We start from the raw sequence: 72,089 nt of genomic DNA, 5'->3' as shown, positions 1-72,089 counted from the left end.
TAATACAGGATCAAGCACTGATCCCTGCGGCACCCCACAGGACAAAGTGACATCATCTGATTTTTCTTTGTTGACCAGAACAGACTGGGTTCTATTTCTCAGATATGATGAAAACCAGGCTGGAGATGTACCGGATATATTAAAATTTCTGTGCAGGTGATTCAAAAGAATTTTATGATCAACAGTATCAAAAGCTGCTGATAGGTCAAGGAGGATTAAAGAAGCTGTTTTGCCATCATCAACAGCACATCGCAGATCATTTACTACTCTAAGAAGTGTAGTTTCTGTGCTGTGGTTGGGTCGATATGCAGACTGAAACTTGTCAAGGAGATCATGTGTTGAAAGGAAGGAACGCAATCTAATATTAACTGCTTTCTCCACAATTTTCAAAAAAAGGACAAGTTTGAGACTGGACGATAGTTTTTGAGTACGTTAGGATCCAGTGATTCATTTTTAAGTAGTGGCTTTACGATAGCTTGTTTCAGTATGTCCGGAAATACTCCGGTTGTCAGACTAGAATTTATAAGTGACGTTATTATGGGAATTAAAACATCCAAGTATTCGAGCAGAAATCTGGTTGGAATTTGGTCTAAAGAACATGTGGTTTTCTTTGATGATTTGATGATATTCTTGATATCATTTTCACTGAATGGATCAAAGTGTGAGAGTAGTTCACAAGCAGGTTCTACAATATTTATAAGAGTATATGTCAGAGAATTCTGGTCGAGTTTATTCCGAATTTGAACAATTTTATCAATGTAAAAATCTGAGAATTTATTTGCAAGTTGAAAGTTGTTATCAGAGTCCGGCAATTTTGATACGGATTTCTTGCCTAAAAGTGATTTCATAAAACGATGGTATTGGACGGGATTGTTTTGACAAATAGCTAGTTTTGCTGTACAATAACGGATTTTTACAGCTCGAATGACCTGATTGGCATGGTTTCGAGCAGACTTATAAATCTGACGATGAACCTCCAGGCTAGATTTCCGCCACTGTCTTTCAGCTTGTCTGCGTCGTTCCCGCTTCGCCAAATGTATCTCCTCATTGTACCATGATGAACCTGATCGAGTGACGACTTTTCTTGTGACTTAAGAGACTATTTGAGCAGTTTTGGGCTTTAAAAGTTGTTAATCTGATGTACGTAATGTTCGGTCAGGTGTATAAAGATCTGATATGTAAATTTTTTAAACGTTTAAAAATATATCATAAAATCTTAAAATCAATTCGATATTTAACAGGCAACTTTTGTAATTATATAAAACAGGCCCCGAGTTCACAAAGCATTCTCAGACTCTAGTTAAAAATTTACTCAACTTTTAATCACTGTTTATGAGAAATATCTTTGATCCAGAAACACAGAAATTTGCACATAGTTTCTTATTGATGTATTTGATACATTAAAACAATAGTAGTTTTATAAAGGGCTATATTTTAGTACAAATAAGGCTATCAATTTTGAATAAATTCTTAACTAAATCTGAGAATGCTTTGTGAACTTGGGGCCTAATAGCACAGTTTACAAATATTACTTACTTGAGCTCCCATACAAGCATTAAACTATTAAAAATTGCGCCAATATTACGGGCAGAATAAGATGAAAATATATCACAGTTACCTATGACGTCAGGGGCGTATCATCTCTTTCGTCGTACATTACTTGCCAATTTTACAGGAATTTTATATATTTAATGAATTATATTAGTTTTTCACTATATTTAGGTTGAATGTTGTTGTGTTGTTGTATTTCTTACTATTGTGTTTAGTATTTGGTAACTCGTCCTGCTATTCTACACCCGACTTCGATATGGCTACCACTACTTGGAGTTCTTAAGCAAATCAAAATTTTGGACTGATATAGATTAACGTTGCTTTCCAGACCTGGCTTGTTAGGATCAATATGTTTTTAGAAAATGTTTGTCTGAAACAACTTTGTTTAGAATCTCAATCAAAACAAAGTCTTAAATTATTTATATTAGTGATATGACAAATTCTCCCACTGCGGAAGAACCCTGCGCCCCATTAAAATTGAACCATCTGTTAGTCCCTAAACGACCAAATCTTCGGGTCCCCATGTGTTGAGTGAACGTTACCCGACACATTCGGCACAGACACAGAGAGAGAGAGAGAGAGAGAGAGAGAGAGAGAGAGAAATGGGGTTTAACGTCCACTCGACACAAACTAGGTCATTTCGGGACTAACACATGGTTCAATTTTTATTTCAATAATTCGCTTGCGCGTAGGGTCTGTAGGTTGGACAGACGACCCTACTCCTTGTCACGTACAACCGGGGAATCGAAACCACGTGCTAACCATTCGGCCATCCAATCTCTCTCTCTCTCTCTCTCTCTCTCTCTCGTATGTGGATACGAAGTAGATGTTTTTGTCCGTTGAATTGTTAAATGATTAATGTAGTCGTCTTTAAAAAAAAATTGGATTTTCCGACGTGGTTTCCCCTTGTCAGTTTTGCAGGACGGAGGGACTGACAATGACAGCTGATAGTCGTTCCGGTGGGGCGAAAAAACGAGGTCCCTTGAACACATTGGCGTGCACGTAAAAGATCCCTTGGAAGTTGGAATTCATTATAAAATTAAGCCATAGTGCTGCTGCTCAGCCAAAATTTCTCTCATACCACACTGCATAGCGTATGCCCGTCTTCATTCGCGCAGTTAGAGCAGAACAGTGGGGCGTTAAACCCCGTTTGATTTCCTTTAAAATGTTTTATTTTACTTTACAGAGTTTTTCAAATGAATTTAAAAACTGAAACCCCTAAAGTTGTTGTTCCTGTTTCCAAGGAAGGAGAACAGTGGGAGTCGGTATGCCCACTGCCTGACCAGAACGTGATATTGCCAGGACAGTCGGGTAAGAATTTAGTTTTTTTTAATGCTAAATTATGCATATCACGGTGGCAAGGAATTATGCGAAGCGCGACCTATCTAAACCTAATTCAGCCAAACCTAAACATGTTACGCCTCGTTTTGGTGAAACAGCACAGGCGCATGGAATTCAACTAATCGGAAGGAATGTTACATTGAATCTTGTAATTGAATTGTATATCGCACTGTCGGGAATATATTAAATGGTTTAGTATAGACTATTTGATTCTGTATTTTTTTTAGTGAATATACTTCCCGTTTCTACAATTGTGATGGTAGTTATTGCTGTAGTTATTGGTATTATCCTGATTGTAATCCTAGTAGTCAAAATTCTAAAATACAAGAAGAAAAACGATAGTATGCCAAGAAGATCTGAAAACGACAAAACAGAAGCATCGATATATTACAGTAGTATTGAAAACAGACCAGAGGAATACCATCTGTATGATACAATTCCTTTTAGAGAACACACACTGCCAGAACCAGAATATGTCGAAATTTTCTAACTCTTCTATATAACAATATTCATGGATTTGAACAATTTGGCTTGATTTATGACCACACATTATTAATATTTGCCTATTAGTATACGTTGTTTTATACACCAGGGCCCTGTTTCACGAAATCCAAAGTTTAGTAATTTGATTGGATAATATTAGATTGATTTTAGTGCTTAGCCAATCTAAATTGAAGTATCTACTAAAATTTGGCTTTTATCTTTATTTAAAATTTCGTGAAACAGGCCCCAGTATTCTAGTACACTGGCATTGTATAGATTATTTAGTTTTAGTACACTGGTTTTATATACATTGCTTAGTATATTTTGTTTAGCTTTAGTTCAGTTGTATTGCATACATGGTTTAGTTTTAGTTCACATGGGGGGTATATGGCCGAATGTTAGGGCGTGCGCGTTGTATCACAAGGTCTGTCATTGAGTCAACTGACATGGTGTCGATTCCCCGGTTGTACGTGACACGGAGTAGAGCCGCCTGTTTTGCCATCTTGGGTTTTCTCCGGTTCCACCGGTTTCCTCTCACTGCTAAAGACCCCTACGCGCAAACGCGTTATTGAAATAAACTGGAATCGTATGTTAGTCCCGAAATGACCTAGTTTGTGTCGAGTGGACGGTAACTCCCCCCCCCCTTCCTTTAGTTCACTAGTATTGTATACATTGTTTAATTGCAGAATACATGTACTGCATACATTGTTTAGTTTTAGTTTACTGGGATTGTATTTATTGTTTAGTTTTATAATACACTATTATTGTTTATATTGTTTAGTTGAAGTATATAGTTTAATAGTTTACTGGGATTATATTTATTGTTTAGTTTTATAATACACTATTATTGTTTATATTGTTTAGTTGAAGTATATAGTTTAATAGTTTACTGGGATTGTATTTATTGTTTAGTTTTATAATACACTATTATTGTTTAGCTGAAGTATATTAATAGCTTACTGGGATTGTATTTAGTGTTTTATAATACTAGTATTGTTTATATTGTTTAGTTGAAGTATATAGTTTAATAGATCACTGGGATTGTATTTATTGTTTAGTTTTATAATACACTATTATTGTTTATATTGTTTAGTTGAAGTATATAAAAATATTAATAGTTTACTGGCATTGTATTTAGTGTTGAGTTTTACAATACACAATTATTGTTTTTGTTTTGTAAGATTACTTTAGTATTGTATGCATTGTTTATTTTATTACATTATTATTGTTGTTTAGATTTAATATAAAATCGAAAGTAGTGGAACGTTCTCACACTAAACACTATTTATGGATAACAATTACTGGTTTATTAAAGATGGGTTCCCAGAAAAGTATTTATCGGTTGGTTATTTCCAATAAAAGTATAGTAATTTTGGTATATATGGAAAGTAGAGATATCCAATCTTACTAGAAAAACACTGGATTCCCCGAAAAACACTCATGGAGCGTATACAAGACAAAAATGTAAGGGTTCCCCTATTCAACAGCCCGACGATTAGGAATTTCTGCACGCGTGATGTCAAAGGTCAACACGCGAACATTGAGCGCTTGATGTACAAGTTGATAAACTGTATGAAGAGTTAGACGTACAACACTTTCTGAGATAAAAATCACGCGGGTAGTGGATAATCCGAGAATTTAATTAGGATTCGATATTTGTAATAAATAGTAAGCGATTAAAGACAACATCGTCTTATGTATACAATGAATTAGCCTCTAAAAGACATGTTAGACATGGATAACTCGGAAATTAATTATTGGCTATCTCGTTTTGTATTAGAAAATTGGATGGATCATCCCGAACGGCATTTTAAGTTTGGTTATGGGCCTGGCATCCCTTGGGGGATCAAGTGGGTAAGACGCTGGCTCGCTAGCCTGGAGGTCGGGTATTCGATCCCTGCATTGGCCGAGAAAGTTCATCCAGATTTTCCGGCGTGGTTCCCCCTTGTCAGTGATGCAGGACGGGGGGCCTGACAAGGAAAGCTGTCTAGTCCTTCGGATGAGACGAAAAACCGAGGTCCCGTGTATACATTGGAATGCACGTAAAAGATCCCTTGGCAGTTGGAATTCGATATAAGAGTAGGCGATAGTGCCGCTCTCGGGAAAAATTTTCCTCATAGCACACTGTATGGCGTATGCCCGTCTTTATTTGCCCAGCATAGGAGCAACACAGTGGAACGTTAAACCACAGGAATCTGACCTTCTATCCGTATATATATGCATACACCATGTCGTACCAGACAATATATAATAAAAAAGAACAGGAATGCAATGCCTTTTCAAAACTCGATCTTACCTGCTCTCGCTTCGGCTCGTTTTTTTTTTCAACAATTCGTAATGTCAGGCAACCAAACTTCTGTCAATTCACTCAGATATGTTCTTTAAATGGCATTTAGTAACTGGATAGAGTAACAACAAAACACATACTTATGGAAAACAGCTACTAGTGTATTTAAGGCGACGTTTCGTAGAGTATTCTCTCAACGTTATCAAGCTAATAGATACGAAATGTTAAATCAGATGAACTAAAAATTATATTTATATCACATAATATTGTATTTATAAATATTTTTTTCAATTACAAGACCTGTCACGGCTTGTGTTACTCTGCCAAAGCCCTATGAAGTTGATTTAAAAAAAAACAAAAAAAAAACATTGTTTAAATCACAAAAATTAGGCAAATTTTATCCTATAGCTCCCATTTTAAAATTGCGTACATGAAAAGCTACGGTACTAAAAAAATTAGGCAAGTTTTATTCTTTAGCTCCCATTTTAAAATTGCTTACATGGAAAGCTACTAAAATGGCCGAATGGTTAATACATAATAAGGAGTAGGGTCGTCTCATGCGTCAGTAAAACGTCTATACATATTCGGCGAATATCGGTAGAAATACTAGAATCCCTCAACCCCAGCAACAAAAAAAACCGAGGTCTGTCGAATGCGTCTATTTGTCAGCGCATGGCGGTCGTTACAAAATGAAAATGGACGAAAACGATGTAAATATTGGAAACAAGTGGCGATGATATCGTTTTGTGGGAGTATTTATGCAAATCAAAACGACTAGATTGAAGAAAAAACATATCTGAGTGAATTGACAGAAGTTTGGTTGCCTGACATTACGAATTGTTGAAAAAAAACGAGCCGAAGCGAGAGCAGGTAAGATCGAGTTTTTAACAGGCATTGCATTCCTGTTCTTTTTGTATTATATATATTGTCTGGTACGACATGGTGTATGCATATATATACGGATAGAAGGTCAGATTCCTGTGGTTAAACCTCATTTCATTTCATTTCCTGGCATCCCACATAAAATATAAGCGTAAGGTAATCATTGATATTTTATCAAAAAAACAGAGTTTGATGAGTTCAGACAAGTGTTAGACGGACGAAAAAACTTTCAAATATGGGTTTGGGGAAATTCACAGATAATGAAGAAAAACACCTCTGTAAATGTGGAGTTCTAGGGTCCCATAATCCAAGATTGTTTGTGAACACTTTGGTATATTTGAATGGATTACATTTTCGTCTATGACGCGGACATGAACAGTCAAATATGTCTATTAACTAGCGTAAACGGTACTTCATTACATTAGATATAAAGAGGGCGTATCGAATTAAACATATCAAAAAGGTTTAAACCATCGTAAAATGGCTCCTTATCCCAATTCAGACAAAAAAATAATGTCATATTGGGGTGTACAAAAAATACATGGCACCGTGTCCTTCAGAGGGAATGGATGACGCATTTTATCTGACATCACTTGATCAAACCACAGACAGCATCTGGTTTAGTAAACAATCAATGGGCCATAACTCCATCCAGAAATTTGTGCCGGATTTGTGTAAAAGAGCTGGAATTACTGGTCACAAGACTTATCATAGTCTGAGAATAACAACTGCCTGCTACCAAATTATTTTCCAAAGATGTTCCAGAACAGTTGATAATGGAAAGAACTGGTCATAGAAGAGTTGAGGGTAAGTTGAAAGTTTCTTCAGATATTGTTATAAGCCTATCCTATAGTTATTTTGTACGTATCGAAGTGTTGGAGGTAAATTGAATGTTTCTTGATATTTTTGATAAACGTTTGTTACCTACAATTATTGGATACATGTTTCAGTTGTCAAAGTGTACAAAAGAACCACAGATGAGCAAAAGCGCCACGTAAGTGATTTGTAATATAAATGATGGCCAAGTATGATCTGATGCAAAATAAAAAAAAATGAGAGCCCGATCTAAATATGCCGGTAACTATATGCCGTTTGTTTTGATACAAAACTCTTTCAACTGTGTCATAAATATTAATTGTAATTGTCAAAAGAATAAGAATTAATTTCAGTGTTTTTGAATTATTTCATCAACGTCATCAGCGGTTGATATGAACCGAATATATGAACCTATGATGACGTCATGACAGGTTGATATGAGATATATAACGAAAGAAGCGAGTTGTTAAAACTAAAGAAGGCGGTAACTCTAAAAACAAAAAACTAACTGGTTCTACATTGAGGAATGGGATGATGGAAACAAAAAATGACAATCCATGGCAAATAGCGAAACGACGCCCAAAAAATAAGTCAAACGGGAATCATTCCGAGGCCAACGAAAAGGTTACTACGAACCCAAAATGAGCTTTCGTTTCCGTTGGATTCAATGTCAAATGGTATATGGCCCGTATTTTGGGATGCACGCCATCAAAAAGAAGGTCCATATGCCTATTCAAAATTGCAAAATAGTTTCTGACATATTCCTATTTACGTACTTTGTTAAAACGGATATGTTTTGGATCGTATGAACTCGATTTCGTGTGTGTGTGTGTGTGGGGGGGGGGGGGTATTTAATAGTCAAAATGCGGGTCTTAATACGAAATTCCAGTTATCGTGTAATACATTAGCGGTAAGTATTTGTCTATCGCTCTTTGAATATACAAGTATTAGTTATTTCCTGGCACATTCATAATTACATGATTTAGAAGAGATAAAAACCTCATTCGTTGTTTCAAAGAAATGTGTCGCTATCAAAAAATAAACGTATATACTAAAAAAAAGTCTACTTTCAATTTATTTTATTTAATGCTAGACCGGATTGGCCAATTCTGCTATATATAAAAAACATAACTCTAGGGATTAGCCATACCAAGCACGTGATTTCATTAAAATCACGGTCAACCAGCGATTTTTCTTATTGTACGCTTGCTAGATTCCTCATTATTACATGGTGACCTATTGTATGCCAGATTGATTTCCATTCATGTCGTCATAAGGTTCCAGTTCGATAAATTTCTACAAATGTTTTTTGAGAAATGTTTCTGGAGAAATGTTTTGCAAGATTTGTATTTCAAAAATTGTATTTGGAAATTTATTGTTCGAGATTTGTTTTTCGTTGTATGTCTATGAAGAAATGTAAATATAGGCTAATTTTTTTGATTTTTTAAAAATAAATTTTATCTTTATATTAAAATACAATTAAATTAAACAAAAATACAATTGATAAATCTGATATGACAAATGTCTGATTTGTAAAACAAATATTGATTTTAAGATACATATTTTAATTATAGTGAACAAGTGTCGAAATACGACAACAAATGAAGAAATACGAAGGACTATGAATTAGGAACACTAAATAAAGAGCTGTCTGGTATGCCCATCCATACATGCTTAGATCTATTTTATTAGGCCAACTTTAAGTTTGGTCAAAGATCACGAGGTGTAAACAGGGCTAGAGCCAATCCCAATCTTAGCTCTAACACTAGCCCTAACGCTTACCCTAACCTACAATCACGCTAACAATCACGTGCCCTAACCTTATTTACAGATTGACGAAAATTGAGCTGGCCTTAACAAAAAGATTTATTCTCCATACACGGCGTCGATATGCGTTACACTACTCGGAGTTGAGCAAACAAAAATATTTGGACTGCTATAGAATAAAGTTGCTTTCCAGATTGTATAACAGTCCGCATACCTGGTCCGGATAAATGTTTTTAGAAAGTGTTTGTCTGAAACATACGACAACAAATGAAGAAATATAAATTAAGGACTATTAATTAAGAACAACGAATTAAGCATCATGAATAAAAACACTAAATAAAGAGCTGTTTTGTCTTCCATCGGATGCCTGTCCGTCCATACGCGGCTTCGATATGGGTAACACTACTCGGAGTTGAGCGGATCAAAATATTTGTACTGATATAGAATGACGTTGCGTTCAGGTTGTTTAACGGCCTGCATACCCGGTCCAGATGAATATGGTTTTAGACAAAGTTTAATTAGGATCTCGGTTTTAACTATTTATATTACTGATAGTTTTTGGATGAGGAAACGAAATAGATAATAACATGGGTTTTATATGTAGACACATACAAATCCTGCATTATTATTAAGGGAGATTAGATAAAAAGTTGACATTTCTGGTTATAATAGTTGAAAATTAGATAACGCACATAGAATATACTGAAAATGTCAGTCAAATTGCATTGTTTATTTGTAATACACTATTATTGTTTATATTTATATTTTTGTAATATATTATATTGTATGCATTGTTTATTGTAATACACTATTAGTGTTTATATTGTTTAGCTTTATAATACATTAGTGTTGTATGCATTGTTTATTAGTAATATTGTATACATGTATATTGTGTAGTAGTGTATATTGTTTAATTTTATAATAGACCAGTTTTCAGGTTTTAACATAATATCGTAGTTGCATAAAGTTTTTCTTTCTATATTAACAGTTTTATCTTTTGTTTTACATTATTGCGTTTGTTCAAACTATGGGGTTTAGCGTCCACTCGATACAAACGAAGTTATTCGAGTCAAACATATGGTTCTATAATATCTCAACAGTTCGCTTGGCTTTTGTCACATGTCAGTGATTATAGAAACACAGCTTTTCTTTGTTAGGAAACCAAATTTCTGTATCTTGCTTGTTCGCTTATATGTGTAATTAGAAACAGACTGTCAAATTAGATAGACGATATGAGCACATCATATCACACGGTGAATATAGCTATTTATCTGGTACTAGAATTATAGAGAATATGAATACAGATCATATTTGTCTATTATAATCAAACAGTATTTAATTTCATATTGAAAGAGAAATTTAATATAAAGTCGAAAGTGGTAGAACGTTATTAAAAATAAACCACAACAAGAAATTATGACCGTTTCTCTACCCTTTTGATCAGAATAAATTCAGGTAAGCGAACTCTCTATCACACACATACTCATATTTTCTCAAGAATTTATTTTCCAAACACAATTGTCAGATTTATTTTCGAATGACTAAACACATTAGTAACCTTTGGGAGTTATTTATTTACATCTTTACACACGCACACCACACCCTGTCTATACAGTTTATGAGAACTATTGATTGGAATAAGTTCTGTTGATTCCACCAACCAATAATAAAAAGTTTAAAATATAATTCCAGTCTGTGAAGCAGTATATCATGATCCACGGTGTCAAATGCCGCAGACAGATCAAGAAGTCCTAATATAACACAATCGTGGTTGCCAAACTGATGTTTATGTGATTATGGAAACGAACTAGATATTTTTCACAGAAATTGCAACACGATATGTAGTCCAAAAGCTAGCAATAAGTAGATGTGTGATTGGGACTCTCCAAACATGCAACTCTAATTATGTTCTTGAGAACACCACCAGAGGACGCTGTTCACATTACCGCCAAAACTGGTTTTGTGTCACACCTTGAATACATCTACGAGTGGTCGATTTTTGGATTAACCCGGTTCTTAGCAGGTTCAGTGTGACCAATGTTCGACCACGCTTATCCAATGCATATCCCAGTACATAACTTCAGTACAAGCACACAACGTGTATTAAACTGTAGAATCAAAATACGGGTAGATTATTCTTGAATATGCTTGTTCTAGAAATTCTATTCATCTGGATTTGTTGATTTTGTATATATTTAGCCAACAGTTTATTCTGAGCATAGTCAACATATTATTTCTTTTCTATGGTTATGGATGCCTTTTGGCCGGGAAAGTTGATGCTGGGTTGGGACCAACAAGAAAAGGCAATAGTTAAAGACTGACTCCACTCGCAAGGTTCCGAGGAAACATTGGTCTTCGATATCAACCTGGTTTGAAGCGGACATTAAGCATAGAACAAGACAAAAAGTAACGCTCTGGTATATGGAGGCGTGATCCTGAACGCCTGAAAACACTTTTCAACATGTATATCATCTTCTCTGCATGACGTCAGAATATTTTAGAACAGATGATTATAAATATGTCTGTTTAACGTCCATCAAGTGTTATTTGTATGATGACTGACCTTTATGAATGACGTCACATCAAACGGCGTCGATGGCGTGTGCATTGTTTACATAGGACGTAGGAACGTAAACTGGTCCGGGAACAATGGTGATTTTTACTCATTTTACGCCTTCGCGTACTATTTAAATATACCAATTTGTTTTTGTTTTTTTGTTGGTTTTTTTTCAAAGAAAAACAGAATCTACATAATGGACTTGTGGTCCGATGTCTAGATATGTGGTTAAATAGTAAGTGTAATTATCGCCCTTATTTTGATCATTTGTTTTGGTGGCTAAAATGACAATTTCAAAATCAAATGGTTCACTTCCAAGAAATGGGAGCCGCAGTCAGTGGTGCAGGACACAAGGCCTGCCAATGGACATCGTATAGTCGTTCGGATGGAACATAAAATCAAGATCCCGTGTACACATTGGCGTGTATGTACAACAAGAACTGGATAATTTTGTCAATTTCTCAAGGTAGGACTGCGTATAGATGTCATGTGTTTTAACAAGGAAGGCCGTGTCTAGATGACACGTGTTTTAACAAGGCAGGACTGCGTATAGTTGTCATGTGTTTTAACAAGGTAGGACTCTGTATAAATGTCACGTGTTTTAACAAGGTAGGGTTGTGAATGGATGTCATGTGTTTTAACAAGGAAGGACTGTCTATAGGTGACACGTGTTTTAACAAGGTAGGGTTGTGAATGGATGTCATGTGTTTTAACAAGGAAGGACTGTCTATAGGTGACACGTGTCGTAACAAGGTAGGACTATGTAAAGACTTTTACAGATTTTAACTTAAAAAAGCAATTGTCTATTTATTTAAATGTGTATGAATTATATTTTTCCCTATTGTTATTCAACTTCAGTATATATGTTGTCATATGTATATACACATTCAGAGCCAATAAAAGCAGAAAGCTTTAGAAATTAAACATATAGTAATTCATATTGATTCATGTTATTGCCGCTCATATTGTTAATTATTAGAAATATAAATATCACACCGTGTCATTTCATGTCTAGTAATGAAGTTGGTTCAACGCATTCTCCTTTTATGCATCTTCAATGCATTGCTGGTAACAGGTAGGAGGTCATTTATCTTACTTTTTTCGGCTAAAAATGAAAACATTTTGAAGCTTAGTGTTGTATTAACACCACACTTGACCAGCTATAGTACAATAATCTTTATATATGAATATACATCCTATAATAATGGTTTAATCCAGATGGAAATATGTCATACATTGTGCTATGAGCGAAGTTTTGCCCATCGGTGCAACGGCCTGACCATTTATCGAATTCCAACTGCTAAGGTTTATTCTACGTGCACGCTGATGTCTACAATGGGTCTCAATTGTTCGTCTGATCCCAAGCACTATACGCTATTCATTGCCAGATCCACTGTGCTGCACCACTGACGGACGTTGTGTTTTGATATCTATTTGTATACTACTTTTATAAAAATATCAAATTACCTATTGGCACTGTTATTGTCACATCCTAGATTCACCATTTGTTCCTAACCAACAATTCATATCAATCTTCAGCTAATATATTTTGTACAACTATATTCCAGGGGAAGAAATGTTTCTGTTAACTTATAAAGGTAAACTATATCGGCATAACACGACGAACAATGAGACAAAGCAACTTGCTCAAAAAGGTACGCTTCAATAATGGTTATTGTTCAGTGGCTTGTTCGTTTAATTTGAAAAACAGATAGTGGTCATTGTAAGATTTGTTTTTTTTTCAAATCACACTAAAGAAGCAATTAAAGGATTTAATTTGCTCGAAACTTTTCAGATTGTGTCCGCCCATCTTTAGGAATGTTCATGTATGGACATAATTATGTAGCTGGTTATGTTCAAAATACTTCTTGAACACTGAAATATTCCGATGATCAGCTTACAGAATTGTATTAGTAGTATTATTGTTTGTAAATTGCGGTTATTATAATTTGGTAACGTCTGGACAATTATTGATAATCTAAAAGCAAAGGTCCTGTCTCTTTATATAATTTGAACATTTTAAATACGTTCCCATAGCCAACGTTTTCACGAATCTCACTCGATTCCATTAAACAAATACAATCATATGAAAACTGTGGTTTATGTTAGAGCTCAATCAGACTAAACGCATCCAGTTTCCTTAAATTTACGCCTTCTATATTGACAGTTCCATACAAGGCTATAGCTTGTGATTATGAAAGAAAATGGTTGTACTGCGCATATTTCAATGACCACACAATGATTCGCATGGATCAAGACGGTGGTGATATGACAACAATAACGGAGAAGGATTCAGGTAGTAACAATTAGTTCATTTTATGAATAATGTATATTGCTGAATACATTAAAAATTTGATTGCGTAGTTATCAGTACCTCCATAAGCTTGGGATTGTTTACAAATCCATTATATCAGTATTGTATATACTCATGTATGGCTCGAAATAAAATACTGATTAAACCAAGCAGTATGAATCCACAAGTATCTCCAAATCGTTTCTTTATATTAGTATAACCGTAAAGCTGCACTATTTTGTTTCACGGTATAGATAAAGCCAAGAGTGGAAGTCCCACTATCGTCAGTCGTCACAGTTCTCTCAAAACTGTACGTCTATAAATACAGCCAAGATTTCCCTTTCACACAGTAAGAAAACAAATGATGCAAAACATTGTAAACAAGCAGACTCCTTTTTAACCTTTCCAAGCAATAACGTGAAAGATTATCATATTAGATTTAGACAATTCCTTTGTTTATCTTGAAGTCGGGGTATAACAGGAACACTTATAGCTTTGTTTATGCGCACGGTTTCCTCGTATGAAGGAAACCATTGTGCAAATCGTTTAGTGTGTCGATATGTAATATTAAATATACATTATGCAAGGGATAAATCTACCTATTGTAGGTCATTCTTTGGACCTTAAATGTTATATAAATTATTAATAAAACATTTATTAATGTGCCAAGACCATAATTAACTCCCTAGACTATCTGACGAGTCAGATTTTCTACAGATTTGAATCCTGCCCACGGTTCGATGATGATTAACCGTAAAAATGGATAAGCGAGACTTTGTTTATTATCGTAACAACGGTAACAACAACAATAGAGGCTACTAGGTTATGGGAATGAGGATTTCTCGGCTCAGAGGGGAGTAATGTGACATAATTTTCAGCATATTCTCTTCACATTATCGATTTTTAATTATTACAGCGCGAACCGTCAGCTCTTTATCTAAACTACCATGACGCCCCTCTAATTAGACTGCAATATAAAAGTTTATTATCATAAATTTCTTAGGTATGAAGTTATTTTAATTAGTGATATCTAATACAGATTATATCTAATTGGAGGTAATTAAAATATATATGACCTATTAGGCAGGGGAGAGACCGATAGTGGCAGGCTGGCAGGGTAGCTACTTACATTTACTCAGAGAGCGGGTAAACTACTTAAATTGCCAAAAGAAAGAGGAATATTTTGTGTGTGTGGGTGGGCGGGGATTGTTAAAATTACTTAAATTGGTATTATAGTTGGTTATTGTTGGGTGAGATGGGGAGTGTTAATGAGAAAAGGACGTCTTAAATTTTGATTATTCCACGTTTGTAGCAGACGTCAGTGACGTTATTTTGAAAATTAAAATGGCTCTGTTTTTTTTTTATATCAGATGACCTTGATATCGTTTGTATTAGCGTTGACCAAGAAACAGGGGACGTATACTACGCATCAACTAAAAGACTCGTGTTTCTTTCTTACAAACAGAATTATACAAAAACGTTTATTTCTACACGTCTAAATGGGCCAGATATCGTTTATGTTCGAGTCCATGGCAAAGGCGACAATAAAAGGTAATATTTGGCGATACTTGTAAAATATTACAGTATTTGGTTTAATTACTACACAGCATCTTAAGGTCGAGAAACCAAATGTTCGCAATATCAACCACTGTATAAGCTTAAGATGAAACGAATAGAAAAATATTAAACCTCATACCATTTTATTTATTAGCATTTGAAGGAGACACGGTGGCTCAGTGAGTAAGGCGTTGGCTCGCAAACCTGGAGGTCCCGTGTTCGATGCCGGCATTGGCCGAGATTTTCCGGCGTAGTTTCTTCTTGTTAAGTGATGCAGAACGGAGGGCCTGTTAAGGGACAACTATAGTCATTCGGCGTTCGGATCGAAATGAAATGAAATGAAATGGAGTTTAACACCGGATCTCCAGGCTAGCGAGCCAGCGACTTACCCTCTTAGCCATCGTGGCCCCCTTTCGGATCGAACGAAACACAGAGGCCTATCCACTGGCAGTTGAAATTCATTTAGTATTTGAACGAATCAGTGTATGTCACAAACATTATATCGACCATCTGAAACTATTATCAATATGTATTGAGTATTGAGTAGTTTACCAAGCATTTACAGCACGACATTAAAGGTCACCGGAAAAGGCTTCATAATATCCTTACTGACTGCCTAAATATATTCTTTAGTGCCGTGGGATTGCGTCAGGCAAAAAAAATTTTTTAATACATAACATGCGTCGCGAGCATTCACAAATGTTTACCTGTGTAGAAATAAAATACGCAGTTATCTGCCCTTTGGTAATTCAAACAATCTGATTGGTCAATAGGTTATTGCGTCATATTAGTCCTCTTTAATGTCAACAAATGATCAAACAGACGTCAATATCGGTCTTATAATTTCTTTACGATGGCAGACATTGAGGAACTAGAATTTTTTGTCCAGCCTTACCAGTTCGAACATCCCGCGAGACGTGATCAATTTAACAACAATGATTCAAGCGAGAACGATTCGTCCAGCAGTAGCGATGCCTCTGAAGCGGAAGGTCAACTGCACGATGTAACGTATTGGTTAGTACTAGTACCATTCTACTTTTTTATTATCACTATTATATTAGGCTCTTAGATTCTATATTAATAATTTATCATATTCATTTGAAATACATACACCCAAATAAACATGCTTCGTCGATGTATCGTCCAGACGATAGTCGAACGATTGGCAAACAATTTGAAGGCCTAGGCTATATATATATAGGAGAGCTACCGCCAATACAGTAGGGCCTATCGGTCGTTTTTTTTTTTTTTAAAGATGTTATGCCCAAGGCCAAGGGCCTATTTAATGTAGGATCTGTATGATCCAAATTAGTACCGTTGTCAGAATATAATTTAGCTTTACAAAATGATCTATTGATTACATGTAAATTGTAATCAAGGAACAATTTTAATAGTGCTGATCACGTAGATAACAACATCTAATGATCTATATAATATAGAAAAGCCCAGGGCCTACTACAGTACTAATTACTAAAAATATTTTTTTTTTTTAAACTTTTGTCCAGGTGTAGTTGTGGACATTGCCTACAAATGCAAGTTGCACGTGACAGGAAGTGTTGTAAAGATTGTCTGCAGTGTGTCGAGAAAATGGGGCAACGTAGTTGCATCTGTCAACATGAAGGTTTTCTTGCAAACTGTTTAAATCCCCATGTACTAGAGGTCTCTTTTTATGAGTACATTGAACAGCAAGGGCCAGTTGGTGATGATGAACCTATACATGAGTATGTTTTGGTTGGGTTTTTTTTTTTTTTTTTTTTTTTTTTTAACATATTCATATTCAGTCATTTCAGGTTTTGGCCATTTGGGGTCAATTTCTCCATTTAGACTCTAAATGAGTCAATTTAACTATTGCTATATCTTATTATGCCAGTTTGTCTGCGATATCACCTCGGTGGAAGCGGACGTAAAATACAACTAACCCATCATCATTATGCCAGTAGGATTGCAATACACAAATATTCAGTAAATACACTGCCACACACATGGGAGTACTTTATTACTAGCATAAAAATATCTTTCTTAAACATTTCAATAATTTAACAACATACACAATTGATTATTGAACTGCTCACATACAATGCTTTTAGTTAATGGTACCCAATTTATTTATTTCAGGGTCTATAGATATATAGCCTACAGAAGGTTTACAAGATGGATATGGCATATCCTTGGTAAAAAGAACAGAAAGGTCATTCCATCCTGTGTTGTAAATAAAATTCGTGAAACTTTTCCTTCCAGTTCTGAAACTTACACAGGATTTAAGTATCCTGATGACTATTAAAAATAAGAAAAAAAACTTTCAAAGTATTTTGTTTGATTTTTTATTAAATGGAAGAGTAATGAGTAATGAAAATGTAATTAATTTCATTCCAAAAATCATGTAATGGTTAATTACTTTTCAATTACATTTTATAGCACATATAAATATTTCCAATATAAAAAGCCTCAAATTTAATAGCACTAAAGAAGTAAATTAAGTGTATCGGACACAAATCCAATTCATTATAATTTATAAAATAAAGATTTAAATCAGTTTTAACAAATTATAATAAAACTAAGAAGGCATTATTAGTATTACTTTTTATTTACGACCCTTTTTTTTTAGACATGTCACCTAATAAGTGGATTTCTGAAAAGATGTATATTGTAATCAACGATTAGTGCTAATTTGCAGGCAATCAATCAATCAGTTAGATGAAAAGACAATTTAGTACTACTTGATAATTTATGTGAAATTGTATTAGACGAACATAAGTGCACCAGAGGACATGAGCTATCGTTGATAAATACATAATGTTTTATTTGTATTCTCCATTGCCAGTATATTAGCTATGGTATGAGTTTAATGGTATTAAATTGTTTAGGAAATATTGTGAGAATAACAGGAAAAGGGGTCCAAAGCCAAGGATAGATTCTGTGTCTAAATACACGTGATCGGAATGTTACCATTTCATTTTTGGCATGAGTGACCAATCACATCTTAATTACATCATAATTAGCCAATATAACAATTGATGGCTGTGAATCTGAATAAGAAGCAATTCCTTCTTTAAAAAATGTCACCAAAATATTCAAATCTATGTGTAATAAAAATGGGAACACCTATATTTCATATTTAATTGTGGTATTCAAATTTATGTCAGTGATATTTCTATAAAATTACGTGTTTTCGTAATATGACAGAATGAAAACTTGCCGATCCGTATCGACTTGTAAAAAGACATAGCTTCCTGCAGCGTATGGCGTACGTGACTCACTGCACATAGCTTTATCGTAAGAGAGAGAGAGAAAAATGGGGTTTAACGTCCACTCGACACAAAATAGGTCATTTCGGGACTAACATATGGTTTAATTTTATTTAAATAATTCGCTTGCGCGTAGGGGTCTTTAGCAGTGGGACGAACCCGGCAGATTAAGTAGTTAATCAAGGTAGGTGTAAGACGGTATAACACGTTAAATACGTTGATCACTTAATTACCTAATCAATCCAGCCTATTATCAACGATAATCGGGTTGAGTTGTAGCTGTACACTCAGTAGACTACATGTATATTAATTTTGGAATTTTGAATATTATTCACCATGTCTTGATGTCCGATTGGGCATATTCAAGGTCGGACAAGTTTGGGCGTTTGGAAATAGCGTCGGACAAGTCCGGAATATACAGGCGAAATCCCATCACTGGTCTGGTTGGATGGGGTTTGAGAGAATGAATTATTATAATGCATGTATCCTTTGTATCAGAGCTTAATATAAAACTTTAATCAAGAAACTTGTATTTGTTTTTCCCGTAAGTGATACTAATTAAAATGCAGTATAATCAATCACAACTTGAACCAGTTAAAGAATTACAAATGCGACCAGAGACAATACTATACAATCAAGGGCTGTTCTAAAATATGTAGTAAAGATACATTATGGGAGATATTTATAGAGAGTTGGCCATTCTTGCTATAACAGTTCAAAAGTAGATGATGAAAGAAGAATATATTGAACAAGCCAACAGTGAGGCTGATGTCCCCCGCCGAAATAGGAAAATAATTAGAGGACACATATAAAAATCAAATTGCGTATCGCTCTGCTTACCCTGAGCAGAAAATGCTCATTATCAAACTTAGTCAAGGTATTACTGTAATATAACTATACACCAAGTTTCATCAATCTCACTTAATTAGAACTAAAGTTATCGTGTCCCAAAGCATCAACCAATCAAATTGCTTATCTCTGCTTACCCTAAGCGGAAAATGCTCATCTTCGAACTCCATCAAGGCATTGACCTAATCAACACATACACCAAGTTTGAACATTCTAGCTCAATTAGGACGAGAGTTATCGTGCCCCAAAGTATCAACCAATCAAATTGCTTATCTCTGCTTACCCTAAGCGGAAAATGCTCATCTTCGAACTCCATCAAGGCATTGACCTAATAAACACATACACCAAGTTTGAACATTCTAGCTCAATTAAAAGTTATCGTGTCCCAAAGCATCAACCAATCAAATTGCTTATCTCTGCTTACCCTAAGCGGAAAATGCTCATCTTCGAACTCCATCAAGGCATTGACCTAATCAACACATACACCAAGTTTGAACATTCTAGCCCAATTAGGAAGAGAGTTATCGTGTCCCAAAGCATCAACCAATCAAATTGCTTATCTCTGCTTACCCTAAGCGGAAAATGCTCATCTTTGAACTCCATCAAGGCATTGACCTATTAAACACATACACCAAGTTTGAACATTCTAGCTCAATTAGGAAGAGAGTTATTGTGTCCCAAAAAGTGTGACGGACAGACAGACGGACGGACGGACAGACAGACAGACAGACGGACGAACCCATTTTAATAGTCCCCTGCTTTCTTCGAAAGGCGGGGGACAAAAATTCAGTCAAATTACTTTATTCTGAACATAGTTATCATCGTTGTAATATTTGCCTAGAAATGGTAGCGAAATGTGTATTCACCTTCGCCGAACGTTTGATTGACAGGAGTTAACTCCACCTACATATCTCGATTATCAAGTAAAGTTTTCAATGGCATACGGAAACGCTTTACAGCGGCCTCGCTTAGTACACTCTATCATTTAGCCTCGATCTAACTGACGTATTTTCATCAGGTTACCCCTTAATCAATTAGTGAAATCCTATTTAAATCCGAGCTGTAGACGAGCCATCCGTGGGTCTACAGAGTTGATTTTGGTCTTGTTGGTTAAATAAAGATCTAATTTATAATTTCTATAACATCTGAAGCCTAAATTAAGACTTGCAATAATCAGATTTAGCTCTTGCATAATGCATGTTTAAGTAGTGTTAAATCTTGAATGATGCCGAGTAATGGCAACATTCAATTCAATCCTATTGGCAGACTTTAATGTGGTTGGTGGTGGAGCATCTCGACTGACCAATACCTGAGCAGCTTTGTAAGAGGGAAATGCTTCTCGAAGCTCCATTACTTCTCGCAGAAGATCCTTTACATAACCTAGAACAAAGATGATATGTTTAAGAATCTAATTGTTATATCCCAAAAGTATTTGCCATTTTGGCTTCGATTTGCTACCATTAAGTACTTTGTGAAATGAAATGAAATGGGGTTTAACATCCTACTGTTCTGCTCCTATACTGGGCTAATGAAGACGGGCATACGCCATACAGTGTGCTATGAGGGAAATTTTGCCCGGGCAGTGGCACTATCGCCTACTCTTATATCGAATTCCAACTGCCAAGGGATCTTTTACGTTCATTCCAATGTTTACACGGGACCTCGGTTTTTCGTCTCATCCGAAAGACTAGACAGCTGTCCTTGTCAGGCCCTCCGTCCTGCATCACTGACAAGGGGAAACCACGTCGGAAAATCTGGATGAACTTTCTCGGCCAATACAGGGATCGAACACCCGACCTCCAGGCTAGGGAGCCAGCACCTTACCCACCTAGCCACCGTGGCTCCAAGTACTTCGTAATAGTACTGTATTTCGTAATAGTACTGTATTGTGAATTGTGTCACAGCCTGTGTAGCGTTTTAGTTGGTGTAAATAATAAGAACAGACTGACCACAATTTAGACACTATTTAACCTGGTGTAAAAACAACAGAAAACAAACCACCATGATAATGATCTTATTACTTATAAATTGATCTTCCATCAATATTCACTCCAAATCCACACAACTGTAACCATTATTCAAACTAAATATTATCCAAATCGTAGTTTTCATCCAAGTTTAGAATAAGCTTTATTATTTTGAAGAAACCTGACTCCATACCGTAAGAACATGAATCCAATACAGGCTTCAAAGTGTGGTCTCCATGTTTGGCTTTTGGGTAAGCTATCTTCCATTTGGCAGTACCATCCCTTTTAGTAGCCTGTTGTCTAACACAGTTTTCATTGTTATGCATTGCAGCCAATAACAATCTGTAATTATAGCAATTAGCATCCAAATTGTAATACTAATGATATTGTATCAGAATCAGATAAATAAATATTATTTATGCAGACTTTTATATTGATATGTTGAAAACAGGGCATTGTTGTTTGTACTTTAACTTTCATATGACAAACCTTTCAGAAACCTTTCAGGCTAGACAACACTTACCTTGCATTCATGGCATCATAAAAAAAAGTGTTGGAATTTGGGTGCAAATTGGCAGACAACTTTGTGGTAAGATTCCAATTTGGATGTCTGCTCGGCTGGGGACAACTTTTGAATATCTTTCATAAAACTTTTTTTCAATAAACACTCTTTCAGTAACTTGTGTGCTTTTGATCCTGTTTGTAAAAAAGAAAATACCCCTGCTTTTATAATGTAAACACTATTATGTTAAAGGGACAATAACACTCTTGCTGGCTTGACAGCTCCAGAAAATAAAAAATAGCCTTATTCTAAGTACTAGAAGTGTTAGTGTCCTACCTGTTGTGTAAATTATCCATTAAATCCTATTTTACTTGTCCAGGGGGTTCAAAAATATTTTTAAATCGAAGTTTCATTTGAAAAGGTTTACGTTAGACGTTTCAAACCATTATGTTGAATTTTTCAAAATTTTTAAATAAGGTGTGTTAAGATGAAATTTGTATCATCAATTAACTGAAATATTCTAAAATAGTACAATTTGTTGACCAGAATAAAGATTGGGACATATTATTCAGTTACAACAAGAGTGGTATTGAGCCTTTAACAAAGCTTAGGCCTACTGACAAAAACAATTAATATTCTAAGTTGATCATAATACAAAGGATATAATGATTACCTGCTTGTCATAAATATAATCATTAATTTTAATGGGCAACATGAAAAATATAAAGTATCCCACCTTTCTTGATCCAATGACGGTCTAGGTGTTCATGTTGGCATCTTTGATATAGCTCACCATGTCCATCATGAAGATTGGCCACATGATTTGTTATTGACTTCCATTTTGCCTCTACCAAATCACCATCTCCATCACTGCTAGCAGCTGCCCAATACAAATGATTAGATATGGATTGTGCCCATTCTTCAATCTGTTCACAGCCTTTCTTCTTAGATAATAGTATCAGTTTCTTATAAACACCTGAAATTTTTTTTTATAAATGACTAAGACATAAAATAGTTTGGTGATTTTCATGCCTGAAAATAACAATTTATATATAGACTCAATGTCAGGCCATAATAAAGATTTTGAACTTTATGCAGAACATATTATAGATATTGATAACATTGAAAAAGACAAATTTGTACAAGACAAAATGACAGGAATCACGTAAAGAGATTGTGGAGCCTGATTTAAGGCTTTAATTTGTGTCTAACAATGTCTGTGACAAGGGCCTTATTTTTCAGGCTTGGTCATTTGGAGACTAAAATGCAGTTAATTTTACACTTGGCTGCTCTGCAATGTTACATTTTGGTTTTAAAGTCATTTATTATTATCTACATGTATACACACACTGTGTTTTACAAACGTGACTCATTATTTATTACCTTTAGCAACATGCCACACATCAAACCAATGATTTATATCTGGTTCCATAGTTCTCATGTGCTTTCTCACTGAACAATGTCTGTCTGTAGTTAGGTCTGTTGCTTGAACTCCCTTTCCTTTCAGAGCCTCTAGTCCCCGAATCAGACCCTCTTTCTCCATTGCGTATGAATTATTAACTTCTGTAACCTATTTGTTTTATTATATATAAATATAAACATTGAAAGAAAATGAAATGAAAAGAGAATTTACCGTCCTTTTTACCACTGATAGTTTTTAGTTACTGAAGGTGGTGCTAATAGAATTTTAAAAAATCAGTTTTATAAATAGAGCAGACAACTTTGCTGATTGTAGGTGTCCAAAAGGGTCTGACAACCCTCTGTGTTTTATATAATATTAGTGTAATTGTTCAGTAATTCGCTTGTGCGTAGGGGTCTTAAGCAGTGTAAAGAAACCAGATCGACACGAAGAAAGCCCATGAGGTTCGGCAGCTTACACTATTCCATGTCACGTACAAGCTTGGGATCAAATCCATGTCACTTGACTCAATGGCAGATATTATGATCTAAAGCATGCATGTTAGACCACTAAGCTATCTGTTAATTAATTGTTGGTTTCCTTTACCTGTATCAGTTGCACATCTAAGACAATTCCACTCTCCAAATCCATAAGAGAATAACTACCATATTTAGCTGTGTGGCCTGGTGAACAACACCTAGCATCCCCTCCAAGTTTTACATTTCTCCCTTTAACTTCTCTTACTGCTGCCATTTGCCAAAGTGACCAAACATTCTTAACAGCTGGTACCAGGTAACAAGACTGAATATGTCTGTATGTTCTGTCTGTAAATGAAGACACATTTATTCTGTTCAACACATTAAGAATGTTTGTGACACTAGCACCTGAAAACAGGATACTTGCAGAAAGTAACAAGTTTCCTAATGGTAACTGATTGTTTGATGGCTGACTACTCCACAGAAATGTGTGCCCTGCTTCACATGTTGCCTCCATAACAACCATACTACCCACATTTTGCTTAAGCACAACTACACACTTATTGTGACATTCTCTGCACACCTCTAGAAGCTCTTTTATATTTGATTCAAAAACAATATATTTCCTTTCTTCAACCTTATCTGTGTTTAAAATATCAGTAATATTTCTGAAATAAAAACAAAATAGCAAGTTTTTAAAATGAAATCTTATAAACTCTGGCTTGTAGAGCGATTACAGGGTTTTGACGACGATATTTTGACAGTTTCTTTACTACAATACATTCTTAAATTTTGAGGAAAACGCTTCAAAATTTGGATATATGTACTTATGTACTATATATTTTTTAAAATGAAATTGGGTTAATTTCTGCTCAAACTGGGCTTATGAAGACAGTTAATAAAGCATTCAGTATATCTCTTGAATTAATGACATGTTTTTCATCACTAAATGATTATACATTATGAGCTAAATGAAAAGAATATGTATTGAAAATGCATTACAATACATGGGCACCAAATGCTGGGAAAATTTGGGCACACAATTGTACTTTGTAAAAGTTTTATAAAAAAATATTGTGTTCTTGAATGTGTCCAATTTAACAGCGAATTTATTATTATTATGTAACATACTAAGATCCTAACTAAATTTTTGGGCACCAACCACCACCGCCCCCCCCAGTCAAAAATTTCCCCGTACGCCTATGGATTGAGCATATCATTGCAGTCTGAGTTTGAGATGGAAGTTTCTGTAATATTTTATAATTAACATACATTTCATTAAAAACACTATCACTATCATCACTTTCATCATCAGTCGTATATGGAAACCAATCCTCATCCTGCTTATCATTCAATTCATCATCTGTAGTGTATTCATCCTCACTGGCAGTAGAAGAAGAAACTTGAGAAACAATTTCTTGTACCACAACAGGATTCTGTGGTAACTCGTCTGTTTGGGTTGCAGCATCAGCATACTTAATAAATGAGGAGGATGTCTGACAACCTTGACTGACCACACCTCTTAATGTTTGGGTGGATTTCACATAGGTCTGGAATAATAAATAAATTCAAAATTAAGACTAACAAATTAAAGCATTACATTGTTGAGAAAATTAAATCTGCCCAATTTTCCCCACACAATTTTCTTAATTCAATGCTATAGTATAGTGTCTTGATAAAAATTTCTGTTGACCTATATACCCACAGATAATCAAGTTATGGTGTGTTCCTACACACATGTATGCTGATCATGGATGCTGATCATGGATGCTGATCACGCCTGTTTCAGTTTATCTCAATACAGACTTCCAAAATTTATTACATCCATTTTCTTATTGAAAATTATGGGCAAAAATGTAATAATAATAAAATTTCATAATTTATACCTTTGCAGATCTCTGAAGTACCACATCTGGTGATATTGAAATTGAGCTTGATTGTGGTACCGGTACTTGGTGGTCAATAATATCAGAATTATTATTACTAGTACTAGTTTCTAATAGTGGAATCAGATCATAACTTGCTCCTGTGTCTTGATTGGCTTTCCTTACTTTCCTCCCATCCTCAAAGTCAAAGTTAGAAAATATGTCTTGGAGAACCTGCCAAAAAAAGAAATTAAGCAATATTACAATCTAATAAAAATATTTGTTGAAATTATTCAGAGATTTACACTGCTATAATGTGATATTTTTTTTTCTAATTCTAGTCTTACCTTAAATTTCATAGTAGGCCCTACTAGTAGCCTACCCGAACGAGCAAATATTTAATTTTTAAGCTTCCATCAAGATTACAAAAATATAAAACCGCACTAGGCGACACTGTTGGGTTGGTTTCATATTGGCATTATTTAATTAATATTATATATTACTTTGGAGATCGACTTCACTTTATTGTGGGTAGGCCTAAATACAAATAAAACAATTTTCGAATTTACCTTATTTGACTAGTCACACCCAAGGAGTTCAAAATAGCTTGTTTACGGTATGCATAATTTAAAATCCGAGGCGAGATTCGATTTCGAAAATCTCAATCGATCAATCGACGAGATGGGCCTGGACTCCTGCCATGGGTACTCATTCATAGGCCAATATTTATGATTGCTTGTCAGTGCTATAATTTCACTTTTAATAATAAAAAAACGAACAATAGTTTATACAGTACTAGGCCTATAGGACTAATGAAATGAGTAATTGTTATCATTCTATAAATAGAAATTAAGTCACGCCCACTCTATTTATAGCGAGATGATATTATATAAATATAGGCCTCGTGCGTAAAAAATGTCAACCTACCCTTTGTCTTTCTCTCTTTCTAAAACCACCTCTCGGTGTATCAGGTCCAAGTAACGGCTCTACTCCCAGTGATAATGTCGGGAAACTATCTTTTTTTAGGCGTAAGCCTTTTGCAGTGAAATTAATAGCCTGGAGTAACAACGGGTCTTTCGTGAAACTGTCAGAACTGAAGTGCTTTGAGCAGACGTGAGAATGCTTAGATGGCTCCCAAAGCTTTTTAGAATTAGGCGTATGTGACTGTGAGCGTCTTATCTTAACTATCCATGTGTGGTAGAGATCTTTTTCCTTATCTTTGTCAGGAAATTTGAAAAAACTTTCTCCACACCCAGTTTTACTGTTGCAATTCACAACAACACAGTGAACCATCTCCAATGTAAACAACGGGATACCGGAACCGGTCAAATGAGCAGAAGGACTAAAATGACGTCACGGCTTTTTTATTGGCGGAAAACTACGACGACTCACGGAGAACGGCGGAAATCGCTAACGTTGAAATTTACCTGTGGCAGGTAATGTTGACATTCGGGATCGTGTTATACTTATGGAAATGATATTTTGACATAATTACTTGCATTATTTAAACGATTTATGAAGCCTTTTCCGGTGACCTTTAAGCCTGTCTTTTGTGTGGCTTCAAATGTTATATAAACTATTATTTTGAGATGTATTCACATGGCAAGCCTGTAATCAACTTTCTAAACCATAATATTCACGACAAGCCTGTAATCAACTTTTTAAACCATAATTTACATGGAGTAGAACATCCACGAGATGTAAACAACCATAAAAGGAATAATTGATACTGTCCTTGTATTCACCACCTTGAATAGCACAAAAACGCGTTTGCGGCCGTTAAATTTTTCAAGTTATCTTGGGGTGTCTCTCGAAGAAGACTTGCCCGGTTGACCCGCACCCCAACCCTCCCCTAACACCCATCCATTCGGTACGCCTGTGACCATAACGTAGCTCAAAATAGAGTAATTTAAATTAAATTTTTAAAGTATTCAATTTACATAATTTATTTTTGAACTGTCACAGCAAGAACGACAGGCTCTTTATTTCAATCCATATAACCTATTTTAATTCTACAATGGGTGTTTTTTACGTTTTCATGGCTCTAAATGGTTTCTAAATAGCAGGCGGTGAGATAATCGCTTAAGTTCTTCCACAGACCCTTTTGAGAGCGTGCTTTGCCAGCACCATATGGACTGAATCAAACTAATAAAACAAGTAGTAATCTACTCACCTACGTCATAGTTGACTGTGAAGTCATCACCAAAGGCACAAAGTCCATAAATAACCTGCCTATCCCAAGGCCGGAAGTAGGTCTTCAATATGGGTACATAAGAAAAAAACCCTGTTGAATGGTGTAAACGGGAGAAATTGCCGTCTAAGAAAACCCATAACCTGTTGACCAACCTAGAGTACCCCACAATTTTTGTAAGTGGTCTAGCGTGACCTATAACCTGCTACAGTGCCTCAAAAGTCTTCTGTGCATGGGACCAAACGTGACCCATCTAGAGTGTCGACTATTTCCATGCGAGGCCTAGAGTAGGCTATAATATTTATACGTGGCATAGCATGACTCATGACCCACCTAACAATTTTTATGTATTTTTCGGTATTTAGGTTTTTCTGATTAATTAGTTAATTTTCTGTTAATTAGTAGCAAAAAAGGTGTTTTTCTAATGTTTTCGGTATATAGTACCGCCCTCTAAAATTAGGTAGATGGTTTGTCGTGTGTGTATTGTGGTCTTCCCGCACCTACTAATAGAATGTATTTTAATTCCATTATTACAGAGTATACTGGTCTACAATATATAGTCTTTATACTTCACAGAAATACAACTTCCAACTTACTAATTTGCAATTAATCTGTCCGTTGTTTAGTATTTTAGGTAAGTTTATATTAATTCGAGCGCTGGAGTAATAATAATAATAAGATTAAAATATAGCACGAGGATATGAAATAAAAGTTACTTAAAAGGTTCGTCATTCTTTTCGTGATTCATACAAGAGCGTCCTTATCGAAACGTCATCAGAAATCAATCTTTCAAGTAACTTGTAGTCTATATAATCATGTATTGTGTTAATTTAACTAGGACTTAAAATATCTGCATCACCTATCATGGCCTTTCGATAATAAGATCTGTCATTGAGTTTACTGGCGTGTTTTCGATTTCCCGCTTGTGCGTGACAAGGATTTGGGTCCCCTTTACAACATCGTGGGTTTTTCTCAGGGCCCTCTGGTTTCCTCTCATTGCTAAAGATATAGTAATATGAATGGCGAGATTTGTGCAAAAGAACACATATGTATTATAATAGTGTGACCTTGATATTATTCTCCATTGTCAAAATATTAGATATGGTATGAGTTTATTTAAAACACAAATTAAATTGTTTATGAAATATTGTGTGAATAACAGGAAAGGGGGTCGAAGTCCAAGGACAAAGTCTATGTCTAAAAGCACGTGATCAGAATGTTACTATTCCAATTTTGGCATGCGTTACCAATCACATGATTAGCCAATAGAATAATTAATAGCTGTGAATTTGAGAGTATATAATTTATCGAATGTGCGCTTTGGGATAGACACCATGAAGATTTGAGAGAGGAAACACAATGTAGAAATTCGTTACGAGAGACCGTCGTCATTAATGTTTAATATTAGGATGACATTTAAAGATACGTCCTAACCAGTTAAAGAATTACAAATGCAAGCATAGACGACCAAGGGCTGTTTTAAAATTTGTTGAAAGAAAGGAAATGAAATGAAATGAAATGGGGTTTAACGTCCTACTGTTCTGCTCCTAACCTGGGCTAATGAAGACGGGCATACGCCATACAGTGTGCTATGAGGGAAATTTTGCCCGGGCAGCGGCACTATCGCCTACTCTTATATCGAATTCCAACTGCCAAGGGATCTTTTACGTGCATTCCAATGTATACACGGGACCTCGGTTTTTCGTCTCATCCGAAGGACTAGACAGCTGTCCTTGTCAGGCCCTCCGTCCTGCATCACTGACAATGGGGAACCACGCCGGAAAATCTAGATGAACTATCTCGGCCAATGCAGGGATCGAACACCCGACCTCCTGGCTAGCGAACCAGCGCCTTACCCACTTAGCCACGTGGTCCCTGAAAGAAAGAAGTGCATGACAGACGACCCATGGTACTACAAAGAACCCTACGCGATCGCGAATTATTGAAATACATTTCAACCATATGTTAGTCTCGAAATGAACTGGTTTCTGACAGACGACCCATGGTGCTACAAAAAAAACCACGCGCTCGCGAATTGTTGAAATACAAGTGAACCATATGTTTGTCCCGAAATGCACTGGTTTCTGTCGAGTGGAAGTTAATCCCTACTTGTTTCATACCAATTTCATATCCAAATCGTTTATGTTGAAATCGAATTAAGATATGGCGTTTAGCAGCTTGGTTAAAGAAGACGGGCATACACTATGCATTGTGCTTCAACGAATGTTTTGCCCTGACACCAGCATACTATGTATGCATTTTTCGAATTACAGTCACTAGTTCTATGGAAACCATGCTGGAAATTCCTGAGAAACTTTCTTGATCAATGCAACAACATGTTCAGCATCATTAAAGAAAATATTTGACATTGTCATGGTTAGAAAAAGATCATAGTATTGCGTATGTCCGTCTTTATTAGCCCAATTCGTAAAGAATTATGAGACACTTAAATCACTTATTGGGGTAACCCAGAAAGATGCGCTATATATAACTGCCTACTCATAGTTTAGTATATATATCCAGAAATGAGAGAGGTAAATTGGGATTAAGGTCGACCATTGAACTACCCTATCCAGATATGAACGCGGTCTGTACATTATATTGTCGGCCGTTATGAAAATAAGGCGGACCGTTTTTTCTCATTCGAAAATCGTCGCTATTCGATTCATTCCCACGTTTGTGACCCATTCTGATAATATAATTTGAAATAACAGTATCTGATTAGGGATGCTTGTATATTATACATGTCGTATGATGCCACAGTAAACGAAATTCGGCGATCAAAATATTAGATTCTCTTCGAAAAGAATTGTACGCCATTTTTTCCCAAACAAAATGTGACCTACACAGTGTATTTGTTTTTATTCGATTTTAACTCCACAGATAATGGTATCGTCTGTAGTAACGGCTTTGGGAAAGGTTTCTATTTAGCAAACCTGAATGGCGTGATGACCGAATCGCTACCGAATGTGAGTATCCAATCTTCGAAACTGACAGAAATTGATTGTTATCCAAGCGAAGTTACAACCCTCGATGGAAAATTGTATTTAGTCTGTCACGAGCCGAATAGGTTAGTAATTTATAAATTTTAAGGGTTATATTTATCAAGAATTTAGGTCCAATAGACAACAACACAAAACGTATCCATCTTGTATACAAAGGCCTTTACGGCACACATTTTTACGGCAAACTGGAAAAGTCTATTTATGGTCACACTCCTCAGCAGTGTTTCGTTTGGTTAGATTTAAACCCACTCAAACACTACAATATTCAGTGCAAATTTTTGTCCCAAATTATAACTGGTTAACAGTCCGATCAACAACCAGTAGATAACGACGTAACAAAACCAATCGGCATTAACCAGAGCTCTAAATAGGTTACGGTAAAGTGTCTGGTGACAAACGCTGATACATTACATCAGAACGTGTGAAATGTATTAGGCTCTAACTAGTACATAATAGAATATTGCAGAGAAACTAATTGCGGGATAAACGAGGCTATCCAAATTAGATACAATGTAAATATTTGGTAATCGCCGCACACGTGGAATCTTTTTATTATCTCTTGGACCGCACAGCAGATCAAAGAGAAAAGTTGTCATGTTACGTACGTTCATGGATTTTCTTCAAAGAAATGGATAAATATTATCGAATATTTAAAGGTAGACAAGTAGTACACATGTATAGAATTTATATCCGTGATTTGAATCAAAAAATATTCGTTCCAATAGCGAGTTTCAGCGACGGCCAAATTTACCTTCCCGGTACATCCAAGGGTGAATTGTTCTTGAAATCAGCACTAACAAACACTAGGAATTTGTTTTGAAGAAATCAACCTAGTTAAGTCGTGAAAACTCCCTATATTTTACTCAAGTGAGATTTGATTGGGCGATAAGAATGGGTACGCTTCGTTAAAGACTCGAGTTTATGTCGTTCTTTTTTAATACTGGCCCATTATTTTACAGAAATTGACTACATGTTGATAGTATGAATTAATATTTGTTAGTGAAATGTTGGATCACTGGAATAGTGAGATATTGACATATTTTTTGTTGTACATTGTTTGTGGGTTTTCCAGGAATTAACTAAGAATTGTATTTATTTATGTATTATGTTAGTTTTTCACTATAATGAGGTTGCATGTTGTAGCATTTTTTAATATTGAGTGAGTGTTGGGTAAGTGTTATGGAAGACCAAACAGCTCTTTATTCAGTGTTCTTAATGCTTAGTTCTTAATGTGACACTATCATGTGTCGCGGCACCAAACAAAAATGTCGATGTGACACTTCGGGGACAGATGTTACTATCTAATCAGGAACCTTTACGTTGTGTATAAACTATTTCCAATGATAAATTGACACTGGAACACCGTGTTGTTAAAACTATGTTTATATATCAAATACAGGAAACTACAACATCTATGATAGTCTCTATCCCAGCCTCTAAGCCGATGAGGCTGTGTGTATGATGTTCCCCTGAACTCCGAATGATGTCTGAAGGGAAAGTTAACCCCGCTCTTCTTATATAGAAAGTGTAAATGCGTCAGCTATTAGGGAGGGACAATTACTATTTTTGGGTAAGTGTTTCATATCGGCGCCGTTTTACGTCAACATTATTGTATTTAATTGGAGTAACCCCCTTCCAGAAATGGATACTGGCATAACTGGCAGTGAGTTAGTCTAAGAAAGTAGTAGACTAATGCAAGGTACGAATTTCTATATTAAATAGAACACCTTTCATAGAACTAAAATAGCCCCTAGATTATTACATTTAATTCGACTAATCTGTGCACCAGATGCCTGGAAGATAGTAACCCTCTTCCAGAAATGGATGCTGGCATAACTGTCAGTGAGTTAGTCTAAGAAAGTAGTAGACTAATGCAAGGTACTTCACTGGCCCTTTTTTTTCCTCATGTACGTAACGAATTTCTATATTAAACAGAACACCTGTCATAGAACTAAAGTAGCACCTGTGGTATTACATTAAACATACATTATGCAAGAGCTAAATCTGATTATTGCGAGTCTTAATTTAGGCTTCAGATGTTATAGAAATTATAAATTAGATCTTTATTTAAACAACAATCCCAAAATCAACTATGTAGACCCACGGATGGCTCGGCTACAGCTCGGATTTAAATAGGATTTCACTAATTGATTAAATCAAATATGGGGCAACCTGATGAAAATACGTCAGTTAGATCGAGGCTAAATGATAGAGTGTACTTAGCGAGGCCGCTGTAGAGCGTTTCCGTATGCCATTGAAAACTTTACTTGATAATCGAGATATGTAGATGGAGTTAACGCCTGTCAATCAAACGATCGGCGAAGGCGAAGACACATTTCGCTACCATTTCTAGTCAAAATATTACAACGATGATAACTATGTTCAGAATAAAGTAATTTGACTGAAATTTTCAATATATTATTCTTTCATCATCTACTTTTGAACTGTTATAGCAAGAATGGCCAACTCTCTATAAAAATCTCCCATAATGTATCTTTAATTCATAGTCCTTAATTCTTATTTCTTGATTTGTTGTCGTATTCCGATATGTGTACACTAAAATTAACTTTTATTGGTTGAATCCAATTCTTTATTCAGAGTTCTTAATGCTTACTTCTTAATTCATAGTCCTTAATTCTTATTTCTTCCATTTTTGTCGCATTCCGACATGTGTACACTAGAATTAATATCCGTATCTTAAAATCAATATGTGTTTTACAAATCAGACATTTATCAAATCAGATGTGTACATTGTATTTTTTTTTAAATAATTATAGTTTAATATAAAGCTAAAGTTTATTTTAGAAAATAAAAAAAACAAAACTTTATATTAAATTTTAAAAAAGTACAACTTACAAATCTGATATGACAAATGTCTGATTTGTAAAACAAATATTGATTATAAGATACAGATTTTAATTTTAGTGTACAAATGAAGAAATAAGAACTAAGGACTATATGAGGGCGGTGTTATGCAAATGTGTCCTAACCCTAAAAATTTCCAAAAATCGTTTTAGTACATGTTTCGATGAAAGAATTCATGACGATTGATATGCAATATTGTTCTAACCGATATATATTAATAGAACAAAGCTATTTATAGATTGTGTAATAGAACGCCATTACAAAATACTTAGGCTCCTTTTGCTTATTAAACATGTCTGATCTAATAGTCCAGGAGCTAATGACAAAATAATATGGTCATCAATTACAAAAGGTTTGATCCCCCAAATTGGTAGCAGGTGTTGGTAGGAGTAAAAATCAGTTGGTCAGATCGGGCACTGCTGGGGCGTATAGCCGCAGCAGCACCTTAAAGTAGCCCCCAGGGGGCCTAAAATTAGGTCATAAGTTACATGGCTGAAACTTTGTAGGGACAATGGTATCCATAGTCGGAGTAAATATTTCACAAATCTAACCAAAATTTCCGGGGCTTTCCCCAAGTCAGACCACGCCCAATATCGCCTCACGGGGCTAATAATATGGTCATCAGTTACATGGCTGAAACTTACCAGAAACGAAGATCCTCACTTGGTAAATACAATTTTCAAAAATCTAACCAAAAATTTGGGGGCTTTCCCCAAGTCAGATCGCTCTAAAGTATGTCCGACCACACCCTAAAAATGGGGCTTTTTATATGGTCATAAGTTACATGGCTGAAACTTACCAGAAACAAAGATCCATACTTGGTAAATACAATTTTCAAAAATCTAACCAAAACTTTGGGGGCTTTCCCCAAGTCAGATCGCCCTAAAGTATGTCCGACCACACCCTAAAAATGGGGCTTTTTATATGGTCATAAGTTACATGGCTGAAACTTACTGGAAACAAAGATCCATACTTGGAAAACATATTTTTAATGTTGGGGCTTTCCTCAAGTCAGATCGTCCTAAAGCCCACCTGGCCATTCCCTAAAAGTGGGACTTTTTATATGGTCATCAGTTACATGGCTGAAACTTACCAGAAATATTGTTCCATGCATGAAAAATATATTTTTCGAAAATCTAACCATAAATGTGGGGACTTTCTCCAAGTCAGACAGGTCTTAAAATTGCAGCCCCACCCACCCCCTCTATATAAAGCTTATAATAATGTAATATCAATAATACATTGTTAAACCGCATCAAGATTCAAAATTATAGCACAAGAATAGAACAAATGTTTATTAGCTATGTGAAATCCTAAAATGAGCAATGGTATAAAGTGTTTTAGGAAGAGTAAGCATGTCATATCCCATTCACGACACCTCTTATGAATAGATAGTTAGGACTGATGTTAAATTTATGTCTTCAAACGTTCTGTATTCCATCACAACAACCCATTCAACAATGATTCAGAATGTTATTCAATATCTTATAACAAAGTGGACAATTTAAACAAATATTTCGAAGGTATTTATTGGATTAATAAGTTGCTTTGGTTTGAATTCGATAGTTTTTGCTGTTCCCGATCTTCGATAATGAATAACAACCTAATGGATTTTTAAAAAATGTTAGTCAGTGTTGAATTACTGAAATTATGAAATCTATTTATAGTTCTAATACATATAACTTTAGTTATCCTTCCTCCTCATTTGTTACGCACAACATTTAAATGATTTAAAATAAGTGAGTAAGTGTGGCTGGGTGATGCCAATAGTTAATCTGTCACACTTTCATCGTCACTACAAGAATTGTTTGATTCGTCATCGGAGTCCTTGCTTTCTTGGTCACTATCTTCATCTATGAAAATACTCTCAACTGACACGGGAGCAACATCACTATCAAACCACTTTAATTCATACACCCCATCATCATTTCAAACCCACCCTCTATTCTTTGGATGGAAATTGGGGAGATTATTCTTTGAAGCATTTATCCAGACACTACAAATATAATTCGCTCTCTTGATTTTCAAAGTTAATACCTGTGAGCATGGCGGCAAAGGGCTTGCTTCTATACCTTTAATACCTGAAAGACATCCATTTTTAGGCATCCTATAGATACAACAAACAAATCCTTCAATAACTATTTACTCCAGAAGGAATGAATTCACTTTTACCAAGAGAAAACAAGGCAATTATTAGTGATTGATGGTCAGTCTCAACAAAATCCCGAATGCCTACTGTATCATGAAGAGTGTCTTTACCAGAAAGAATTTCAACAAATCTATCGTAGTTTTTAAAAGTAACCCAAGTTGATAGGTGTGGTGACACCATCATGCCAATGGGTGTTTCTTGGTTGCGCTCACTGGATGTAAATGTCAATTCTGTTTCGAGTTCCTCAATGCTATTGTAACTTTATGTATGTCCCAAACGATTAAGAATCTCAATAACCTTTTTACTGCCTTTAAGACTTTTCATTGAAAGACCCTGTTGTAGGTGTTTTGATGGCTTAGTCCCACCCCTGGTTAAAGAATAAATGACATGCTGACTAATGGAATTAATTCTCTTGACTTTGTTTTATCCACAATTAGAGTATGGACCAACTAGTAGATGTGTAAAGAAAGGGGAAACCATGTCTGGTACTGCTATTTCACCATTTATGATATGTTATATGGTTAAATTTTCAGGCAGTTTCATTTTCTTCGTACTGAATATTTCTCATCGGAGTAAGAAAGTGACACTCTGAAGTTCTGAACTGTATGTTCAGTTTCGCTGGCGTTGTCAGATGCCTTGCGAACAGCGTCATCAACATTTAAACCTTTACTGAAGACAATATTACCACATCTTTTATTCCCACTGTCAATTGAAATATTCTCACCAAAGAATTTAACCAGCTTGTTCTGAAAATCGCTCAGCAAAATACCTAACTCTGTATAGTTTCCGCCACCAAATTCTAATAAACATGACTGATAGTATTGCAGTAATTTATTTAACAGGTAGACCTCTTGTTTTTCCCGAATAATGTCAGTCACAATACTACATAAAGCATCAAATGCTTTGGTATGTATATTCCTAGTATCATGTCATTCACTTTTAGCATATGACCCGCTTACTTCTCGCATCTTTTCAACTCTGTGTTGATATTCTATTCTGCACATTGCATGATAATGAATGTCTTTGCCAATGAAATCTATATCTTGGATGTTCTTAAGCATATTTTCATCCTGAAGAATTGTTGCATATTCTTGAATATTTTTTTCAATTGTCTTTGTGAAACAGGTTATTACTGTCTGTTTGTGACCTTGATGTTTTCTGTTTGATTTACTGCAAAACCGGCAGACCTTCTCGAACACACCTGAACTGGATGCAGAAGTCAATGTTAAACATGATCTCATCAATTTTGGATTGGAATTTGGATTGACATTTTCTTGTACTTCATCATTCTGTTTCTTTTGAATTTTAGATATCTCTGTAAATCTTCTACACCATTCCATATGAAATCCTATTAACTCATATACAACTTTGGGGGCATAATTTCAGCATACTTCACACGTGACTTTTTACAGATTTCTAAAATTTTTGACAGTTTTGTAGAGTACCTTTCTTAAAAACAAGAATCGGCACCATTGCCAGAATGAAGAGAGCACCAGCCTTCGTACGATATGATGTATACCAGAATGAAATGAAATGAAATGGGGTTTAACGTCCTACTGTTTTGCTCCGAACTGGGCTAATGAAGACAGGCATACACCATGCAGTGTGCTATGAGGGAAATTTTGTCCGGACAGCGGCACTACGGCCTACTCTTATATCGAATTCCAACTGTCAAGGGATCTTTTACGTGCACGCCAATGTGTACACGGGACCTCGGGTTTTTCGTATCATCCGAATGACTAGACAGCTGTCCTTGTCAGGCACTCCGTCCTGCATCACTGACAAGGGGAATCGCGCCGGAAAATCTGGATGAACTTTCTCGGCCAATGCAGGGATCGAACACCCCCGACCTCCAGGCTACCGAGATCCCCGTATACCTGAATAAAGAAGTAAGGATGGTTGATTTTTCTAACTTGACGTATTTGTATTTTTGTATGTATTTATCTACCGTAAACATGGACATATTTGTACTGGATCTACTCTAATTTATATACATGCTTATATATATTACTGCTTGACTTTATGCCTTAATTCAGAATATTTGGAAATTTCAGTTATATTACCAATTGGATTGATTTTACCATCGTCCATGTTCAATTTCCATGTTGTATTAAGTTCTTAGACTTCAACTTGCAAAATGAATGAAATTTGTTCCGACTGTAAAAGTTACATACTTTTTGTGTGGAAGAAAACAAAATAATTGTACTCTATGAGACACTGTAACTGAAGACTAATATACAATACATGTATACCTATAGAATATTATATTGTACAAACTATTTATATTATGAGATAAAAAAGTTCATTTTTGGTGGCACAGAGATAACCTGTTCTAATGATCACCATGGGACCTGCAAGACCCAAGTTATAAAACACATATTACAACACTGTTATTTCATTTCACACTTTTTAAAATGTAAATATGTTTAGATGATTTATATAGAGGTGGGGGGTGGGGATGCAATTCTAAGGCCCTTCTGACTTGTGGAAAGCCCCCACATTTATGGTTAGATTTTCGAAAATACATTTTTCATGCATGGAACAATATTTCTGGTAAGTTACAGCCATGTAACTGGTGTCCATATAAAAAGTCCCACTTTTAGGGCGTGGCCAGGTAGGACGATCTGACTTGAGGAAAGCCCCAACATTTTATGGTTAGATTTGTGAAAAATATGTTTTCCAAGTATGGATCTTTGTTTCCAGTAAGTTTCAGCCATGTAACTTATGACCATATAAAAAAGCCACATGTTTAGGGTGTGGTCGGACATACTTTAGAGTGGTCTGACTTGGGTAAAGCCCCAAAAATTTTGGTTAGATTTTTGAAAATTGTATTTACCAAGTATGGATCTTTGTTTCTGATAAGTTTCAGCCATGTAACTTATGACCATATAAAAAGCCCCATTTTTAGGGTGTGGTCGGACATACTTCAGAGCGATCTGACTTGGGGAAAGCCCCCAAATTTTTGGTTAGATTTTTGAAACTTGTATTTACCAAGTGTGGATCTTCGTTTCTGGTAAGTTTCAGCCATGTAACTGATGACCATATTATTAGCCCCGTGTGGCGATTTTGGGCGTGGTCTGACTTGGGGAAAGCCCCGTAAATTTTGGTTAGATTTGTGAAATATTTACTCCGACTATGGATACCATTGTCCCTACAAAGTATTAGCCATGTAACTTATGACCTAATTTTAGGCCCCCTGGGGGCTACTTTAAGGTGCTGCTGCGGTTATACGCCCCAGCAGGGCCCGATCTGACCAATTGATTTTTACTCCTACCGACACCCGCTACAAATTTGGGGGATCAAACCTTTTGTAACTGATGACCATATTATTTTGTCATTAGCTCCTGGACTATAAGTGGGTTGATCACTGTTATTTCCGAAAATGAATTTTGCATGACAAAGCTATATGTGGGTTAGATCATTCTTCTGGTAATTATGTTGATGGTTAGATCTTTCTCTTCACACTGTCCATTTTCGGTTTAGGGTATTGGATCACGACTTTCTTCCCAATGATTCCGACTTTGGTGATTTAAAATGCGCATTGAAGCGCCAACAGTATCTTTTTACTCCTGGTGACTACATGCTAGTAATGAAGAGGTGTCGTCGACAAAAAACATGTTCATATTTTACCCACTTCACACATACACCAAAGTCTCGCTTTGACTTCAAAATTCAGCCAGTAACCACGATGGAAAAGAAAGTGTGGTAACAGCGTACAGAGAGCGGGTAGGACGCCCACGGTGACACTCTTAGTACGTTGACAAAGATCTCACCAAGCCCTCCCTAGATCAATCAGATCCCGCTACGCTCTCACCATGCTATTACGAGCTTCGTATCGTCCCCTTCGCTGTGACACCTCCCCCCCCCCCCGCCCCGTTCCGGCCCGCTCCGCCCCGCTCCGCTCTCAGTACGCTTGGGTTCCACTACATTGTCCCCGCTCTCACTGCTCTCTCGATACTATGCTCACAAAGATCTCGCCACGTCCATGCCGCTCTCAGACAGGATCTGGCAGATCTGTTTTTAGGTCGTAGCGAAGTCGTGGTTTATGTGTGAAGTAAGTTTTTTTTAGCTCTCCTAAGATGAGGCTCAGTATCTGCCCTACAGATCAAGAATCCACTAATCAAAGTGAATTCATTGTAATAGTGTAGCAATGATGGGCTTGGTGCGCCGTGTCAGCGTTGTCTTCTAGATCGTGGCAGCAACATGGTTGAGAGCGGTGGGGACGTTACTGTGCGGCGCAAAGGGTGTGTGCCAAGAGCGTAGCGGGGGCATTGTGTACGCGTAGTGAGAACGCGAAAATGCCTTCACACTTAAGAGTTTTTTTCCGCATTTCACCACAACCTCACCACTCTCTATTCAATTATTGTGCGTAGGATATCCGAAATGTGATGCACACTATTCCTGGTGATAGCGCACAGTTTTATACTGGCTTTGATGGTGACAAAAATATAAGAAATGACATTGGTAGCTTTAATGGAATCATAGACTTTGAATTGAAGTTTAGTGATGAATAATTAGTTTTCATTTGTATCATTTTGAGGCAAAATTAAGTTTATTTTGGTTAGAAGTTACGCAAAAATGACCTAATCACATTTTATGCGTTACCATGGTTACTATTCCATATTTCAGCTATTATTTTAGTACATTGTTAGTCCTATATTGTATTTCATGATGTTAAAGTAATAAAAAAATTCTGTAACTTTGAAGTTTTTTCTTTATTTGAATGGCTTCTATTTTCGGTGTTTTCTCAAAACTTTAAATTTGCATTAAATCACATTTGCATAACACCGTACCTTTAAGAACTAAGAATTAAGAACACTGAATAAAGAGCTGTTTGGTCTTCAATAGAGTATTGGGTAAATCGTCCTGTCGTCCATAAACGGTTATATCTATTTGATACGGCCAACTTGAACGTTTGGTCAAAGGTCTCGAGATTTAAACAGGGCTAGCGCTCATCCCAACCTTAACCGTAACCTAAATGTCGCCACCAATCACGTGCCATAACCTTATTTACATCTCAGCCACCGTGACAAAAATTGAGCTGGCCTTAACAAATAGATTTAACCTCCATACACGGCTTCGATATTGATACCACTAGTCGAAGTTGAGCAAATCAAAATATTTGGACTGATATAGATTAACGTTGCTTTCCAGGTTGTTTAACGGCCTGCATACCTGGTCCGTATAAATGTTTTTAGAAAGTGTTTGTCTGAAACAACTTTAATTAGGATCTCGGTCTTAAATTATTTATATTAGTGATAGCTTTTGTACGATGAAACCAACTAGATAAAATGTGTTTATCCGTAAGATACATACAAATCCTGCACTGTTTGTACTCTACATTAATTAATGCATTTGTCTTTAAAAAAGTTTTATTTTACATTACAGAATTCTACAACTAAATTTAAAAACCAATACCCCTACAGTTGTTATTCGTCCGCCTACAAGTGATGTGTGGGAATCTATATTGCCACTACCTAGCCAGAAAGTTATATTGCCTGACCAGAATGTTGAATTGCCCGACCTGAATGTTGACCAGAATGTTGAATTGCCCGACCAGAATGTTGAATTGCTCGACCAGAATGGTGCATTGTCAAGACAGCCATGTAGGAATTTATTTGTCGTTTACGCTGAATTATGCATATCATGTTGACAGTGGATTATGTGAAGCCTAAACAAATAAAAAATTCATCTAAACATAAAATGTAACCAATCAAAAAGGAATTTCAAAAAATCAAAATCATCGCATCTTGTAATTATATTGTATATCGCACTGTCGGGATATATTAAATGGTTTAATATATACTAATGGATTCTGTATTATATTTTTAGTAAAATCACTTTCTGTTTCTACAATTGTGATGGTTGTTATGGCTGTAGTTATTGGTATTGTCCTGATTGCAATCCTAGTAGTCACCATTCTAAAATATAAGAAGAAAAGGGATAGAATGCCAAAAAGATCTAACAACGACCAAAGAAAAGAACCTATATATTCCACTAGTCTTGACAACGGACAACAGGACCGCCATGTGTATGCTACACTGTCAGCAATAGAATTCCTGGAATTAAAAACACTGTCATCACCCGACAACAGACCAGAGGAATGCCATCTGTATGACACAATTCCTTTTAGAGAACACAAACTGTCAACACCAAAATATGATGAAACTTTGTAACTCTTCTATATAATAGTATTAATGGATATGAACGAATCGGGTTGATTTATGAACACGTATAATTCATATCTGTCTACTAGTATACGTTGTATTATACACTAGTATTATAGTACACTGGCATTGTATACATTACCCAATTGTAACCAATCAAAAAAAATATTACCTGAATTTCAACAAATCATCGCATCTTGTAATTATACTGTATATCGCACTGTCGGGATATATTAAACGGTTTAATATATATACTAATGGATTCTGTATTGTATTTTTATTCTAAACACTTTCTGTTTCTACAATTGTGATGGTAGTTATGGCTGTAGTTATTGGTATTGTTCTGACTGTAATCCTAGCAGTCGCCATTCTAAAATATAAGACGAAACGAGATAGTATGCCAAGAAGATCTAACAATGACCAAAGAAAAGAACCGATATATTTCAGTTGCCTTGACAACAGACAAAACGAAAGCCATGTGTATGCCACACTGTCATGAACAGAATACTTGGAATTAAACGCATTGACATCTCTGGAATGGCAGTAATTTCGTCATCACCCGGTTAGGCAGGAAATGAGTAATGCTTCTGTATTCTTTGATTAGACCGATTTGAGATAATTAAAAGTTGCCTACTTATAGTATACGCTGCATTATTCGCCCGTATTATAGTACACTGGCATTGTATACATTACTTAATTTTTGTACACTGGTGTTGTTTACATTGTTTAGTTATAGTATAGTTGTATATTTTGTTTAGTTTAAAGTAGCTAAGTCTCCAACTCAATATCATCCAAAATCTTCAACATTTGTCAAATTAAATCAACATTCATGTTGTGATCTTACCGGGAACAGATGGGCTTTTGATATCCAATATTTAAGACAAAATAAACATTTTACCATTGGTACACGAATCGTGTACCATAATGCGCTTCAGTCCCAGTTGTATCATGAGACTCGAGGGACAAGGCTAGACACATTGCACCAAATCAAACGGCGTATGTAGACTGGGGTAACCAGACGCTCGAAATTCGCCCTCGCTTGAGACTGCTGGCTTATTTCGCCGAACATAACTGATTTGAAATTGGAGTAAAAACGGAAACCATTGAATGTAAATCAGTTTATATAAATTCATATTATTCATATTACTTACAGTATTATATGCGTCGCGACCCACTTTTGTCAATTTCTAGGTCCCAAATGTTAGCGATTTAGCTCCTTTAAGTTCAGTTGTATTGTTTTGTTATAGTATATTTGTATACATTGTTTAGTGTAAGTATAGTTGTATTGTATACATTGTTTAGTTAAAGTATACTTGTATACATTGTTTTCTGTAAGTATAGCTGTATTGTATACATTGGTTAGTTTTAGTATACATGTATTACTAGTATATATTGTTTAGTTTTAATATACTGGTAGTGTTTACAGTGGTTTAGTTTTATAATACACTATTATTGTTTATATTGTTTAGATTTATAATACATTAGTATTGTATGCATTGCGATAGAAATATAATTTTGGCGATAAAATATTCAATCTTGCGAAATTTTTGGCGATAACTTTTTCTTGTATCGCGATTCATGTTTACTTGTAGCGATAAACTGTTCTTGTCGCAAAGCTTAAATGTCCACGTCGTGCATACGTTACAGTCCATTGCGCTTGACGAGTCAATTATCACTCAATTTGGTATCAATAATAGGGCTATATTTTGTCTATTAATAAATCTCGGATTAGTTTTGCTAAGTATTTACAGGAAGAGTAGTAATTATCTAAAGAGTCAAAAGATTTAATTATTTGTCTTCAAATACGAATGGGTGGCTGGTTTGATGGTTTCTATATATAATCAAAATAGCGGACACTATTAACAATACTCTTGTCGATTTGTTTGGGATTATTGGATTATGCCTTCTGTGTGATCTTTTTCTGACTGCAGTTTTCGGTACCGTAAATAAATACGTATTATTTTTTCGGGGTTGTCATAGGTCAGTTATTATCAAATCAGATCATTGGTCGTATTTCAAAAATTGAACAGCCTTCTTCAACGTCTGATAATAATAATAGAATCATGTTAGATTATTTTAGTCGCTGTTCAAAAACAAATACACTTTGTAATTTAATGCTACTACGTATAGGTAAAATGATTATCCCATAGTTTGAGAAAGCTTTCCAAAAATGGACCTCTGTAAAACAGGGAAGTGTTTTGTAAATTGTATTATCGTATTGTATGTATTTATATTGAAAGTAAAAATGTAATAAAATTACTGAAACAATAGATATTGATTTGCCTATTCTATTAAAATTAAAATGAAAAATTGGCGGGAAAAAATGGAATCCAGATTGAGCACTGCACTGTTTATTTTTAATACACTATTATTGTTTATATTTATATTATTTGTAATATATTATATTGTATGGATTGTTTATTTTTAATACACTATTAATGTTTATATTGTTTATATTTATAATACATCTGTATTGTATGTATTGTTTATTCGTAATGTTGTATTATTGTATATATTGTTCAATTGTGTATATTATTTAATTTTATAATAGACGAGTTCTCAGTTTTTAACATAATATCGTAGTTGCATAAAGTTTGACTTTTCCATATTAACAGTTTTATATTGTTTAGTTGTATATACTGTTTAGTTGTGTCTATTGTTTAATATTATATAGAACAGTTTTTAACATAATATCGTAGTTGCATAAAGTTTGTCTTTTCCATATTAACAGTTTTATATTGTTTAGTTGTATATACTGTTTATTTGTGTCTATTGTTTAATATTATATAGAACAGTTTTTAACATAATATCGTAGTTGCATAAAGTTTGTCTTTCTATATTAACAGTTTTATTTTTTGTTTTACATTAAACAATTTAACATAATTGTAACATAGGTAGAAAATTGGGGTTTAACGTCCACCCGACACAAACAAGGTCATTTCGAGTCAAACATATGGTTGTATAATATTTCAACAATTCGCCTGTCTTTTGTCACATGTCCAGTGATTCTAGAAACACAGCTTTCCTTTGTAAAGGAATCAAATTTCAGTATCTCGCTCGTCCGATTTAGGAATTAAAGTGTCGGTCAAATAGCTTCGTTCCTTTTTTCAAGAGGAGATAATTGTATACAGACCACTGTAGCACCAACCCAACACCCACTCCACCACCTACATGTGTAACTATAAATAGACTTGTTAAATTAGATAGACAATATGAGCACATCATATTACACGGTAAATATGGCTACAACATATTAGTCTGGTACTAGAAACAGTTTTGTTAAATTACATAGAGAATATGAATACATCATATCATATTTGTCTGGTATCATATCTTTATTACTTTAATAATTTTTGTTTAGAATCAGACAGTATATTTAATCTGCTGGCATATAATGTTATTAATTTGCTTGATATGAAATTGGCGAGACAAGATCTCATATTGAACAAAGGTTTAATATTAATTCGAAAGTAGTGGGAAGTTATTATAGATAAGCGGCCATTTTCCGTGCCCTTTTAATCAGAATAAATTCGGGTAAGCCAACTCTCTATCACACACATATTCATATTTTGTCTAGATTGCAATTTCCAATCACAGTGGGCGGATTGTAATCTAGATCGACTAAGCACATTATTAGAATGTAATGTCCAATCACAGTGGGCGGATTGTAATCTATAACGACTTAGCACATTATTAGAATGTAATGTCCAATCACAGTGGGCGGATTGTAATCTAGAACTATTAAGCACGTTATTAGAATGTAATGTCCAATCACAGTGGGCGGACTGTAATCTAGAACGACTAAGCATATTATTAGAATGTATTGTCCAATCACAGTGGGCGGATTGTAATCTAAAACGATTAAGCATTTTATTAGAATGTAATGTCCAATCACAGTGGGCGGACTGTAATCTAGAACGACTAAGCACATTATTAGAATGTATTGTCCAATCACAGTGGGCGGATTGTAATCTAAAACGATTAAGCATTTTATTAGAATGTAATGCCCGATCACAGTGGGCGGACTGTAATCTAGAACGACTAAGCACATTATTAACATTTGGGATTTTATATATTTACGTGTTTACCAACGTATACCACACTACATCTATACAATCGCAATCAATAATAAATAAATAATTTATTTACATCTTTACCACACTTTATCAACAAATACCCATTTATTCACCAATCAATAATAAATGGTTTAAAATCTGATTCCAGTCTGTGAAACAGTATATCAGAATCAAGGTGTCAAATGATACAGACAGACCAAGAAGTCCTAATAAAACACACTCTGGAGAGAGAGAGAGAGAGAGAGAGAGATAGAGCGAAATGGGGTTTAACGTCCACTCGACACAAACTAGGTCATTTCGGGACTAACATATGGTTTAATTTTATTTCAATAATTCGCTTGCGCGTAGGGGTCTTTAGCAGTGGGAGGAAACCGGAGGCTGATGTCCCCCGTCGAAATCCCCCAAAAAATAGATGACACAAATTAATAAATCGCAAATTTATTTTTTTCAAAAGTATCGAGCAATCAAACTATACACTCAGTTTCATCACTCTCTATCAGATAGACTCAGGATTATCTTGTCCCAAAGCATCGGCCAATGAAATTGATTAGCTCTGCTTAGCTTCAGCTCGAAATGTTAATCATTGAATTCAGTCAAGACATTCACCTAATGAACATCTACATCAAGTTTAACCATTCTACCTCAGTTAAAAGCAAAGTTGTTATGTTCCAAATTCTTGACCAATCAAATTTGCTTATCGCTCCCTAGCCTAAACAGAAAATTCTCACCATCGAACTTAGTCAAGGTAATGATATAATGAATCTATATTCCGAGTTTCATCGCACACACTTCATAATAACCAAAGTTGTCGTGCCCCAAAGAATCAACCAATCAGATTGCGTATCTCTGATTACGGTAAGCAGACAATGTTCATCATCGAACTCCATCAAGGCATTCAGCTAATAAACACCTACCCCATGTTTGGACATTCTACCTCAATTAGAAGGAGCGTTATTGTGTTCCAAAGTCTCGACCAATCAAATTGCTTCGCTCTGCTTACCCTGAGCAGAAAATGTTCATTATTGAACTCCATCAAGGCCTTGGCCATATAAACACCTACACCATGTTTGGACATTTTAACTCAATTAGAAGGAGACAGACGGACAGATAATATTTTTGAAGAACAGATGAGTATAAATATGTCTGTTTTCAAGTCTACGATTATTATAGCACGGACTGGACTCTTGAGTGGATGTATATTATTTATTTTTTAAAGATTACGCTGATGCAAGAAGGGATAAAAGACGCGTCTCTAAACGCTACGTTTAGTGTACATAGCATAATAGTTATCCCTAATACTGTACAACTGTATGTTTAACGTCTTCTATGTTAGTTGACTGACTGATCTTGAGTGACGTCACCATTCTGCCAGGCAAGGGAAGACAACTCTGTATGGCAGATTGTGACGTCACATCAAACAGCGTCAATAGCGTGTGCATTGTTTACATAGGACGTAGGAACGTAAACTGGTCCGAGAACAATGGTGGCTTTTACTCATTTTACGCCTTCGCGTATTATTTTATTTACCAATTTACACTAAATAAAAGGAAATATTTTTATTCAGTTGTACTCCTTACATTTATCTTCTTTTGTTGTAATAATTTAAACATTTGTTGTAATAATTTAAACATTTGTTTTAATAATTTAAACATTTGTTGTAATAATTTAAACATTTGTTGTAATAATTTAAACATTTGTTTTAATAATTTAAACATTTGTTTTAATAATTTAAACATTTGTTTTAATAATTTAAACATTTGTTTTAATAATTTAAACATTTGTTTTAATAATTTAAACATTTGGTTTAATAATTTAAACATTTGGTTTTATAATAATTTAAACATTTGGTTTAATAATAATTTAAACATTTGTTTAAATTATTTAAACATGTGTTTAAATTATTTAAACATTTGTTTAAATTATTTAAACATTTGTTTAAATTATTTAAACATTTGTTTTAGAAATTCGCAGAGGAAAAGAAGTTAATACTGGGAGTTAATTAACTCGCACCGATGTCATGCTTTTACAGTGATTGTAGACCAAGTTTGTCTTAAGTGTACGTATCATTCATAATTGAAATCGTTTCGCGGGAAATTGTAATGGAGTCTGATTGGTGAAATTATTAATGTGGGTGGAGTCGACGGACAGGTCAATTACTACGTTGTATTAAATATACATTATGGGAGATTTTAACAGAGAGTGGGCCATTCTTGCTATCACAGTTCAAAATTAGATGATGAAAGAAAAATATATTGAAAATGTCAGTCAAATTACTTTATTCTGAACAAAGTTATCACCATTGTAATTTTTGACTAGAAATATGAGTCAACTCTTTCTTCACCGTCTCCGACAATGGTCAATCGTTTGATTGATAGGCGTTAACTCCACCTATATAATCTCGATTATCAAGTAACGTTTTCAATGGCTGTGGTACCGTTAGCCTATTCGGTTTGAGACGTGGTTGCAATTCAATTTGTATCACATTTATTTTTACTACATATTAAAAATAAGACTTTTAATATATAGATAAGAAGCGAAAGTTTGAAAGGAATGGAACAAATCAATGAGGCATAATTATAGCCGACTTCTTGTTAGCCTGCGTGTACTCTTGTACTGTAACTGATAGGCCTACGGAACTCCCGAAGCAGACACATAGGAAACAGTGATCCAATGGGGCCGCAATTCAACTGGGGTGATGTTTATCAATTTCCATAATTTTTCTGTAAACGCAAGTGACAAAAGAGCTCATTTTAACCACAACTAAACATAATACCAAGGCGGTATCGAACTTTCAATCAAATTGACTGACACGCGGCCTTGCTCAACAGCGGCCTCGCTCCGTACACTCTATCATTTAGCCTAGATCTAAAATTTTCGGGAGTATGACGTCAACGTAACGGTTAATCTCCGCTTACGACGCCATTTAAAAATTTAATCAATCAATGAAATCCTGTTTAAATCCAAGCCGAATCCAAGCCATCCGTGGGTCTACAGAGTTGATTTTGTGCTTGTTGTGCAAATAAAGATCTAATTTATAATTTCTATGACATCTGAAGCCTAAATAAAGACTTGCAATAATCAGATTTAGATCTTGCATAATGTATGTTTAATGGGTAACGACTGTTTAAAGACGCATTCTCATGACAGCGAGTTTATAATTGTGCTTTAATGAACTTTTGGTATCCGAGGACCTTTTTTTAATTTAATTTGTGTTTTTAACAATTTTCAAGTGTAAATAATTTAATTAAATCAACCTGTCCATAATATCATATTCATTGTATTGGACATTCAATCTGTAAACGACAAGAACGCTGGCCGTTTCAGCTGTAATAGTGAAACATGTACATATTGAAATATCATTCATCTTATTTTATCCTGCGAATGGGAATTTGGATGGCCGAATGGTTAGCACGCGCGCGCTGTATCACGAGGCCTGTCATTGAGTCAACTGGCGTGGTTTCGAATCCCCGGTTGTACGTGACAAGGAGTAGGGTTGCCTTCCAACCTCGTGGGTTTTTTCCGGGTCCTCCGGTTTTCTCCCACTGCTAAAGTCCCCTACGCGCAATCATATGTTAGTCCCGAAATGACCTAGTCTGTGTCATGTGGACGTTAAACCACATTTCTCACTCGCTCTCTCTATCCTGCGAAAAGTTACCAAAGTTTGAAAATGTAGTGTGGATTGTTTGTTTATCGTGACAACAGTACTTGACAATCGCGACTAAGACTAGATTATCAAGTTATAAATTAAATTAAATAGCGATCGTATCTCAGTCACTATTATACAATAACGGGAATCATTCAAAAAACATTCACATAACAATTTGAGATATTTACTTCTTACCCACAGAGGGCCTGGCAATGGACACATTGGCGTACACTTAATAGAATGTCTTTTTAACAAGGTAAGACTGTATAAAGATGTCACGTGGTTTAACAACGTATGGCTGTGTATGGATGCCATGTGTTTTAACAACGTATGGCTGTATATGGATGCCATGTGTTTTAATAAGATGTCATCCATACAAGATGCCATATGTTTAAAGGCTTTCTTCCAAAATACTTTGATTTAAAAAATCAATTTTCGATTCAAATGTGTATTAAGCATATATTTATTCCTTCGTTATTCGTCTTCAGTTATATATATATTGACAATTACAATTTAGAGCCAATAAAATCAGAAAGCGTTAGAAATTAAACATACAGTTATTCATATTGATTTTAGTTATTGTCGCTCATATTGTTAATTATTAGAAATATAAATATCACGCCGTGTCATGTCATGTCTAGAAATGAAGCTGTTTCAACACATTCTGTCTTTGTGTATCTTCAATGCAATTTTCGTAACAGGTAGGAGGACATTTATCTTACTTTTTGCTGCTAAAAATGAAAACATTTTGAAGCTTAGTGTTGTATTAACACCACACTTGACTAACTATAGTACACTAATCTTTATGTATGAATATACATCCTATAATACTGGTCTAATCCAGATGGACATATGTCATACATTGTGCTATGAGCGAAGTTTTTCCCGGGAATCGGCGCAACTACCCAGACATTTATCGAATTCCATCTGCCAAGGTTTATTCTACGTGCACGCTGATGTTTACAATGGATCTCATTTTTTCGTCTCATCCGAACGACTATACGATATTCATTGTCAAACATTCTGTCCTGCACCTCTGACGGACGTTGTGTTTTGATATTTATTTTTATACTTCTTTTATAAAGATATCAATTTACCAATTGGCCAGATTCACCAGATGTTCCCAACCAACAATTCATATCAATCTTCAGCTAATATATTTTGTACAATTATATTTCAGGAGAAGAAATGTTTCTGTTAACATTTAAAGGTAAACTATATTGGCACAACACGAAGAGCAATGTGACAAAGCAAATTGCTCAGACAGGTACGTTAATTTAAGGAAAGAAAGCGGTCATTGTAATATTTTGTTTGTTTTCAAATCACACCAAAGGGGCAATTATAGATATAAGTATGTAGCTGGTTTTGTCCAATATACGTTTTAAACACCGACATTTTCCTTTGGTCAGCTTTGGTGTAGTAGTGTCATTGTTTGTAAATTATGCTGATTATGTTTGGTAACGTCTGGACAATTATTGATAATCTAAAAGCAAGTGTCCTGCCTCCTTAAATAATTTTTACATTATAAATACGTTTCCATGGCCAATGTTTTCAGGACTCTCGACCAGTTCCATTAAACAAGTACAATGAGCCTGTGGTTCGTTGTAATAATTAGTTAGTACGAGGTTTGGAAAAACCCTATGCAAACTGTGGTTTCATGTTGGAGCGTATTCAGACTAAACGCTTCCAGTTTCCTGAAATTTATGTGACACTATCATGTGTCTCGGTACTAAAAAAACATACTGTGATACTATTGGTAGACATGAACCTCCTGAAAATGACCAGTGACACGACCCTGCGTCTCGGTAGGACTTTCACGCTGTATATAAAACTTCAAAATGAAATGAAATGAAATGGGGTTTAACGTCCTACTGTTCTGCTCCTATGCTGGGCTAATGAAGACGGGCATACGCCATACAGTGTGCTATGAGGGAAATTTTGCCCGGGCAGCGGCACTATCGCCTACTCTTATATCGAATTCCAACTGCCAAGGGATCTTTTACATGCATTCCAATGTATACACGAGACCTCAGTTTTTCGTCTCATCCGAAGGACATAAAACCTCTAGGATCAATTGACCCCGGAACACTTTGTAGGTTTAACTATGTTTTTATATCTTTATAACATCCATAATACAAAGGTTATATACTGGAAACTACACACACACACACACAGCTATGACATTAAATATAAGCTAAATATAAGTTCACTATCCTATACATTGTGTTTTGCGGCTGTACGCTCTTCTTTCTAACTCTACATGGTGAGTCCCTTTAGGAATACTGCGTGTTGAAACTATTTCCTCTAAGAACTCCGCATGGTGTCGGTATCCCGATCCCTAAGTCGAGACAGCTAATATCTGAATGATGTCTGACTCCCAGTCACTCCGCCGAGGAGGCTGTGGGGACGTTCTTCTAAGAATACAACTTGGCGTCTCTCTACGAACCCCAAATGATGTCTAACGAAATTTAAACCCCGCACGTTCTTATAAAATGAATACGTGCATGAGCCATAGTTAACCCCTGAAAAGTGGCCAGGCACTTCCTTTATCTGCATCATCAACACCCTGGATTTAAACACAGTGTACTAATATGGGCGCCAAAAGGACGGGTGTTCACATTTCTAAAACGTGGGGTACCATATTTGGATTACCAGACTATGATGTCATTGCCCGATCTTAATCTACAAGAAATATCTTATTAGCTCAGTTCTCGTTGTCACTTGTACAAGCTACCGACTTTAATACATTAAACAGAGCATCATTTAGAGAACTTCAAGAACCCATAGAGTATATATATATAGTATTATATTTACACCGTCTATATTTACAGTTGCACGCAAGTCTTTAGCTTGCGATTATAAAAGACAATGGTTGTACTGGGCATATTATAGAAACATCACAATGATTATCCGTGCTCGTATGGATTCAAATGGTGGTGATAGGAAATCAATAATGGAGAAGGATGAAGGTAGTAACAATCAACTCATTCTATAAATAATGTATATTGCTGAATACATATAGAGATGGATTTGTATAAGCTTGGGATCGTATTCAAACCTATCATATCAGTATTGTAAATACTAATGTATGGCTCGAAATAAAATACTGATTAAACCAAGCAGTATGAATCCACAAGTATCTCCAAATCTTTTCTTTATATATTAGTATAACCGTAAAGCTACCCTACTATTTTTCGCGCTATAGATAAAGCCAAGAATGGAATGGAAGTTCCACTATCGTCACGGTTCTACTAAAACTGTAGTCTCCAAGATTTCACTTTCGAGACAGTAAGAAACCAAATGAAACAAAAAAGTGACATATTAAACAAACAGACTCCTTTTAACCTTTTTCAAGCAAAAACGTGATGGAGTTTCCTTTATCTGAATATCACATTAGATCTAGACAATTCCTTGGAATTGTGCTGAATTATTCACTAATGTGTCAACATACTGTTCACAAAAAATTGCTTTGATCCACTTAGTAAGTCATTTTCTAGAATGATTTGATTAAAGTGCCGCTCTGATTTTGAAATCGTACTGACTTTTGTTTTGCTGTTTAGTATTAAACATACATTATGCACGAGATAAATTTGCCTATTGTAGGCCTTTCTTTGGATCTGAAATGTTATGTAAATTATTGATTAGACATTACTTAACATGACAAGACCATAATCAACCCTCTATAACCTCTGATGTGTAATTTTCTACAGATTTGAATCCATTCTACGGTTCGTTGATGATTAACCGTAAATATTGATAAGCGAGAGATTGTTTATTTTGGTAACAATCGTAACAATAACATTAGATGCTACAATGTTATTGGGATGAGGATTTCTCGGCTCACAGTGAAGTAATTGCACTACAAGTTTCAGCATATTCCCTTCACAATATCTTTTTAAAAACAAATTATAGCGCACACTGCCAGCTCTTTATCTAGTCTACTACAATGAACCTTTAACTAGACTCAGGTGTGATGTTTACTATCATAAATTCCCTTGGATGAAGTTATTTTAATTAGTGACATCTAATACAGATTATATCTAACTGGAGGTAATTAAAATATATATGACCTATTAGGCGGGGGTGGGGGCGATAGTGGTAGGGTGGCAGTGTAGCCATTTACATATACTCAGTCAGAGAGAGCGGGTAAATTACTTAAATTGGCATTAAATAGGAATATTGTGTTTGTGTGTGTGGGGGGGGGGGTCAAATTACTTAGATTGATATTAAAGTCAGTTATTGTTGGGTGAGGTGGAGTGTGTTAATGACAAAAAAAGCTTCTTAAATTTTGATTAATTCACTTCCGTTGAAAATGAAAATTGTCCTATCTTTTATATCAGATGACCGTAATATTGCCAGTATTGGAGTGGACCAAGAAACTGGGGACGTATACTACGCTTCATCCATAGGACTTGTGTTGCTCTCTTACAAACAGAATTACACGAAAACGATTATTTCTACAGCCACAAATTCGTATTTGATCCAAGACATTGGAGTCCATGGCAAAGGCCCCAATAAAAGGTAATACTTGTAAAATTTCACAGTGTTTGTTTTAATTACTACACAATATCGTCGAGAAAACAAATGTTCGCAATACCAACTAATGTGCAAGCTTAAGATAAAAACAATAGGTGTATTTTCTTACAAAGAGGGTTAGGGTTAGACACTAATTTTATTTTTCAATTTAACTGAATACCATGGGTTTTTATTGAATTGAATTTGGATTAAACCATATTGCCTAGAGTCACTACACTTTGTGTGACATTTTTCTGGCATCAATTAATATTTGTGATTGGATGGTTGGAATTCAGGTCGGCATAGATTGAGATTTCGGTTACCAAACCATTGAAAAACTTTGAAGCGGCTTTACTCACGGGCTAGAATAGCGCATTTGCGGTGTTTAAATTTTCAAAAGTTTCCCCAATAGGGCGAGACCCCATACCCTTCAACGACTCATTGGTTGTTTGGGATTCAGGTTAGCCCCTTAATTTTTGATATATTAGACCACATTGAAGTTGCTGTATTCTCGGGCTGGATAGCACAAAAACGCGTTTGCAGCCGTCAAATGTTATCTTGGGATGTCCCTACACGGTGCGTTCAACTCCTTCGCCTCTCAAAGAAGACTTGCGTCATATCGGAAATAACACAATTACCTGCCTTGTTTTTCTATCCCCCCCCCATGGAATAGCTATCTTTAAACGTTTGAATTTAAAGTTGAAAATGATATTTTTGCCAATTTCTCAACTGGCAATAGTGAATTATAGGATTAATAGGATTATTCTTTAACAAGGTAGGACTGTTTATAGATACCATCTATATTAAGGCTTTATCTTAATACATATTAAAAAACATAACTTAAAATTATGAAATTGCAACTTTCAAGGAAAATACCCTGCTGAATGGTGTAAAAGGGTGAAATTGCCGCCTGAGAACAGCCCTAACCTAACCCTTTGACCCACCTAGAGTACCCCACACTTTTTGTAAGTGGTCTACCGTGACCCATGGCCCACCTACAATGTCCGACAAGTCTTATGTGGGACCAAGTGTGTTCCATGACTAACCTAGAGTGTCCCAATATATTTATGCGTGGCCTAGCTTGACTCATTACACACCTAGAGTGTCGAACATTTTCATGCGAGACATAGAGCAGGCTATAATATTTATACATGGCATAGCCCGACCCCTGACCTACTTAATAATTCGTATGTGTGGCCTATGGTTTTTGAGGTAATTAGTGTTGTTTTTCGGTATTTAGTGATTTTTTCGGCATTTTGTTTTCGGATATTATTGGTGATTATAATTAGTAGCAAAAATGTTTTTCATTTATAATATAATTAAGATATTTGTATAGGGAATACGCCGGAAGTGGGTTTTTATGAGTGCCTTGTAATTGGTTCATAAAACGTCAAAGTCTTGGGAAATAGATTGTAACAGCCAGTCGTTCTGCCCGAACAACAAGCTGTTTCATATTGGCAAATAACGAACAACGATCCAGTTTGTTGTTCGGTATTGGCAAAAAACGAACTACGAGCTAGTTGGTTTGTTTTGGGTTTTTTTATTTTAATTTTACTGTTGAGATAGAACAAGAGTAAAACAAATGTTCTAGTGTTTCTGGTACTTGTTTACAAAATGAACATAGCTTATTTTCTGTTATTTTGATTTTGAACAAGAATGTTTTGGTGGTTAGAATTCTGTTTATAATTTTGAATTGGAATTCTATAAGTTTTGTCTCTGTAGTGCATTTCCATGGAATCATAACAAATTTCTTCCAAGTTTCATCTTTAATCTCATGACCAATATCCATTTAATTGTCTTCATTATATTCAATTTTTGATTCAAATAGCTTTTTAAAAACTGAACAGACCTCTTTTTAGCCTTTGTTAATGTCTTAAGAACTATATGTTTTATTGGTCCTATCATTTTTGGTTCTGACAGATCTATCATTTTCTTTCATGATTTTGGTATTGCTGTCATTGCCCTATAATAGTCCAGAAATGTACCTTTAATTTTGTAAATCTCTTTCAATTCTTGATATTTATAAAACTTCCCTTCAGGGAATATCAAATCTGAAATTAAACTCACACCATTAATATGCCAATTTGGAATATGGTCAATTTTAATATTATAGTTATACCATAATGGTTGCTTACTGATTTCAGTATTATTGTCATAAAATAAAACTTTCAGGAAATCATGGTATGTCCAAATCACGTCTTTCCAGAATGGGTTATCTGTTGATGAAGTCAATTATGCCATATATTTGAGGCCTACCTTAAGGATATCCATGATACCTCCACAATATTGGTCTGCGAATAGTGTCCAAGAATTATTCTGTCTCCACCAACGCCTTATCCAGCTTAGTTTGAGACATTTAGTAAACGTTTTTATGTTTGTCATTCTTAGGCCACCTATATCATATGCCTGGGACATTTGATCTCTTTTAATTTTATCATTAATCTTTCAATTTCTTTGTAGTATTTATCTGTAGAATTGGGCAATGGCATTAGACAATGGTTTAACTTTAGGATTACTAAAATTTTTAGAACATATATTTTCCCTAAGATTGTAAGTGATCTCTGTATCATATATTGAGAAGTTTCTTTATTTCAATTTTTTGCTATCAATGTTGATAATTGTTATATTGTTCTATCAAAATGTTAGAATGTATTTTCCAAGACTTTGATGTGTTATTTACCAATTAGGCTCATGAAAAAACAACTCCTGGCGTATTCCCTATAAAAGTGTCTTTATTATATTACTAGATTCATATCTGGCGAATAGCGAACAAAAACCTACTTCGTTGTTCGTTATTCGCAAATACTGAACCACGAACAACGAACCACAAACAAACTTCGCGTCACCCAGCCCTATAAAAAAAAGTTTTCGGTCTATAGTACAGCCCTTTAAAATTAGGTAGATAGTGTGTGGTCTCCTTGTACCTATTAATAGAATATATTTTAATTCTATGATTACAGAGTGTATTGGTCTACAGTACTTAAACTTTTTACTTCACAAACAGGCAACCCCCAACTTACTGAATTGCAGTTAACCTGTCCGTTGTTTAGTATTTTAGGTAAGTTTCGAATATTTGGACGAACAGTCTACTAATACGAGAGCTGGGGACCCAGTGTTGACTACCAGTAGACGTAGCAATAATAATTCGTCATTTCGGGACTAACATATGATTTAATTTTATTGCAATAATTTGCCTGCGCGTAGGGGTCTTTAGCAGCGGGAGGAAACCGAAGGACCCAGAGAAAAACAACGGGGTTGAACAGGCGAGCCTACAATTTGTCACGTACAACTGCAGAATCGAAACCACACCAATTGACATCATGACAGACCTTATGATGCAACGCGTACGCCCTAACCACTCGGCCATCGACCCCCCCCCCCCCTCCAGATATGAACGCGGCCTGTACATTATATTGTCGGTCGTTAATAAAATAAGGCGGGCCGTTTTTTCTCACTCGAAATCGTCGCTATTCGATTCATTCTTACGTTTCTGACACATTCTGATAATATGCTCTTCACAAAAAGTAGGGAATATTCTGAAACAATACAAAACTGCGGAAATGCACTGCTGTTTTTATTAGAGGTAACCATTGTATGTTAATAACAGGCCAATTGCCTACACATGAACATAAACAGTTCATATGGGCGGCTCATCTAACGGCCCCATTTCACTCGCAAAGAGATACACTGTCAAAAGTGAAAAGGAACGTTTTTGATTTTTATACGCCCACATTTTCATGTGGACGTATATTGTCGTCGCCCCCGTCCGTCCGTCCGTCCACAATTGTTTGTGAACAGTCTACAGGTCACAATTTTTATCTGATTTCAATGAAACTTGAAATATAGGTTTATCACCCTAAGATCTCGGTTCCTTTCGATATTGGCATCTATCGGACCATCACTTCATGGATTATGGCCCCTGATTGTACGAAAAATCACGTTTTTGGCTTGTGAACACTGTAGAGGTCATAATTTTTATCCGATTTAAAAAAAACCGTTTTATTATATCACCGTTAAACCCTAAGGGCGGTTAAGTTCGAATTTCGTGAAAATCGGCCCAAAACTGACAGACAAAATGGCTGCCGTTCGTTCTCAAATAGCGTAAAAATATGGTATATCAAGGTTGTGGACCCTATAGAGGTTACAATTTTTATCCGATCTTGTTGAAACTTGAAATGTAAGTTTATAACCCACAGATCTTGGTTCCTTTCGATATTCGCGCATATCGGACCGTAACTTACTGAATTATGGCCCCTGATTGTACGAAAAATTCGCGTTTTTAGCTTGTGGACCCTATAGAGGTCATAATTTTTATCCGATTTAAAAAAAACGTATTATTATATCACCGTTAGACCCTAAGGACGACTGAGTTCGAATTTCGTGAAAATCGGCCCCAAACTGACAGACAAAATGGCAGCCCCTCGTTCTCAAATTGCGTAAAAATATGGTATATCAAGGTTGTGGACCCTATAGAGGTCACAATTTTTATCCGATTTTGTTGAAACTTAAAATGTAAGTTTATAACTCAAAGATCTTGGTTCCTTTCGATATTTGCGCATATCGAAATGTAATTTCCTGAATTATGGCCCTTGATTGTAGGAAAAATCACTTTCTTGTTAGCTTGTTCTCTATCCATCTCTCGAAAATGTGGGCGTATCCTGCCTGGCAGCCGCTGGTTGTCTTAATAATGAGTAATTGCTCCACAAATCCTCAGACAATCAGCAATTCGTCGTGGCATGCTCCTAATGACCCACTCCTCTTGCAGTGCCACGGCCAATTCTTGCGGTGTTGTCGGCTGACGTTGACGCCGACGAACACATCTCCCGATCATGTCCCAGGCAGCTCTATATAGGAAAGGTCAGGACTCATGGCTGGCCAAGGCATATGGGCAATATGGTGATGCTGGAGGTAGCCATTCACGACACGAGCGCGGTGGGCACGGGCATTATCATCTTGCACGTTGAGCAAACAGCAGAACTATATGTGCCAAGATGTGGTCACGGTAGTGCACACCAGTGACCCTTCCTTGAACAATATGCAAGTCCGTTCTGCCAGTCATGGTGATTCCTCCACACACCATAACAGAGACCCACCACCGAATCTGTCATGCTGTCTGACGTTAACGTTAGCATGACGCTTATTTACACGCCTCCAAACGCGGGCAGGCCTATCGGTGAAATCCAGAGTAAATCTGGACTCATCTGAGAACATTACACACGCTCATCGACGATTACCCCGATTCCTACGCTGCCTACACCATTAACGCCTATTTGCCATGTGCTGGCAAGTTAATGGAGGCACAATTAACACGCGGGTTGTAACTCGAATTTCTGTAACTTGGTACAAGTTTACAGACAGCTGATTGGCCGTTTGTCCTCGATTTCGCAGGACCTGTGTACGAATGTGTCGATCCTGGGCCTGTGTAGTGGCTCTAGGACGATCTAAACGAGGTCTATCATCAACATTGTGTGTTTGTTGGTACCGATTCCACAATCTGCTGATCACAGACTGTGACACATAAAGCATGTTGGCTACTGCTCGCTGTGTAGAACTCATTTGAAGCATACCAATAGCATTAGACGTTCATCATGTTGAAGACGTCTCATAACAAATTAAACGTGACAGATTAAAGCAAAGATACGCTAAACAGTAAATCTTATGCAAGAACCGATAGGAAATCAAACATGGATAGGATAAACCAGCACGTGGCAGTTCTCATCAACACTCCCACGTGTATGGCGCTATTGTTTGTCACACGGGCAGCTCAGTGGTTCTGTTGGTAAGTGTCCATGACTATTTATCATATCACAGCCTGGATAGGTATTTGCATTTCAATATCCCCTACTGTTTTTGAAGAGTATATAAATGTAATTTAAAATGTCTAATTAGGTATGTGTGTATATTGTACACGTCGTATGATGCCACAATAAACGAAATTGGGCGATCAAAATATTCGATTCTCTTTGAACAGAATTGTCCGCCATTTTGATTATTTCCCACAAATAACATAACTTTCGGTTTTAATTTCACAGACAATGGTATCGTCTGTACTAAACTCTTTGCGATGGGTTTGTATTTAGCAAAGCTTAATGGCGTCACAACTGAATCACTACCGAATGTGACTATCAAAACATCGACACTCGAAGAAATTGATACTCAATTAGAAGATGTTACAACCCTCGATGGAAGATTGTATATTGTCTGCATTTTTCCGAATAGGTTAGTAGTTTAATAGTTGTATTTATTAATAAATTAGGTCTAATAGACAACAACACAAAACGTATCTATCTTGTATACATACAAAGGCCGTTTTGACACCATTTTTTTTACGGTAAACTGGAAAAGTCTATTTATAGTAACAGTAGGAGTTTTCGCAGCTCAATAGACAATAGTTCAACCCGTGTTTATATAGAACGGCTTATAAGACATAATTTTTTTACGGAGAGAGAGAGAGAAATGGGGTTTAACGTCCACTCAACACAAACTAGGTCATTTCGGGACTAACATATGGTTTAATTTTATTTCAACAATTCGCTTGCGCGTAGGGGTCTTTGTGGGATGAAACCCGAGGACCCGGAGAAAACCCACGAGGTTGGACAGGCGACCCTACTCCTTGTCACGTACAACCGGGGATTCGAAACCACACCAGTCGACTCAATGACAGACTTTATGATACAGCGCGCGCACGCTAACCATTCAGCCATTCAATCCCCCATTTTTTTACGGCAAATAGGACAAGTCTACTTATGGTATCAGCTCAAGAGTTTGAAACACTAATCAAATTTAATCAATTTTATAACCACAGTCCTGCAAAATATAACCACATAAAATATAATCTTATTATTACTTCAATATCAATGAGCTAATTACCCAACAAAGTGCACAATGTTTACGGTAATCTGAAATATTTGTTATAGTAATAGTGGTCAATGGTACGGCAAATCATTGAATACATAATATATTTTCCACAAACAATCGTTACAAATCTTACAAAACATTTATCCAAAAACATTTCCCCCAAAACATTTCTCGAAATTCACCGATCCGGAACATTATGATGACATGAGCTTAATATTTACTGGATTTGAATCGGATCTGCTGCTCAACGCTAATTGATAAAATTGGATAATCGTGACTATGGTTTTTTTTTATTGTACCGAATTTAGTAATGATGATCAAGGCTAAGCCTAATATTGAATGGCTAAATTCTCAGTTCAGAGTGGATCAATTTGACTGAATTTTTTTTAGCAAATTCGCATTAGATTATCTCGTGTTTAACTGGTATATTGAGAACTGTCAGCCCTATATCTAATCTGGGAGATCACGTGGCTAAGTGGGTAAGACGCTGGCTCGCTAGCCTGGAGGTCGGGTGTTCGATCCTAGCATTGTCCGAGAAAGTTCATCCAGATTTTCCGGCGTGGTTTCCCCTTGTCAGTGATGCAGGACGGATGGCGTGACAAGGACAGCTGTCAAGTCGTTCGGATGGGACGAAAAACCGAGGTCCCGTGTACATATTGGCGTGCACGTAAAAGATCCCTTGGCAGTTGGAATTCGATATAAGAGTAGGCCGTAGCGCCGCTGCCCGGGCAAAAATTCCTTCATAGCATACTGTATGTCGTATGCACGCCTTCATTAGCCTAGTTTAGGAGCAGAACAGCAGGATATTAAACCCCATTTCATTTATCTAATCTCCCATAAGTTATGTATTAGTGTGATGGCTAAAATTTCGTATTATTGCCCTTATTTTTGGGATGCACTCCATTACAGAGAAGAAGATCAATATACATTTTTTCAAAATTGTAAAATATTTTCTGATATATTCAAATTTACGTACTGTTTTTAAAACGGATATTATTTGGATCGTCTGAACTCGATTTAGTGAGGGAGGGCTGTGGGATTTAAAGTCAAAATGCTGGTCTTAATCCGGAATGCCCGTTATCGTTAAATACATCAGCGGAAACTATTTGAATATAGAAATATAATTTATTTCCTGGCATATTCATGATTACGTGATTTAGAAGAGATAAAATAAGCATTTAAAATAAGAGTAGACCGTAGCGCCGATATGGGACAAAAGTTCGTCCATATTACAACGTATAGCGCTTTCCAAATTTCATTAGCTCAGTTAGAGAAGGACGTTCGATTTCAATTCATTTCATGTCATAAGTGTTAAATATATCAACGTCAACTGTTCATGGATCATATGATGTGAGCATGGTCGGACCGGGGACTCCCTCTTCTAGTGGCAGTGATGGGAAAACGTATAGAATCCTCTTTAGCGGCAGTATTTTCGTTACAACTTGTTATGCTTGTAAACGGTGAAATCAATGTAACTTTAAACCCATTTGTTACATTCGTGTATTGAACACTAGGCCTGGAAACAAACTCCTGACCATCTTGTGAACCTTATGACCCTTTTGTGTATCGTACATCGTGTAATTGGTGTTTCTATCAAAACATAAACTAATTACTAAAAAAGACTACGTTCAATTCATTTTATTTAATTTAGGACCGGGTTAACCAATTAATTTATATATACACAACCCTAAGAATATACCATGCACGTTGGGTGGGGTGGGGGGTGTATGGCCGAATGGTTAGCATATGCGTGCTGTCTCATACAATCTGGCATTGAGTCAACTGGCGTTTTTTCGATTCCCCGGTTGTACGTGACAAGGAGTAGGGTCGCCTGTCCAACCTCGTGGGTTTTCTCCGGGTCCTCGGGTTTCATCCCACAAAGACCCCTACGCGCAAGCGAATTGTTGATATAAAATTGAGCCATGTGTTAGTCGCGAAATTACCTAGTTTGTGTCGAGTGGACGTTAAACCCCATTTCTCTCTCTCATAAAGATTTCACTAATATCACGGTCATCGAGCGATTTTTCTTATTGTATGCCTGCTCCATTCCCCATTATTGTATGGTGACTTATTGTATGTCAGGTTGATTTCTGCTTATGTCCTCATAATGTTCCAGTTCGATGAATTTCGAGAAATGTTTCCGGAGAAATGTTTCTGGGGAAATGTTTTGCAAGATTTGCATTTCGAAACCCGTATTTGGAAATTTGTTCGAAATTTTTTATTTCGTTGTAAGTCTATGAAGAAATTTAAATGTAGGCTAATTTTTTGATTTTCTAACAATAAATTTTATCTTTATATTAAAATACAATTAAATTAAACAAATCTGAATATTGAAATTAAGATGCAAGTTTTATCTTAACTGTACAATTGCCGAAATACGACCAAAAATGACAAAATAATAATTAAGGATTATGAATTAAGAACTAAGAATCAAGGACTATGAATCAAGGACTATGAATTAAGAACTAAGAATACTGAATAAAAATATGTTATGTCTTCCATGGAGTGTTGGGTAAATCGTTCTGCTCGTCCATACACGTCTTCCATATGGGTAACACTACACAGAGTTGAGCAAATCCAAATATCTGGACTTGTATAGAATGACTTTGCTTTTCAGATTTTTTAACAGCCTGCATACCTTGTCCGGATCAATATGCGTTTAGACAATGTTTGCCTAAAACGACTTTAATTAGAATCTTGATCAAAATATATTTTCAATTATTTATAGTGATAGTTTCTGGATGGGGAAACGGATTAGATAATAAGTCGGGTTCGTCCATAATATACATTCGAATCCTGCACTGTTTGTACTGTGCATTAATCAATGCAGTTGTCTTTAAAAAGTTTTATTTTACATTACAGAATTTTACAACTGAATTTAAAAACCAATACCCCTACAGTTGTTATTCGTCCGCCTATGACGTCCAAACTTGATCGGTGGATGTCTATATTGCCACTGCCTGACCAGAAAGTTATATTGCCCGATCAGAATGATGAAACCGACCAGAATGTTGAATTGCTCGACCAGAATGTTGAATTGCTCGACCAGAATGTTGAATTGCCAAGACAGCCATGTAAGAATTTATTTGTCTTTTACGCTGAATTATGCATATCAGGTTGACAATGAATTATTTGAAGTCTAAAAAAATCAAAAAAATGATCTAAACATAAAATGTAACCAATCTGAATTTCAACAAATCATCGCATCTTGTAATTTTATTGTATATCGCACTGTCGGGATATATTATATAGTTTAATTTGTACTTATGGATTCTGTATTATATTTTTAGTAAAAACACCTTCTGTTTCTACAATTGTGATGGTAGTTATGGCTGTAGTTATTGGTATTTTTCTGATTGTAATCCTAGTAGTCACCATTCTAAAATATAAGCAGAAAAGGGATAGTATGCCAAAAAGATCTAACAACGACCAGAGAGAAGAACCAATATATCCCATTAGCCTTGACAACGGACAAAAGGAACGCCATGTGTATGCCACACCGTCATCAACAGAATACTCGGAATTAAACACACTGTCTTCAACCAACAACAGACCAGAGGAATGCCATCTGTATGACACAATTCCTGTTTAGAGAGCACACCAGATTTTGATGAAATTTTATAACTCTTCTATATAATAGTTGTCATAAAATGCGATTTAAAGACTAAATAAAACTTACTAGGTCACATTGAAAAAATAGAAATAATCAAAAACAAAGTCATTCATTGAAACTTCTGATTATTCAATCTACAAATTTTTTTCACCAAAATAAAACGAAACGAAAAATTATAAATTGGTAAAATAAAATATTTTCAATAAGTTAATGTCCATTCTACGACAATAGTATTAATTGGCTTGATTTATGACCACACATAATTAATATCTGTCTACTAGTATACGCTGTATTATACACCAGTATTATAGTACACTGGCATTGTATACATTATTTAGTTTTAGTGCACTGGTGCTGTATCCATTCTTAGTTATTGTATATTTTGTTTAGCTTAAGTTCACTTGCATTGCAAACATTGTTTTGTTATAGTATGCTTGTACTGTATACATTGTTTAGTTTTAGTATACTTGTATTACTAGTATATATTGTTTAGTTTTAGTTCACTTGTATTGTATACAGTGTTTAATTTCAGTATACATGTACTGCATACATTGTTTAGTGTTAGTATTGTATTTATTGTTTAGTTTTATAATACACTTTTATTGTTTATATTGTTTAGTTGAAGTATCTAAACAGCGGGAAAAAAAACCAAAACAACGTCAGGACTAACTAAATGGACCAAAGCAATTTTTGGTGAATAATTCATCACAATTCCAAGACATTACTGCTGTGATGCCGTCTCCACTCCCTCTACCAAGATTTTGGTCTCGGTACGACGTTAATAGGTCCAGACTAAGGGCTGGCCAGTGCATAGTGCTGACACCGTTCTGCTGTAGAAAGTCCCGTATAACTCTGGCGATGTTGGCACGGGCGTTGTCATGCTGGAAAACGTTGTTTCGATGACGTGCGAAATGTGGTATGACGTGGTGTCTGAGAGCTTGATCGATGTAGCTCACTTCTGTGATGCCGTCTCCACTCCCTCTACCAAGATTTTGGAAAACCTCAGGACCCACTCTCTTGTTCAGGTCGATTCCACCTCAAACCATTATGCTTGGACCTCTCCATGAGTCTCGTTCCATGACACATTGGTCAAAATCACGCTGGCCACGTCGACGCCAAATTCTGGTCCTGCCATCTGCAGTTGATACGCTATACCGACTCTCATCTGTGAACAGAACAGTTCTCCATTGCCCGTGTCGCCAGTTCTGGTGTTGCTGGGCAAACTGTAGACATTCACGTCGATGGCCAGAGGATGAGGATCGGTCCACGGTAAGATCTACAGCATTGGATGTTCTCCATGGTGAGACGTTGGCGCACTATATCGGTACTGATGGGTCTTCCGTGTGTTGCCACTGTCTGGCGTGCTATCTCAGATGCCTGTGTGAATGGACTATGCACGTGCCGTCGCACAACATGGCGGTCTTGTCGCCTTGTGGTAACCCTTGGTCTACCAGTTCGGGGGCGATCATCCGTGGTGTTGATGGCCTAAAAACGTTGCTGAAGCCTTAGATGGTCCGAACATTGACCCGGAAGTGATTAGCAACGGCTTGGGCAGTGTGGCCGGCGTCAAGCGCCCGGTTCCTCTGAGCTGTCGTAGTCGTTTCAGGTTGCTGACATTGTAATGTAAATGATTCTGGTGAACAGCAAGTGCAGCATGAGTTACATGAAAATCACTGAGAACACACTACTATCTCAGAAGTCAGGTTGCGTTTTTGAGAACATTTCCTGGGTTCAATTCTGTGTTTGGGAAGGAGCCTTATTGTTCAGGTAAAGTTGGGGATGTTTTTACAAATATACAATAAAACATTTGGCAAGTTTTATGCAATGCGTCTATTTAGAGTAACATACCAACCAGACGTTTCTTTTGCTGCTTAGTAAATATTACTTCATTAATAGTTTACTGGTATTGTTTAGTGTTAGTATACTGGGATTGTATTTATTGTTTAGTTTTAGTATACACTAGTATTGTTTATATTGTTTAGTTGAGGTATATTAACATATTAATTGTTTACTGGGATTGTATTTATTGTTTAGTTTTATAATACACCAGTATTGTTTATATTGTTTAGTTGAGGTATATTAACATATTAATTGTTTACTGGGATTGTATTTATTGTTTTGTTTTATAATACACTAGTATTGTTTATATTGTTTAGCTGAAGTATATTAATAGCTTACTGGGATTGTATTTATTGTTTAGTTTTATAATACACTGTTATTGTTTAGCTGAAGTATATTAATAGCTTACTGGGATTGTATTTAGTGTTTCGTTGTATGATACACTGGTATTGTTTATATTGTTTAGTTGAAGTATATAATTTAATAGTTTACTGGGATTATATTTATTGTTTTGTTTTATGATACACAAATATTATTTATATTGTTTAGAAATATAATCTAATATAACCGAATTATGGTTGTCAAACTGATGTTTATGTCATTATGGACAAGAACTAGCCTAGGGATGTGTCAATGAAATTGGATCACACGACATATAGTCCAGATACTAGTAGAGGTTTGCGGTTTACAATTAGTAGACATGTGACTGGGACCCTCTAAAACGCAACTCTGAATATAAGCTTTTGGGGTTACGACCAAGGGACGCTGTTCACATTACCGCCAAAATTGGTTTTGTAATACATCTCGAGTACATCCACGAAACCTGGTCCAATCGTTCCTTTCAACCCTCTTGGGCAATATGAATCCTTCTGAGTGGTCGATATTGGGAATTAACCCGCTTCTGAGCAGGTCCTGATCTGTTAGCCTTTTGGTCGAGAGACTTGATGTTGGAGTGGGGCCAACAAGAAAAGGCAAGAGTTAAATGACTGGCTCCTCTCGCAAGTTTCCGAGAAAACATTGGTCTGTGATATGACATCAGGTTGAAGCGGACGTTCGACTGCACAGCAGCTTATAAAACATAAAGTAACACTCTGGTATAGGGGGTGGGTGGCGGGGTCCTGATCGCCCGACAAAACTGGTATAGAAGAACAGATGTTTTCAAATATTTCTTTGTTCAGGTCTACGATTATTATAGCACGGACTGCACTCTGTATGCTTGAGGAGAGGGAGGGAGGGGGTGAATAATAGACACACATTTAGACGTTGTATTTAGTGTGCATATCATAATAATTATCCCTAATTGTACAACTGCATGGTTAACGTCTTCTGTGTAAGATGACTGGCCATTATTAAATTCTTAGAGCCACGGTGGCTAAGTGGGTAAAACACTGGCTCGCTAGCCTGGAGGTCGCGTGTTAGGTTTAAGAATTTGGCGGAGAGGTTAAGTCTCCACATAAGCACTGGCCTAGGATGATGTAAAATTAGTTCGTGATATTTCCTAGTTTTATTAAAATACATACAATACATTAGATTTATATACAAAGGCGATTTCACTGTTCATTGGTGTTGGTGGCGCTGATGGTCTTCCTTGGGTGGTGCTTCTGGTATTCTGGTATTATTGTTTCTGAAGAAAAAAGAAAATAAATTTGAGGCTCTCGGGAGAGAGCCACATTAGTGTGTTTCCTACTACGGATTGGATTTTCTAAAAAATCGTGTTTGTTTCACATCACCGGGTTACGGCTAGGGATTCTTATATCTAATTGATTTTAATTACTAACGGTTAGGCATAGGATTTGATATATGGTTTGTTTTGGGTCAGGGTGGAGACTGGTCTTATTTAATCTAATTTACTGTGCACTAGGATGTCGTTCAGATTTTTATTTTTAGAATATGCAATTATAAGTTTCTGTGTGAATATTTTCGGGTGATTTTCTTGGAGATCAGTATAGTGTTTTCTGATGATTTTGGACGCACTTGCTGCTGTTGCGCTAAATGGAACTACAAAAGGAGCTATTGCGCTAGCCGTATGAATATTCAAACCTAGGGGGCTGTTGTTTTCAATTTGTCAATCCAGAATCTTTCTCTTGTTAGCCTAAACGTTTTAATTTCTTCTGAAGTTTCAAAGTCGCTCTTGGTCTTTTCTATTGGCGTGACAATGAGATCAGAAATGTCATGATTTGGTTGGTTGAAATGAATTGAGACAGGTTTGTCTTTTTTGGTGACTATGTCAGACCGGTGACCGTTAATTCTTTCCCTAAGTGCATTTTGAGTCTCGCCTACGTATTGCTTGTCAAATTTTCTGCATGAGATTAGATAAATTATGTTTGAACTACTGCGTGAAAGTTGGTCTAATATTGGGAATTTTGTGCCAGATGTTTTGTTATGGAAATGGTCGGATATGTTTAAGATTTTGCATGTTTGACATCTTGGATGGCCACAAATTTTGGTTTTATGTGCTGATTGTATATTATTTGTTTCTTTGGCGGCAATCTCAGCTAGAGTGTTGTTTTTTATACGTCGTAGATAGCGTTTGGAGTACCCCCTTTCCCTTAGTTTGCTAAATACCAATGTACATGCTGACTCAAAGTCGGTCTTCTGAGTACATATCCTATGAAAACGGAGAATCTGAGATTTTATGATGCCAGAGAATGTATGTTTTGGGTGAAAGGAGCTTTTGAACAATAATTGATGTGTGTCGGTTTCTTTGAAAAATACTTTAGTTTCCAATTGGCCTGTGATTTTGGTGTTGTTACTTTTACAAACGGTAGTATCAAGGAAATCTATGCTGTTATGGCTTACATTTGCGGTTAATTTGACAGATGGATGATGATGGTTCAGAATGTTGAAAAACGTCCAAAATTCGTCTAGTGTGTAGGTCCAGACTATGAAAACGTCATCTAAAAACCGCCCATAGAAATCTGGTTTTAATGGACAGAGTGGCAGAACTTTTCCCATCGCAGTTCCGAAAGACTGAAGGTATACTTGGTCGTTAAAAGCGAAGTCATTCCTCCTCAGACAAATGTCGAGTAGTTTGAGGATTTCTTCGTCCGGCCTGGAGGCTTGCGGGTTCCTAAGAAATGCTTTCCTAACTGCTTTAATACCTGTGTTATTATCAATGTTCGTGTACATGCTTTGTACGGATATTAAAACGGTGTGTTCGGGGACTCTTAACTGTTTGATTTTCTGAATGAAATCGTTAGTGTCTTTAAGGTAGGATGGGTGTTGGCATGCTAGGGGTAATAAGAAATGGTCTATATATTGTGATACGTTGTATGATTCGCTGCCACAGTCTGATATTATTGGGCGTCCCTTGGGTATTTTATTAGGTATAAACCATTCTGTTTCTGGATTTTTATGTATTTTTGGTAGTGTATAGAGCTGTCTTTGTCGGCAGCCAGATTTAGCAGATAGATAATCATATTGTTTTGCTGTTATGTATACCTTATCCTGCAATTCATATAAGATGTTGTTTATTAAATTTGCGGTGTCCTTAAAGATGGGTTGGTCTAATTTAGTGTAATGTATAGGATTACTTAATTGTTTTTCTGCCTCTGAGATATAGTCTGCGCGATTCATTATGACACAACACGAGCCTTTGTCGCTTTTCTTAATTATTATGTTTTTGTCTTTTTTAAGAGTGTTTAATGCCGTTTTAGTTGCTCGGTTGAGATTTGGTTTTTGTGACTGTCGTTGAATGGATGATATTTCTATATTCATTTCGTCGAAAGTTTTTAGGATGGCTGGTGATAATGACTTTTTAGGTGGTTTCCATGTGGATTTTGCTGGGAATAATTTTTTACCTCTGCCGGGTTTGTTCCTAAAAAAATAAGTCAACGAAAGTGTTCTTTGGAAGCGATCGGTTGCCTGGGTGATGGGGTCTATGGATGTTATTGTGGGGGTTGGGATGAATTTAAGGCCTTTATCAAGAATGTTCATTTCTAGGGGGTTGAGAAGTCTGTCGCTCAAATTGACAACTGTCTGTCCTAAAGACGGCTTCTCATTCCTTTTCCCTAATCCTAGTTTAATTTCCTCATCCAGCAGTTGATGATCTCTATGGCCGTGTCTGGGCTTCAGTGGATTGCGTCGTTACCTTTCAGTTCTATTTTGCCCTTGAAGGTTGGTAATGTGGTGGCGTTTGGTGAAGGTGCAGTGGAGATCAGTTGGTTGTAGCTGGTGATGTTTTGGTAGGCGATCGGATTTTCTTGTCGGAGTCGGGAAGAAGTGGGGATCTGTGTGGCGAAGAGCTTGGTTGTTGGGAAAGCTGCTCTGGTCACCTTGAGTAGATCTAGCATCTGCTCGTGTATCCTTGGTCCACTTTCCTCCCTGTTGTTGAGCCCGACGTGTATCACTAATTCCTCTGGTGCAGGACCCATGTAGTTCTGGAGTATCTGTTTGATGTGGCTGATCTTGGCTCCAGAGTAGCTATGGATCTCCCAGTCCTCGACGAAGGATGCAATCCTAGCCAGGTTAGAGGATCCAATAACCAGGGTCTTTGCCATGACGGGTGGTAGGAACCATAAATCCTTCTCGTCTTTACCTTTGTAGCTGTGAGGTCTCTTTAGGGATAGGTTGAGTGATCGCCTACATCTGGTGGAAGATCTGGTGGCGATTCTAGGGTTAGGAATGATGGGCGATCTAGGGGACAGACAGTCGACAAGCGCGTTTAGTGGCGATATAGATCCCGAGGAAGTAGGTGAGCCAGACACAGCCCGGGGCGAACTGGTTGATCTAGCTGCACGCTTCGAGGGAGTGTTAATGCAAGTGCCTTTTCCAGGGGATAATTTTCTCTTGTTGGGTGTGTATCGTTTTGGTGTGTCCCGGAGAAGGTTGTGCGTAATGTGCATGGGTGATGGGGGAGGGGGCGTGACAGTTTTAGAGACCGTGGACAGTAGGCGGTGGAACTCAGTCTTCACACTATCCTGAAGTCGCTTGCCGTAGGACTTCTTGGCCCATGCTAGGGAGTGGCTAGAGTACTCTTGTACAGCATCTTTGGTAAAGTGACGTGACTTCAAGTACTCCAGTTTCTCCGCTAGCATGGCTCGGTAGTGTGTCGACAGGGATGAGGCGACGTCCTTGGCCCATTTCAAGTTCGATGTCTCAATGGTAGTGGCTATGGTAGGCGTCTTCATGGCCGGCTTCACGAACTTATTCAGGTATTGGATATTCCAAGTGAAACTTCTGGTTGGTGTTCCATTCTCCTGACTCTCCATAATGGTCAAGTGGTGGAGGCATTGGAGGACCTGAAAGAAGGCTTTCACGACACCTGCATTTTCTGGGGGTGGTTGGCGCTGGTTTGGTTGTCTTTTTGGTTGGCGCTGGTTTGGTTGT

At 36.1% G+C, this 72,089-nt stretch overlaps 1 protein-coding gene and 1 long non-coding RNA gene across 2 annotated transcripts; one reads left to right on the top strand and one right to left on the bottom strand.

Annotated features, from left to right (window-relative positions):
- The first annotated feature begins 16,312 nt into the window (after positions 1–16,312).
- Positions 16,313–18,435, top strand: LOC126810578 (uncharacterized). The gene is made up of 3 exons (XR_007675261.2): positions 16,313–16,548; positions 17,040–17,255; positions 17,650–18,435. It is a non-coding gene; the product is annotated as an uncharacterized LOC126810578 (long non-coding RNA).
- A 3,389-nt stretch (positions 18,436–21,824) lies between these two features.
- Positions 21,825–27,361, bottom strand: LOC126810367 (uncharacterized). The gene is made up of 8 exons (XM_050535395.2): positions 26,765–27,361; positions 25,859–26,071; positions 25,245–25,522; positions 24,103–24,640; positions 23,481–23,667; positions 22,834–23,073; positions 22,119–22,291; positions 21,825–21,937 (listed from the first exon to the last, which is right to left on the bottom strand). The coding sequence occupies exons 1-7, from the start codon at positions 27,128–27,130 to the stop codon at positions 22,134–22,136; spliced, it is 1,980 nt and encodes a 659-aa protein (XP_050391352.2). The 5' UTR covers positions 27,131–27,361; the 3' UTR covers positions 21,825–21,937; positions 22,119–22,133.
- Positions 27,362–72,089: the final 44,728 nt, after the last annotated feature.

The sequence above is a fragment of the Patella vulgata genome, chromosome 1, assembly GCF_932274485.2.
Source record: "Patella vulgata chromosome 1, xgPatVulg1.2, whole genome shotgun sequence".
NCBI classification, from domain to species: domain Eukaryota; kingdom Metazoa; phylum Mollusca; class Gastropoda; family Patellidae; genus Patella; species Patella vulgata.
This window is presented reverse-complemented; position numbering and strand designations above follow the sequence as displayed.

What these genes read in the sequence shown, in the direction of transcription:
- LOC126810367 (XM_050535395.2), bottom strand. Translation starts at nt 27,130, where the DNA reads ATGGTTCACTGTGTTGTTGTGAATTGCAACAGTAAAACTGGGTGTGGA. An exon ending in TACTTCAGAGATCTGCAAAG is followed by an intron (nt 25,523 to 25,858) that starts GTATAAATTATG and finishes TTATTATTCCAG; the next exon opens with ACCTATGTGAAATCCACCCA. An exon ending in TGTGTGGCATGTTGCTAAAG is followed by an intron (nt 23,074 to 23,480) that starts GTAATAAATAAT and finishes AAAAAATTTCAG; the next exon opens with GTGTTTATAAGAAACTGATA.